This window comes from Cryptomeria japonica, chromosome 7 (genome assembly GCF_030272615.1).
Source record: "Cryptomeria japonica chromosome 7, Sugi_1.0, whole genome shotgun sequence".
NCBI lineage: Eukaryota > Viridiplantae > Streptophyta > Pinopsida > Cupressales > Cupressaceae > Cryptomeria > Cryptomeria japonica.
The window spans coordinates 831,714,171-831,786,259 of record NC_081411.1 but is presented as its reverse complement, the minus strand read 5'-3'; the positions used below and the strand labels follow the sequence as shown (position 1 = coordinate 831,786,259).

Below are 72,089 nucleotides of genomic sequence, written 5' to 3'. Positions count from 1 at the left end.
CTGTTCAATATTTTAGTAGACATTCATGCAAATATCCACCAAATTCTTAATTGTGACCTAATCTAGAACTTGCCTTTTCTGAATTTGAACGATCCGTAAAGATTAAATCCTGCAATGCAATATTTGTCCCAGTTTAGATCTCATATGCTTACGAAAGAATATAACAAATCAGGAAACATGATAGATATGAAAAGGGAAATGCAAGATTGTGAGAATGTAACCTACAGCTGCTCCAGAAACAACTATATATAGCTCAGATGGAATATCATTTTGAAGAATTACATCTTCTCTAGGAGGAATATACTCTGCCACCATCTCTGTCACCTGTAATGAGGATTGCACATAGAGATAAATCTTTAGAACATTTTATAGCTTCAATGTGGCTGGTACGCAAATACCCACAAATATAAAGATACAAGAAATTGAGAATAGTAAGGACATGATAATATCCTTTCAAATCCCACAAACAATATATAGGCAACAGGTCAAATGGAATTGGTATAAGGGAAATCAAAGGTAATCATTAATCCATTCATGAGGCTGTAGGCACAACCAAGTGATTGTTATTTGTAAACCTGTGAAAGTAAAGTTTTTGCAAAATAGGCGATTCAGTTACCATCTGCATAATGAAATCATCTGAAACTCCATGAAAGAGATAGACTTTTTGCGTTATTGAGTAAAACAAATGTTGTGCTATGGTAGACTGAATTGCCCTGGGAAGGCCTGCTACAGTTTGCTGCTGCAAAGCTTCGGTCTTGAACTTGAGCCTCATGTGTCCAAGAATCTGTTCTTTTAGTGTCTGTGGCAGCCTGTTTCTGTCGCAGAAATCTGAGGTAGCATTCAATGCATCTCTCTATACCCCATCTTACATAGGACTCCATCAGCAAATACGCAAAACACCCATAAACTAGGTTGTAAATATGCACCCTAATTGATGTTGTACAGACTAAATACAAAATGTCTATACTATTGCTGCATATACTTACAAAGTTAAATGTCCTATTAGTGCCATGGACAACAAGATTGGTCATATTGCCAATCAAATACGCTTGTAACCCAAGATTGAAGAGCATGTACGCTATAGTGAAAACCATTTCTCCAGTGTTTTTAGCATGGAGGTCTCCATATCCCACAGTACTTAAGGTTGTTATAGACCAGTACATGGAGGAGACATATAGAGTCCAGAGGCTTTCCTGCTTGAAGTTTGGATATGCATTACCAATCCAGGTGCTTTTGGGGTCAGAATTCCGCCTTGCCAGTAGGTAGTAGAAACACCCACCACAATGGACAGCAAAAAGGGTCACCTGGGCCATCACAATCGCTAATCATCCTTGTTTATGAATCGGAATCAAGAAAATAAATATCAATCATAGAGAAGATTTATCAAGTCCTTACACAAATAAGCTTTATGCATCTTGTCCAGAAGTAATTCAAGCGCACGTCCTTCTCTAACCTACATTGCAGCAAAGAATATTCCTAAGCTTTTTGCAGTGATCTTCAGATAAACTTTTAGTTATTCAAAACTTTTCAACATGTATTAGATCAATGGTATTACGTATTGTCTATAGGACCTACATTTAACTGTATTCAGAAATTAAATATAACATGATTTGGATTATAGGGAAAAGCAAAGAATGGGAAGAACGTCTGGGGATGGCTAGAAGTTGAATGGTCTCTCCCTGCGCATTTTCAGTGATCATTTGGTTAGATCATGCTCCTTTACCCACCAGTCCTTTCAAGAAGTTTAACTCAGGGATGCCTAGCTAGTAGCCATGAACATCATAGGCAAAATAGAAAGTTCTATCCCAGACAAGCCTTAACGTTATCTATTATTTCTAATAGAAAGTCAATAAATAGCTAATGTTTTAACGTACTTGATTTCTGTTTCTGATTTGGGTAAATACAACAGCAACTTCTGGATCTAAACAAGTGAAAGCAGTATTCATCTGGGAACAATTGGATAGTTCGATTGGGTTTGGACGTGTAGGGGTTTGAGTATCAAACCCCATAGTTAATGAAAGAAATGTTTGACACCTCTTTTTTCTGATGATAGATTCGGTGGAGAGATCTAAAATGTAGTAATTTATAATCATTAGTATTGTTTCTGTTTTAGATCACACTCAATGTATTTTTACAATCAAATTTAAAAGTTATCTCACAAGAACATTACCATTATGTATATTAAATGAAATATAACATGAATCTCAAATAAGTGTTGCCAAGACGTCCAGTGAAGTGTTGCTCAAAGAAAGTTTTGTTTAAGAGACAGAGTGTACTACAAAACCAAAGGATTTGTAATTCTATATTCTAAATCTAAATATGGGTACGAAGATAATGAACTACCTGGCAAATAGTGCACTAACCCTCCTCAAACGCCATAAACGGGTCATTTCTAAAAGACCATAGGAGATCCCCCACTTGTGCTTTCCACTGAATATATAGGAAGTGGCCTCGTGAAATGGAACTGTAGAAATCACATCGAATAGAAACCAAGTCTTAAGATACCTGCAATGCAGAATACACAAGGTTTATTTCGGTGGCTGTCAGTGTGAATCATATCTCTTCATTCCACTGAGCCTAAGTTCTAAGTTATCCATTCAAACTCATGAGAGAGGCATGCAAGTGAATTCAGATTGACAATTAAATGATTTACTCATTAGAGATAGACAAGTGAAGGGATGATCGATCTGAAAAGAATCTGTTGAAATTCCATTTACACAAAACATATACAGATTTATCATCAAGAAACCCATATAAACTTTGATTTATACGAGTGTACACCTATTATAACCATTTGTAGTTCTAAGCAGTATAATGGTACCTGATGGCAATGTTCTTGGGTTTATCTTCCCATAGATAAGTAGTTCTATCCAAGTACGCAACGAAGAATGTCATGATAATATCAATGAAGAAGAAGCCATTGACCACATTGTCCATCACAATCAATGCCTTCCCAGGCTTTGGAACAAAGGCTAGCTCGAATGGTGAAATCCATGCAGAGTAAATGACCAGTACAATCAGAAATAAACACCACCACCTGGAAATAAGTAATGGTATCACATCAGATATCATTGTTTCACTTTTGTTCAGTAGCAGCAGCAAATTAATCCATGTTAGAGCGCTATTATGATTATAAACAACTACATAAAAAGAAAGTACTGTATTGCATGGACCTAATAACTATTTGTACCTGTACCAAGGTTCAAAGGGAGAAATAATGTTCTTCCTAAGCTGGAGTCTCCAATTACTTGTAGCGACCCCCAAGGGAGGTAGGAAGCTGCTACTGAAACTATAAGATCTTCCACTGTTACTCTCTTCTCCCTCATTGCATAAATTGTAACAACTAATTCCAAAATGTCTTCTTTTTTCTCCCATCTGTTAACAGGCTGTTTTTCCACAATAAAAATGACAATAATCAATCTGGGTCTTGAGGTTATGATCATATAAGGGGGACATTGTTGTGTGCAGGAGGGTTCCAGATGCTTTCTGTGATGATGCAGCATCCAGCCATTCTGATAGTGATTTCACAATCGAATTGATTGAATGATTCTTTTCCCCACTTGAGATATGACCAAAGCAATTATGATGTTGGGTATGGAATCAATGTTACAGTACCCCACGTAAATTCAATAAGATACGATCTTGTGTTCATTATTGAACGAGGAAGCTGCACTCTTCAATATATCGAATCAGTATTAGCAAATGTCAGCTCTTAGTATTAGTTTATGATACTGTATGTACAATAGGCTGGCTTTGTAGGCCTCAAATGAACGGAGAGAAATCGTTTGAAGGGCCATCTCTTTTTGTGTAAGCATGTTACATCAACGCCACATTCTTGTGTTTAGATTCTAATACATTTGTACTTAAAAGTTAGTTTGACAACTGCTTTTAAAGTATAGTTAGACTAATTGTTGCTTTCTATGGATTCTTAGGATATTTTTATCAATATAGTTCTTTCAAATTTTCTTATTAAAGTCATATATATAATTTAAAAAATAATGTTCTCTTGTGATTTAGATAAAATATATTTGGTTAAATTATATTTTAGTTCTTTCATTTATCTACCATTTTTGTGTTTAGATTTTCATAAAATTTTATGAGTGCTTTTTCTAAAGTATAATTAGGCTAATTGTTGGTTTCTATCAATTCTTAACTTGTTTCTATCAATATAGTTCTTTCACTTTTTTTCATTAGATATAAAGTCGTATATATGATTTAAACTATGCTCTTATGTCATGTAGATAAACTATATTCTTTTTTGATGTAGATAAAATAGATTTGATATTTAAGTTTTGAACTATACTTTAGTTCTTTCACTTATTACTTGTATTTGTTTAGAGTAAGTTAATTTAATTTTTCAATAAACAATGATAATAGTAATTTTATATTTTAAGTTTAGAAAAATATTAAAATTGAATTATTAAATGCTAATAGAGTTAATAAAGAGATGGTTAAGAAATATGTTTAATTTTAAGGTTGATATAGTTTGGTGGTTGTAAAAGGTAGAAGAAGGGTTAGAATATACTTTTTTGAAGTCTGCAAAAGATCAAAGAATGTATTAGGAGCTCATGTCAAACATAACACACTTATGTTTGGTAGTGTGCACTCTTGACCTATCAAATGCAAATGTCCTAGTGTTGATATGCTCTACAAGATTAAAAAGTTGCTCACCTTAATTTATTCTTTAGTATATATTTTATCAAATGTAAATATGTTTTCCTATGGTGTGATATTTGTCTAAATCTAAAGGAAGGAAATGGCAAGCTAGATATGAGAGATGACCTTAGTCAATCTCTTCAATGACATGTCTTAGCAAATATTGGGAGTGTGTGATCACCAAGTATGGAGTTGTTGTGGTGTGTGCAAGAGTTGTAGAAATGGAGGCCTAAGGCATGCTAGTAGAATGTAGTGTATGTAATGAATGAGGAATAATAAGGAGATGGTGATTAAGGGTGTTCCAAGGGATAGATTTAGAGATACTATGGAGAAGCCTTGATATAAGTATTATATACAATGGAGAATAAGATGAGCCCAAATTGGAGTTAAAAAAGGTGAGAGAAATGAACCATTAATAGAATCTAGAACCAAGGAGAACTAAGAGAGAGCTAAGAAAATTGTCAAAAGAGATCTTTATAGGATGATTTGTACAAAGTAACTCTTGGAGAACATAATAAGGTTGAGAAAAAGGGTTTAGAGGCACCTAAATTTAATTTTTGCGCTAGAAACAAAACATGGGCACATTAGTGTCTAAGGATACTAGTCTAGATGCACTTTTGTTTGAGTGGAGAAAGCATTGTAAAGAAAGCTTGGGCATAGGAAAATGTTAGGAAATGGTGTGTTGTTCAATTTGCACCATGCTTATAATATAAATTAATATTTATTTGTGACCTACAATAGCAAATATAAGGATGTGTACATCACATAGGCTAGACATTCTTGAGGCAACTTGTATGTTGTATGTAACATTGGGATAAATATTTAATTCACATCGCACATTGGGAAAAAAATTCATATTAGAAAAAATTAGTTCCAAAAAGGGAAAAATTAATACCAGAAAGTTAATGAGGTGGGCATGGTTTTGTAAGCTTGTGAATTAGAGGCACGTGGTTTATGTAATATCTCTTGGTCAATTTGTATAGGATTGTTTCTATAAAATCAAACAAATGAGTAGTTGTTGAGGGTGGTTGCATAACCTTTGACTTCTTGGCTAAGACTAATTGAACATCTCTTGTAAGTTGCATATATGTGAGAAGATGATGCATGGATTGGTATGTGTGGCTATATGATTGTCATTTTCTTGTTTACATGGAGTGTAATTAAGAATGTTGATGTTTTATAACCCTTGCATGAAGACTTTGTAAGTATACTATAATCTTCATTCATGTGATAATACATTGAGTATGATTAATTTTGAAAGATGCCCATTTTTCTCTTTGAGGGTTTTACAAGGGTAAATCTTGTGTCATCTTGATGGTATTTTTGTCAATTCTTTATTGTGGATTCTGAATACTTATTTGCATATTTTGCTCTCTTATGATTTTGTGAAAATGATTATTATTGTAAACAAATCTCTTATATAAATTCAATAGTTGTAGGGTTTGATCATTAAAGGTTGGCATGTCAATGAGGAGGTTTAAACTGAAGAAATTAGTAAAATGAAACCTAATCATAACTATGAGTGAAATTCACCAAAATAATTGAAAAACCATAAAATAAAGAGTGTGAGACATGTAAATTTTGACTCTACATTTTGGGTCAGTGCAAGAAGCTGAGTCCACTTTTTGGCCAAAAAGTGGAAGTGTTTTCCTTGATTTTCAGGTTTTGTCTCATTTAAGCTTAAATTTTGAAACACTTGGAGATTAAAAAGTCAGTAATATAAAAGATATCCCTCTGAGTCTACTTTCCAAATATGTAATTTATTTTAATACCCACATAATAAAAAATAACTTTTTGAATGGAGTTCTAAAAACTATGTTTTAAAAATGTTTGTTTCAGGACCATACCATGCACGTGTACCACCCACACTTTTTGACACAATTAAAATTATTTTCTCAAACCATTTTGGGAAATGGTTTGTAACACACTGAAGATTAATGAGCATATTTTTCTGTATTTTTTTAAAATTATTTTTTAATAACCTTAATTATCTTTTTAAAAATTTGACGTCTACGACCCACATAATTTGACATAAACTTCACATTTTTATTTTATTTTTTTAAATAAAAAAGAATTTTGTGTAGATTGATGACATATATTTTTTTTTCAAAATTCATTAAAATAAAAAAGTTATTAAATTAACAAAATTAGTTAATATTTCAAGTTTATGGACCCGATTTAGTATAAATTAATGAAAAATAGTTAAAATAATCAATTTTTTAAAAAAAATACATATTTAGAATCTAGACAGTATAATCTGAAATGGGTTTTAACTTTGTATAAAAATTATCTAATTAGAGGCACGTAAACTATTTTAGAAGTTCATATTTGTGCTCTCATTCATGGAGATTTGAATTTGAAGGTCCATGTCTCAGGTGTGGTCATCCTAGGCCTATCCTGGACCTAATCCCAAGGCAAGTGGAGGGTTGTGGAATCAACTTCCATAGAACGGGCCTATTTACAAAACGAGGGCCCATTCCATTTTTAACCGTTGGTTTTTGAAAAAAATGGGTAAAATCGGATTTAAAAACGGGACCTCGTTCCATTTTCAAGCGGGGCCCCATTTGAGAACAAAATGGGGGCCTGTTTAATTTTGACTCGGGCCCCCATTACTTTTTGCCTCAGGGGCTCGAAGCAAAAACGGGCCCCCGTTTCTAAGAGCATGTTTTCTAACACGCAGACTTCCGCCAATTTGTGACCCATTACCTTGAACTTACCCTTTTGCCTCCACTTTAAACTAGGCTTGCAGACCAGAATAAAACAAGCATCTATTAGAAACCAAGTCTTAAGATACTAGTTTATTTCATTGGCTATCAAGTGTAAATAATATCTCTTCATTCCATTGGGAGTAAGTTCCAAGTTATCCATTCAAAATCATGAGAGAGGGATGCTAGAGAATTTATATTGAACTATTCAAAGATTTACTCATGAGAGATAGACAAGTGAAGGAATGATCAAATTAAAAGGAAGCTATTGAAATTCTATTCACACAAAACATATACATATTTATCATCAAGAAACCCATATAAACTCTGATTTATACAAGTGTACACCCATTATAACCATTACAACATAATCATTTGTAGTTCTCGATATTATAATAGTACCTAATAACAATTTTATTAGGTTTATCTTCTCATATCTATAGGTAGTACTATCCAAGTATGCAACGAAGAGTGTCATGGTAATATCAATTAAAAAGAAGTCATTGACCACACTATCCATCACAATCAAAGCCTTCCCAAGCTTTGGAACAAAGGTTAGCATTATGAATACAAATAACTACATAGAAAGAAAATACTTTTATTGCATGGATCTAATAATTAGTTGTACTTGTACAAGGGTTCAAAGGAATCAACGTGCTTCCTAAGTTGGAGTACCCAATTACTTCTTGCCCTCAAGGGATAGGTAGGGATCTTCTATTAAAATAATAAGATCTTCCATTGTTACACTCTTCTCCCTCATATATATATATATATATATATATATATATATATATATATATATATATATATATATATATATATATATATATATATATATATATATATATATATATATATATATATTGTAACGTAACTAGATTTGTCTTTTTTTTTCTCTAGTGTTTTCACTTGCAAATGTATTTTTCCACAATAAAAACAATAACATGGGTCTTGAGGCTATGTTCTATTGGAAGTATGAGCTGATGTATTGTTGCAATTGTCATTGATGTCGACCTTGTTGTTATTGATTGGTCCAAAATGTCTATGGTGCAGAGGTATCTTGATGTGTTGATGATGTTGCAATTGTTCTATTGGTTGTTCTAAAAGTGTTTGGGTTCAGAATATATTGTTGATGTTGAGTGTTGTTGTTATCCTCATTGGATATAGTTTTGATATTATGGATATGATGGTTCTATGGTCCAAAAACATCTTTCTATTCTTCGGGTGTTGTGGTATTAATCGTCACTACTTGTGAGATTCTATGTGAAACCTTTCCTTTGGTGTGGATATGATTTGTGGAAGCATTTTTATATGTTATGGGTCTCACTATAGCGTGTGGAGATCTAGATTTGAGATATGTGCATAGGAGAGTATGTTGTTGATCGTTAATTGATCATATGGATGTGTAGTGTATGGATATGTTGTTGGTTATGTTCTAATGATTGCAGATCGGTGAATTGATCTTTAAAAGATGTGTTTTGGTCCCCTCTTTCTCTTAGAATGGATCAGTGTGTGTATTTTTGGTTCCGAAAGTGTATTTTGATTTAGGCTGACTTGGTTTAAGCTTTGATGATATATCTTGTATATATGGATGTGTATGATTGAGTTGTGTAGAGAGACAAGGAAGCAAAGTGTGATGAATATAGATGCGCTCGGATAATTAGTGAGGTTTAGTAAAGAGAAGAAGAATATTTGTGTTCGAATGATATGCAAGATGTGTTGTGACTGTGATAGAGATTTGAGACAGAGTATTAGTAGTTGAGGTCAGAGTTGTCTGTGTTGATGTTGGTCACTTGATGCAGAGTTCAAGGACAACTTCATGATCAAGAGATCCTTCTTTTCATATCATTTTTGTATCTTGCCCTAAGAGTAGTTAGTTTTGGGTTTTGCAAGTCCTCTTTGTATCTTGTCCCATGAGCAGTTAACCTTGGTGTGCAAGTCTAGAGCAGTTAGCTCTTTTATTTATAATCTTATATACATAGTGGATATGTTTTGTGGGTAGGTGCTCACCGTGGTTTTGCCATGTTTGGGTTTTCCACGTATAAATATTGTTGTTCATGTGTTGGATGAGTGTTGTTGATTAATTATTTATGTGTTGTATTTAATTTTTGTTTTGGACTGTTTCACCCTCCCCCTTCTCAGTCTTGCCTTGGGTTCAACATGTTCATTCAATGGAAACAAAGTTGTGTGCAGGAGGCTTCTAGATTATTTTGATGATGGTATTTGATTTCATAATAAAATTGTTTGAATGATTATTTTCCCCCACTTCAGCTATCACCAAGGCAATTATGATGTTGGGTATGGAATTGTAGTGTTATAAATTGTTGACCTTAAAAATACACTACGTTAAGTTTAGAACCCATTTTAGAATATGTGTCTTTCATATATGTTCTTGATTTAAGGACCACTTTAGAAAATGGGTTATTTTCCCTATTTTTGAGCCTTTTGTTAGCATATTTTGTTAGAACTAGGGCGCTTAGTACCCCTACCTTAGAAAAAAGGTCTCATTTTTTAGAGATGAAAGTCAACCCTGCAATTTGTGTGATTCAACCTTGGCTTGTCTAGTCATCCTGAAAGTTTTTTTTTTTAATATGTAAGTTGCATATTTATACAACTACCTTTCTCATTTCAAATTATAGCAAGCACTCTACTCTATCTAGCAAATTTAAAGAGTGGACAAACGTATACACATTCAAGGAGAAAATAAATAAAATAATTCCACGTTGATGATTCAAGCATTCAAATTTGAATAACAATATGATCAAGTATGTTACATTATTTCATGTTTGAGTGTGAAATAACATATTGTGGGACTTCATAAGCATCACTAAAATGCATGAAAATAGGAGCCTTAGCCTAGGGGTGTAAACTAAGATCTAATTCATTCACTATTCCAATATTCATTAATTCTTCATTGGGAAATGACCAACAAGGCTCAAATTTGATCCAAAAAGAGAGCTAAACACTTTGATTAATTGTTCCCATTTTGAAGGTGTGTTTGATATCATATGAATATGCAAGCTCTAGGAAAAATGATAGGAAATTGATAACATTCAACATAAATAGAAATATACAAAACTAGAAACCAATGCGGAAGTATAAATATGGAATTAGGAGATAGAAAATAATCTATGACAACAATATAGACCTTAAAGTGCTAGACCAGTGTATTAGGTGCCTTAGTCTGAAGGTGTCTTCATCAATAGAAAGCTTCAAATTCTGGATCAAGAGGCTCTACAAATTTGTCCTTCTAAAAAATAGCCTAAAAGTGTTAGATAGGTGTGCAAATCGATATAGTCTAGGATTGTTTGCTTGTTCAAAGTCTAGAACTATTTGTCTTAGTTTTCTTTGTGCAATTCTGCAATTCTTATTTGTTAGATAACACATGAAAAGAGGAAACGATGTTGTGTTGTATACAATCTTTCTGAAGTCAAACCTCATGTTGGTGTTTCCACCTCCATAATAACAATGATGATGTAAAAGAGAGCTTACCCATGGTAGGGAAGAGGCTAAATCATAATTGAAATGTTGAAATGAAATGATATTACCTTAGATTGATAATGGTGGTGATACAATGTTCAAGATTTAGACAAGTCCTCCAAATGTTGATATAATAACATGACAAGACATAACAAAGTTAATCATGAAATCATATTGGAATGTAGGTTGTTTCAACTTTATGCTCCATATTGTTGAAGATTTAGATCCACAACTGCTTGCTTGATAATAAGGGCTCTCAAAAAAATTTGACTTGTTATTTATGAATGATAAATGGTTTATTTACATATTGTTTACAAGATATTTACAAATTTAGGCTAACTTCTAATGGTCAAATAAAAATATCAAGATTAGATCACAAATGGTAGGAGTCAACACGTACATTGAATTCAGACCCCTTTTGGAAGGACTAGGGCATTGAGCACCCTACTCCACTAAAAAGGGGACTAGAGAAAGTTTGTTGTGGAGTATCAGGAGCTAGATTGGACATGGGATCTTGTTAAAATATTAGCTATGATGAAAAATAGTAAAGATGGAGCCAAAGTGAGCTATGAGAGAGCACACTAAAGAAAGGGTCCAAAATAGACTGTAAAATTGTAAGGGGATACAATTTACAACACTACATCTAGCCCCCACTTTAGCAAGAGTATGAACTTATGCTCATACTCATGGTAAAATAGAAGGAGCACATAGGAAAAAGACTTACAAAATAAAATATAAGATGTCACTAATTCAAGAGAAGCAAGCCCCCAAGATTAGGATCTTAACTCACACAACATCCAAACTAGGATACACAAAACAAAAGGTAAGACAAAATAAAAAAGGAAAAACAAAAGGAAAACAAAAGGATACAAAAAGGGTTTAGCACCAAAAAGAATGCTCCAAGTAAACTAGTTAAAGAGACCTTGATATCAAAATATCTCAAGGTCACTAAGTATCATTCTCGGAATAGTATTGCAAGAGGACAAAAGGAATTTTGAAAAAGGAAAGAGCATACACTAATTTATGATGAGACAAGGGATCCATGACCCAACAACTAGCAAGTTGTGTTATATTAGAGATCCATAGGAAAGCCATGAATTCAACAGGCCAACAAGTTACATTATGTTTGGTGATTCATGTTTGTGGTATTGATTCATGTTTGTAGCATGGATTCTACTAGCTAGCAAGTTGCATTATTCTAGGTGATCCGTATAAAAAGGAATGGATTCCATTGGACAACATTATTCCATTAAGTTTTGTGATCTATGTAGTGCAACAAATGATTACACTAGAAATTATTACAACAATGATCATGCTAACAAGATACATTATGTTCGATGAACAATGTTTGGGGAGAGAAAAAGTGTTAACAATGATCAAACTAGAAAGCCTTTCTATACTAGTTGACCAACACCAAGCGACCCACAATAGTGGGTTACACTTTTTTGGACAAAAAAATTCTACTCATTTGTCGAAAACCAAAATGTTACAGCCTTCGATCGAAGAATATGTTTGATCGAACAAAAAAACACGTTCAATCAAACATTATTTTTTCAATACCTTTGATTGAACATAATGTTTGATTGAAGGTCTTATCGGCTAATTTTTTTTAATATTTTAATGGGTTTGATCAAACATTACCTTCGATCAAACCCATTTATTTAGAGTTTTTTTTTAAAAGGTATAACTTTAGAAAATGATAGTTATATTGTCATTTTCGATGGCATTTGGCTCCAGTGAACCCGCAAACCTACAAACCACTCACCCACATAACCAAAAAAATCATCCAGGTTGGTGCATTTTTTATTGTTTCGGTTATTGAATTTACCAGTTTTCATTTAAATAGTATTGTTTACAATGGTATATACATATATATACATGTATACATGTGTATGCATGTATGTATATATACATACATATGTATGTATATATGCATGTGTATATGTTTCTTAGGGGTAAATTAGTCATAAATAACATAATCGGATATCAAAGAGTGAATCACAACTCTAATCTAATTAAGATTACTCCTAAATGACAATAGAATAATGCAAAATCAATTGAACTGAATAAATAATATAATTAAGACTCCCTCAATCGATTTGACAAGGCTTCCATTTCTCTTCTCCGAATTGTGTATGAAGGTGGCTCTCAGGTATTGCATTGGGATTCCTACATAAAGTATGACAGTTGTTTTGAAGACTGTGATTCTAGCTTGATTTGAGAAATTGATATTGTTTATATAGATTTTCAAGAGAGATGGGGAGGGATTTTGAACTCAAGTCCTAATTGGGAGTGAATTGATTTAGATTGATCAGTTTACAGAGTTGATTGATTTGTTAACTCATTTGATTGAGTAGTCAACTAAATAGATCAGATAGTGAACTGAATAGATTAGCTAGTTGACTAGATAGATTGAGGAGATGACTGATTTGATTGATTAGTCAGAAAAGGTGATTTGGAGTGAAAAGGGGGGATTGGAGAGTTAACTGATTAGTTAACTAATTTGATCAATCAGTTCTGATTTTAAACATGTGATTGAATTGAAATTCAATTTCATTCATATTTGGATTTGAATTTGGGTTTTCAAATGCTGAAATGCACATGAGATTAATTGAAATGTGATGAAATGCAGATTTGGTGAAATGTTAATTTGATGATTTGGAATTAGATGAAATTAATTGAAATCCACATTTGGGGAATTATGAATTTGAGATAAATGAAATTAGATGCAAGTATTTGAATTTTGAATATGGGGAATTGGAGGAATAAGTTAATTAATTAAATAATTCAAATAAAATTATTTAATCATTATAAATAGAATTAATTAAATAATAAAAGATTATTTAATTAAGGAAATAATCATAATTAATTAAATAAATAATATTTAATTAATATTTGAGATAGGGTTAATTGATTAATTAATAAAAGAATAGAAATTCGATAATTAGAAATGTTGAATGTGATGATTGAGTCAATTTAGAAGAATAATTAACTTAATTAAATAATTAGATGAATAATTAGTACATGATTGATGAGACATTTTTAGGTGTCTACAGTACATATATATGTATGGTTAGAAATTGTACATGTATACATGTACACACACACACACACACACACACATATTTATTTGTGTGTGTGTGTACATGTGTATATGTATATATGCATACATATACATTACACACACACACACACACACACACACACACACACACACACACACACATAAGAGATTTAATCTCTTTAAACTAACTAAAATCCTCAATTTTTTTCTAATGAAACATAAAATATAGAGTTTGCCAATGAAAGAAATACTATAATACCAAACACATCCTTGTTTATGTAGCCATTATTTCTATATTCCCAACATATTAGCTTGAATTTACCAGGAGACTTACATCTCCTCAAAAACTTAAGTTTTGTTAATATTGGTCTAGGTTCAATCCCAATGGGGAAAGGTCTGATATTATGATTGGATTAAATTGGTTATCCTCTTTCTTAGTTGAATTTGGAATGTAAATATGAAAGGCAAAAAAGAGGGATAATTGAGGTAAATTGACAGAAACAATAAGCTACAAATGTCCCATGGAGCCATCAACTGAGACCTGGGAAAAATGAGATGTTTAGAACCTGTTCCTAAAAGTTTGGCATGATTTTTCAGGACCAGGTAGCATAGATCCGCCCTAGTCCTCTGAATTTTCCATCATCAAAATCTAAACCTATTTGTCATTGTTTACACTGCCAAAATTCTCAAGTACATCTCCTGCACCTATATCCTACATAGAGAAAGAAAGGGAGAGATGTTGGGGATAGGTTTTTCTTAAGTCAAACCCTAGTTTAGGAATTAACCTTGAATGAAATAATGCAAATACTGAAAAAGCTATTAAGGAGATTTACCTCAGATGCAATTGTTGATGATGATGCAATGCTCTTTGAATGTAATCATAAATGTTGAATATAATGGCATGACAAGCACATGGACATGAAAAAAAAAATCACGCACACATGATTGCATGAAGATTGATGTAAATTTTCTCCATAATGCTTTAATGAAGAATATGCAGCCTTGAATCTCTTAAGATACTTAATGATGAATGCTTCACGAATGCATGAATACTTTAGGTAGCTCATGGATTGATTCTAGATCTCAAATGAATTGATAAGATGTCTCTATATAGGGTTCCTTGGGTAAATTACCAATTAGGGCAACCTCCAATGGTCATGTGTAGCCTCAATGATCAAATGTCATCGGGGAGATATAATACTTACCCCATTTCAAATTGGGGCCCGTTTGAGAGGGACCAGGGCAGGGTATCCCACGCCCTAGTCCTTCTACAAATAGGACCAAAACAAAGAAAAAGGGGGCAGGGGATTCCATGATGGGACGCACCAAAGGGTGTTCATGACATCAAAGTTGAAGAATCTTAGGGTCGAATCAGACCTACACAGGGGATGGAGATGTGACACGCTAAAGTAGGAGCACAAACATGAGGTGTAAATTGGACTGGTTACAATTTATGATGCTATAAGATATAATTTAACTAACAATGAAACTTAAACTAAACATATGTCTACATAATTCTATCTAAACATATTGAGAATAGAAAAATAATTACATACCTCTTGTGTTGTGAAGTCAATTGTGTTTGAGCATTCAATATTGATGTAAAGTCAATTTGTTGTTATATAAAAATGACAAGAATGTGAGACAATCAATCTATGCACATGTATAACAATTTAATACAATTGAAAAGTTAACAATTAAATTGAATTCTACAATAAGTTATGTAAATTACATGTAAGCTCTTGAAACTAATAATTCAATAAAATTTGTGTTCAATTACCTTACCTCGGTCAGTATTTGTGGTGTTGTGGGCTAGGAAACATAGCAAATCACCCACACTAGGGGTTTACTACAAGAGTAAAATGAGATCAACATATATAAATTAATATATAGTTTATTTAATGACAATTTAAATGAAATATGCATATACAATATTAAATTTGTAAACATGTATATGCAAAAAACTATACCATGTAACTCTCTAGGCCAAATGAAATGACTAATATGGTGCCTTGATGGACCTATCCCAAAACAACCTCAGACATCAATAGTTAAATCCCACATAAATGTACATGTTAGTACCAATATCTCTTGTAAATATTAATATTTAATATAATTTGGTGTACTATGAGATTACAAGTTAAGTCTTACCACTATTTCATTTGTAGCACCCCGTGTCTCTACAACATATGATCCTACCCTTGTCATCTCATCTCCTACATGTGATATGTGATGAACCTCATACTTGGTTGTGTTGATGGGAGGCTCAGTATGATTTCCAAGTGGGCCTAAACATGCGTTCTTACACATAGTGCAAGTATGTGGCACACAAATATGTGGAGATGATGAAGGTACACCACCATCAACTGATCCATCTGGTATATCAAGGTCAACTGGCTTAGCAAACTAATATCTCTAGGTGATCAAATGGTCAAATGGCTTAGAGAGTATATGGTCATGATGCTCCATGAAGTTGCAACAATGTCTAGATTTTGTATAGGATGTGGGAGAGGAAAAGAAGGAGGTGGAACATATGGACCTTCTACCACTCAAATTTCTCTAGGTCTATCCTAAGGCATTCATCCACCCAAACCTTGGAAACTTCTCATGTCATAACAGTTGAATTTCATACCCAAGATAAACTCAACATATAGTTTCCTAAGGAAGTATAAGTGGACATCAATATTGTTGTTGGGTTGTTTATCAAAAACCATCCACCACTTCTCCCAAAAATTATCTTTTTGTAGCGTCCTAAAATTGCACCCCTTGGCAATTTTGACCACATTTGGGTCCTCGCCTTAGCGTTTGTGCTCCTATGCCTGACTGGGACCTAATTCTGCTCACACCATGCAAAGAAGGCCCCATTATTATTATTTATATCAACTTTGTTGGAATCAAGCGAACACTGAGAGGGGGGGTGAATCAATGTTTATCAAAATTGACTTTAATAACCTAATCATGCAACCACATTATACAAATGAAGTAAAGTAAATGCAAAAACTCAAAGCCAAGATCATCAACACCACAACACCAATATTTTTACATGGAAATGAGGTTAAGGGAAAAACCAAAGTGGGATTGAGACCCACAATATTATAATGTTGTGATCAGGAGTATAATAATATTACAAAGGGGAATGCACATGCATTTAGGCACACTGCCTAGAGCTCACTGCTCAATTACAAAGAAAGGAATACAGCCCAAAGGAAGGCTTGTTGCCTTACAAGTGATTACAAATAAGAAAAAGAATGTGTGAACTAAATAGTAGCATCTACATATGCCAAAAAGAGTTCTGGTTAAGTGCAAATAGTCTTTTGCCACTGCTTTTTCTCTCTGCTCTATCGCATACCGGACCACACCTCTCAACTGTGCAAGTGAAACTGCGTCGAATCACTCATACATGCTTCCTCTAACATGAAAAACATCCCAAATGATCATATCAATTAGATGAATATATCTGCATCATCAAATTAGATCAATTCTATGTCAGCTTCCAAAAATCGTATAACATGCAAAATGAAATGTGTAATCCAAGTTGGCTCAATCTGATAAAAAAACAACAAACCAAACCAAAACAAGATGTCTACATGCTTCCCATAATTCATCTCATCAACCTTGAACACATAAACAACCATCAAAATTACTATGCAGGATCTGCACAACAAATCTTTATATGCTACTATATACCAGATCTTTTGTCCAACACCGAACTTAACATTGAAGGTCACAAACATGAAATAAGGTGAATTTCATATCCACCACACATTTCCCAGATCCTCAAAGAAAAATACTTAACCAAAATAATCTGCTAACCACCAAACTGCACACTCCGTCGGTTACACTATTCTTCTTACCAGACCTCACTAAACCTTAAACAATCTTCTAGAATGAAGGAATCACAAACTGCGGATTGGATGATTGACTTAGAAGATGACAGTTGCCATCAATGACAATAATTGATTATCAATGCAGCACCTCATGCCAACAATCTCCCTCTTTGTCATTGATGGCAACACAGTGAAAAATGACTAAGTGTCAGTATCAAAACCAAAATCAAACTTCCAGACTCAAAAGAATCAAAGAATCAAGAATCTCCCCCTAAGATCAACATTTTTCACTCATCTATTGTCCCCCTTTGACATCAATGACAAAGGTAGAGTTCCGAAAAATAAAAATGCTATTTACACATGTGCACACACAATCCATATATATTCACAATATTTTGAAGATATCAGCATAAGAATTCCTCAACGAGTCCTAAGTGGTTGTCCCAACCTTTTTGCAGATTCTCCAATATATTTATGAGCCCACTAAACTAGTAAGCTTGTGCCTATGTTGTCTTCACATCATTCAGATCACCACTAGCCAGAGCATCTTGGGCATCTTTCAAAGCACTCTGCATAATCTCCAACTTAGGAGTAATGAGACTCCTAACTTCACTAACTCTCCCAATTATTTTTTCCTGGTCATGGTTCAGGCTCTTGATTTTCTCAAGTATAGATGCTACCTGATTCTCATGACTACTCAATGATGTTGTCAGGGAGTCAAGATATTCATTCAAGCTCATTTTCATACACCTTAGACTTCTACTCAATATCTGCACTAAACTTGTTCAAAGATAGACATGACTTGTACACATTCTCACCTACAGATAATGCATCTTGCATTCTCTTTACACATTCTCCTAAAGTGGTTTTATCTTTGGCAATCATTCTTTTCAGATTCAGAAGCCTTTTTGCATTAAATTCATTTAGGACTTTTTATGCAGCTAACCTTTCAAAAGACTCAAAATGTTTGTCAACATAATTAATCAACCTCTTTAATCGCTTGGATGGAGTATCTGAAGTATTATTTTGAAATGAGGGCATCAACTTCTCAAGAACACTGCTTGCCAAGTTTAGCAACATATTATCCTCAACATGGAATTTCAAAAGATCTTCGCTGACTTTGGCTTTTGCAAATGATGCAAGTTGTAGCTTTTGAATTGGGGACAATGAATCCAAGTTGATAGGACCTTGAATGAATTTTGGATCATCAATGACCGTCTTTCCCTTTACTTCCTCTACGATATCTTTTACTTCAGTCTTGATTTCAACCCTGAATTCTACTTTTTCTTCTTCTGCATTCTTCTTAGTGACCGAAGGGTCAATTGCAACAACTGGAGGATTCTCAACCTTGTCCTCACCTTCCTCTGCTTTCCCTATGTCTTCTACTCCAAATTATTCTTACACACTAACTTTTGCATGCTCAGAAGTATCATTTGTTGACTGCTCAACTTCCAAATTAACTCGAGATGTCATGTTCTTTTCTTCTGGATGATGTTCGTCCTGCCCTTTTGCCTTATTTACCTCATATTGATTGTCTAACAAAACTTTTGTCAAAATCTATTTAGTCTCCTTTGCAACTTCATCAATCTTCCCTAACATGATTTTGTTTACCCTATGTTTGCTTCTGAATTCAACTATCTTTGTTAGTTTTAGCAATCTATCTATCTCCTCGGTAGTAATGACCAAACATAAGTTAACCAACACATATTCCTTCAGTCTCTCATCTTCCTTACTAGTTGTTTGTCTCTTAGCATCCAGAATGTCATACAATATTTTGGGTATGAAAAACATTAGTTCAATTAATTCTTTACTATACATATTAAGATATTCTACAGTTGCCTCTACTAGAGTTCTCTTATCGGAGTCATCAAAATTGCCATACCACTCAAATAATGGTTTCAAATTGTCATTCTTAATAACTTCATTTACAATCTACTCTAATGTCATAGTAAATTTTTCTTGCTCAGATGCTTTAGGTTTCTTACCAGATCTTGTTTTACCGGAAGGCTTTTCGTTTGAGATCTTGGTAACTCTAGGAGTTTGAGCCTTCACTTCCTTCAGGGTTTCATTAGATTCAGTTTCTTCTTCATCCACAGTCACAAATTTGACTGTCTTCTTCTTCTTCTCACCACCAGATGGCTTGATTGAAGATTTTGGTTGGCTTGCTGACTTTGTAGGACTAGAGGAGGGAGTTGTTCTTCTGACTTGTCTTGTCTTAGGCTTAGATACTTCCGGTTTTACTTCCTTCTTCACAAACTACTCCACATCCGTAGAGAATATTTTCTTCTCTAGCTTTCCAGACAGCTTCCTTAGATATTCCCATACTCTCTACAAAATCCTCTACTTCCTTCTAAACCTTCTTCTAAATTACTGTTTTTTTAAATCTGCTAATGAATTTTTAAACTTTTCTCCTTGTATGTTCTGAATCTTTCCTCATTAGGATCCATTGGTTTGCTCAACATATGTTGTGCATATAGTTCCAGAATCTATTCTTCAACCTCATAGCCCATAGGCATGATCCATACGGTTCAGAGCTCTATAGCTTCCATCAAACACTGATTAGTATCTACCATGAAGTAGATAGTATCTTGATATTTTTATAAAACAAACTTAGGTATCCTTTCCTTATCATGCATTTCCTTTTGAAAGTTCTTGAATTAACCCCATAAATTCTTGCCTTGGACCTTAGAATCATTGGAATTGTACAAATGTTCTTAGATTTGAACTTCTACGGGTCTGTCAAATGCCCATTCTACCGGACCAATACCCAGAACCTCCTTCACAAAGTAGAAAAATAGATATAGAAGCAGTGTTCCAAATTTGAAAGGATTTTTCTTATTTTCTTTGATCTTCTTAATATTCTTGATAATATCACTTTGGAGAAATTCACAGAGATCATATTTATTGTTCTCTCTCATTATCTCATATCCAGTATAAATAGTAGTACCGGAAACAAAATTTTCTCTACTAGAAAAATAGATTTTGTACCCAATGACCATTGATGCAAACCTGATATCTGTGTAGGGGAAAAAGTGAGACTAAGTATGGAAACCCTAATCCCACTCTCATACACACTCATGGAATATGAAAGAGCCTGGGGAGGTAACACACGTCGGCTACTTCTTATAAAGAGAGAGAGTCATGGATTACCTCTTAGGTTTTCTATTCCTTTGCTATAAATGAGAGAGAGGAATGATGCAAGATGCAATCTAACCTAGAATGCAAGTAAACAAGCAAACCCTAATCTAAGAATGCGGATCAAAGAACAACTGATATATTGTTGAAAAGTATAGATCAGAAGGCCAAATCATAGGTGTACCTGTATCTAAAATCTAAGCAAAAATGTCCAGGACCAGGGTGCCATGCCACTTTCCTGATTCTGCACTTATGGAGCTGCAACTAACAGGATGGATTTTGAGGCTTGCAAAGTACTATTTTGATAGAGGGCAGGACCATGGTGCGACGCCACTATTTTGGGAAGGACCATGGTGCAACACCATTTTTCTAGGTAGGACCAAGGCACCACGCCCCTAACCTTGGGTTTTTTGCTGAGATCTGCAACCCAAAATTGTCCCCATGTGCTCTTCCAATCCCGAAACTTCTAGTGATGCTCGGATCTGAACCTGTACCTGAAGCTGTAAAAGAGGGTTTGGGATGGCTATATAGGTTTTTGCCTTAGTCAAAACCCCATGTTGGAAATTTCCACCTCCACGAATAGTCGATAATGTACTAAAAATATGTGTGCAAAAACCTTGTGTATGTGCAAGATCCTAAGAATGAAAGTAAACAACCTAGAGAAACCCTAAAGAGTAAACCCTAATTGCTTATAATTGACAAAGTAAATTCTCTAGATCCACAATGAAAAGTGATCTAAAGAATGAATATGAATCAAAATGAAGCTTATGCAAAGACATGAAAACAACATGAAACCATACCCAACCCCAAGGGAGAGGTACACGCCAATCATTAGTCGGTGATCTCCTATTGTTCTTCTACATCTTCAAAAGCCCCCAATTGATACAATGATGTTTGATGAATGTTTGATGGATGAATGTTTAATGTTGTTGAAGACTTCAAAGATCTACTCTTTCGCTGCAAAAAAGGCTCTAATTCTCCAAAAATTTGTTCTTAGATTCTTAGAAGAAGACCCCTTCAAATGAAGAAAGAGAGCTCTTAAGTATGAAACCCTAGATCTTAATTTCATGATTAGGCCAAACTAGGATTTGAATTTCCCGCTGATATTTTGAGGTTAAGCATTATTATATCATAGGATTGTGCTCCTGAAATTTTGGGTAAAAAGTCGTGGACCATGTGCATTCCTACCACGGTCCGACCAACTTTTCACCAAATTTTCAAGGTCATTAGATATGATGATATGAGAGCGCATCCCAAAGTTACAACTGATTTCAAGATGTTTTGATATGCGAAATTGGGCCTAAATGGTCAAAATAAGACATAATTAGCATTTATGATTAAATGATTCATTGGAGAAATAAGATGAAAAGGGGCACGCTTAGGATAAAGGGCCCAACTTTATAGTATGTAAAGTGATGATAATGACCTTAGATTTAATTAAATTAATTAAATGCTTAAAGGGGAATTAGAAAGGCAAGATGCAAGACACACTAAGGCGGGTGCTAACCTAAGTATGAAATTATACCACCCTAGCAAGGGCGTACAATTTACGACACTACAATATCATGTTCCAGAATGTTGTTGATTGTCATCGCTCACTTGTCAAATTTAGATCCGATTGCATTGATCACAATTTCATTCTTCATAGATTTAAAGGATGGTAGTTCTTCAGTTGCACATAATCCAGTTACGGCCCGAATGACTGACTTGGTGATTTTGTAGGGTTTATCCAACCAGATAAATTCATCATGAACTCGACTCGAGATATACCGGATCCATTCAAGTTCATAGAACATCAAAAATCTGACAAATTGCACAAAACCCTTGCTCTCCAAATCTTGAAATTCAGGTTTCAATACTGAGCTCTTGTCTGCTAGCTGATTGTTGTACAGATTCAACATTTATGTGCTACCCAATTCCTCAATGGGGAAGTGTGTATATACCCTAATATCCTCAATATGCAACACTTCATAGCAAATAGATGAAAATGCGCTCTCGGGATCATATTCCATTGAAATGAATGGATGATTCTTGAAATTCAAATGTGCACTCTCAGTGATTTTGACAAGCAAGGGAGTTGCAGTGCTAGACGCAACCATCTTATCAAATTCACACTTCAAACTTCAACTAGAAAAGGGGGTTTCATTGTTAAATAGCTTTGAACCAGACTCAAATCTAGATATTGCTTCGGAATCTCTACAAGTTCTCCTTTACTACGCTCTTCTGCTCTTCTTCTTCGAATGCAAGGTGATAAATGAGTGATTAAATCACCTTTTATCTTTAGCAAACCTAAATTTTTACTATAATAAATTCTCTTAACCCTAATACTTCTGGGTACCCTTCATTTCATAAGGATCTTCTACGGACCTATAGATTCTTCCAAAAATCTATCATAGACACCTGCAATCATCATATATACCTTTGTAACCTACCAAAATCAGGCATAGATCTCAAACAGGGGATTTAAAATATTTTCATGAAAGATTCCCCCAATGCCGGATGCCTTAGCTTAGTTACCGGATGAGGTTCCAGCACCGGAATCAGGCGTGGGCCCATCTCCTACCTCAGAAGTCACTCTTCTTGACCCATTTCTTCTTGTACAACTCTCTGATTTCTTCAACTTTCATCTTCCCCTTATCATCAGATTTGTTTTGGTCTACCAGAGAATTCTTCACATTCTTCCTTCTACAATATTTTGCAATGTGATCAGTTTTGTTGCAAGAATAACAAGTAATGTTGTTTCTCTGATAAAGCCTAAAATTACTTTTATTTCCCTTTGATCTGCATTGGTTAGCTAGAAATATGTCCAAATCTTCCACAAGCATAGCATCTTACATTTCTCACATTTACCATACTTCTGCATTCAACTAACTTATGACCATATTTATTGCAATTGAAGCATTGATCAGTGAATGATGAATTATTCGGATTTGTTCTATTTCTGCATTGACTTGACATATGACCAAATTTATTGCAAACAAAGAATTTACCATTGAATTTATAAGCATCAGGTTGTCTTACTAGAGACCTCTTGTTCTTTTGTCGATTGCTTTGACTAGATCCAGATTTTTCTCCCTTCTCAAATCCAAGTCCTCCCATATCACATTTACTTTTATGAATTTCTAGCAATCCATCCATCTTGGCCGAGCATGCATTGATTTTTTATTTGTACTCATTAATAGTGGTAAGTTCATCTCTCAGAATTATGATTTGTCTTTCAATCTCTTGCTCATTATTTTTGGATTGCATCAATTCAAGCTTTAGTAGGTCATTTTTATGATTTAGTCTGCAACACTCATCAAATCTATCATTTAGTGACTGAGTCAATAATTCCTAAATATTCTTTTGGTTTTCAATCTCCTTTGTAAATTTTATCACAATGGCTTCCATCTCATTATTTAGGACTACATTATCTCTAGCAAGTTTTTCACATTCATCTGTCTTGTTTTTCAGAACTTGATCATCAATTCTTTGCTCCTCTTTCTCCTTGAGTTTGTCCATTAGCTTTAGACTGATCAAGATCATCAAGTGCAACAAGAAACTATTGTCTTAGACCACTTGAATCCAATAAGATACCTTCCCGGATTTCACTCAAGTTGTTAGGTTCCTTTCGAGGAACTTGGCTCAGATACTAATTGTTGGAATCAAGGGAACACTGAGAGGGGGGAGTGAATCAATGTTCAACAAAATTGACTTCAATAACCTGATCATGCAACCATATTATACAAATGAAGTAGAGTAAATGCAGAAACTCAAAGCCAATATTTTTACTTGGAAACCCGGTTAAGGGAAAAACCACGATGGGATTGAGACTCGCAATATTATAATATTGTGATCAGGAGTATAGTAATATTACAAAGGGGAATGCACATGCATTCATGCACACTGCCTAGAGCTCACTGATCAATTACAAAGAAAGGGCTACAACCCGAAGGTAGGCTCACTACCTTACAAGTGATTAAAAATAAGAACAAGAATATATGATCTTAATAGTAGCATCTACATATGCCAAAAAGCAGTTTCGGTTAAGTGCAAATAGTCTTCTGCCACTGTTCTGTCTCTCGGCTCTATTATATTCTTCTCTGTCACATACCGGACCATAGATCTCTCAACTACGCAAGTGAAATTGCGTCAAATCACTCATACATGCTTCCTCTAACACAAACAACATCCCAAATGATCATATCAATCAAACTAATATATCTACATCATCAAATTAGATCAATTCCACATTGGCTTCCAAAAACCACATAACACGCAACATGAAATGTGTAATCCAAGTCGGTTCAATCCGATCAAATAACAACTAACTAGACCAAAACAAGATGTCCACGCGCTTCCCATAAGTCAGATCATCAACCTTGAACACATAAACAACCATCAAAATTACTCTGCATGATCCGCACAATATATCTTTACACGCTACTATACCAAAACACTGTTATACCAGAAAAAACGGTCTGCCGGATTTTTTTTTTAATAGCAAACTTAACACCGAAGGTCACAAACATGGAATAAGGTGAATTGAATATCCACAACACATTTCCAAGATTCGCAAAGAAAAATAGTTAACCAAAATAATCCATTGACTACCAAACTGCACACTCTGTTGGTTACACTATTCTTCTTATCGGACCTCACTAAACCTCAAACAATCTTCTAAAATGAAGGAATCACAAATTGTGGATTGGATGAATAACTCACCAAATGCCAGTTACCATCAATGACAATAACTGGTCATCAATGAAGCACCTCATGCCAACAAACTTAGCCCCTTATCCTAGCCCTAAAATGGGGTAGGACCAAGGCGCCACACCCTAGTCCTCAATAGGACCAGGGCACCACGCCTTGATCCTCCCCATTTAGGCCCCCCTTTAAACCCTTTTTGCTATTTCAAATATGAGAGAGAAACCTAGCCCTGTGTTGGCTCATGTCAGAAAATTAATGTATTTTCGATGGACAAGTATAAAAGGAGGCTTTCTCCTCTCATTTTGATATACAAACATAAGATACACACATACATTCAAACACACAAGCAACTACAATCAATCATTCAAGCAATTGAGCAAGTAATCAGTCTTCATTCAAGCCATGGATCAACAACAAAGTCAAGATTCAAGCATTGAAGTGGACATTCACATCCTATTTTGTCAAAGACTTCATGAAACCCTAATATCGTGTGGAGAAAAATAAAACTTCACAAGGAGGTATATCATTTTGGTTTTCAGTCATTATTTAGCATCTCTCTCAAAAGGATAATCTTCCATTACATCAATTCAATTATCTTTAATCTCTATTTCATGGTTAATTCCAAAACCAGGGTTTGACTTAGGCAAACCCCTATTCCAACCTATTTCCCTTTCTTTCTATGTGCAGGAAACAGGTACGAAGTTGTGATCTTCGGGATAGGCATTATTTACAGCGCTGAATCATTCCCCCTTTGGTGTGTGAAAATTTTGGAGGACCAGGGCGATGGGCACCACGATCTCGACATTTCAAGATCCCCTTCAAGGATCAAATCAGGATCTTCTTATATTTCTTAGTTCTAGGTGTGTGGCTCAATCCGATGACTATAGCTCATCGTATCCTCAACACTTTTCCCTAATTTCAGCAATTTAACTCACAAAAGAGGGTAAAACAACTCACACTTTGAATCCAATCAGTATTATTTAGTCCTTATCTTTGTTGATTTGTGACTAAATCTATTGGATTCAACCCCTCTTTTGAATGTAATTGGTCCCAAAGGAAAAATTACTGATTTTCATCCTTCTTGTGGTGGAAACCCTAATTTTTCACCACTTTAGATTTTTATGAACCCAACTCCTTAACCTTTAATTCTAATTTATGTTCTCGGATTTGAGTATTTGTGCAATTTAAGATTCAAATTTTCATTTACAAGTTTGATTTCCAAGTGAATTATAAAAATTTAGTGGTTAATTTCAAAACCCTTATTCTTAAATTTAAAATTGAACTTGTGGGTTGTTTAAATTTTGGATTAATTGTTTCAAATTTGATTGTTAATGTTAGTCAAATTGAAAATTGCAATCTTAGATCCAATTTCAAATTAATTTTTTTTAAAGTAAGAGGTTATTTTCACAAAACCTTAATTTTTAAAATTTAAATTCATTACTAGTGGAATGCATTCTCTCTCCAATTTATGAATCAACTTTCTTAAGTAATTGCACAATCATTTTTACAAAATTTTGCATTGTTTAATTATTTTAAAATTCAATCTCCAATTTTAAAGTTCAATTTCAAATTTCAAATTTCCCTTCTTTTTGCATGAGTTTTACTACTATTAGTCCAACCTATAATTTATCCCCGTGAGAAGAAGTTGTAGAATAAGGCTTCCCAAGGTTTAATTACCAAGGACATGGAACCTAACTTAGATAACTTGTTCCATGAGGATGTTGGTGGTTCTTCCAATCCTATAAATGATCCCATTTATCCTTGTGCTTTCCCTAATACTCATGATTTAGATGAATCACTAACTATGGTTTTTGTTGACCAATTGACGAAGATTGACAATCAATTTAAAAATATTCAACATGTAGAATAAAAAATGTCACCCTCATAACCTTTAGTGAAAATTGCGATATGTGGAGCCTCCCCCACACTGCTTGCAGGACAGGTCCGCCAACTTGTCCTTTTGTCCACTGAAGAAGTCCATGTCAGCTTCCCTAGAGATGTTACCAATTCTGCCAGCCTGACAGATTAGCAGGTGCAAAAGTAGCGCAAAGACATTCGTGTGGCGCGCTACCGTCCTGCCAACCTGCCAACCAACAAGTGGACGTTGAGATGATACGACCTGCGCCAAGAAGAAATCATAATGCCTCCCTATGCGGCCATTGATATCCAGGCTTGTCCCTTAGCCTATATATTTGGTTTTGAGACATTTCCAAAGGATCTTTTGGCACATTGAAGACTTGCTCTTGGAGATTGAAGCTCTTAGAGACACCACCACCATTGTTGCAACATCATCAAGCTACCAAGTTTACCAAGCATGCCAACATTTTCCAAGTACTAGGGGAGTAATCTAACTCTATCTTGCATTTCCAATATCTTGTTTATTTCCAATTACCAAATAGCATAGCATTGTCTTTGTATTTGCCTTTATACTCTTCTTTATCATCTTCCTTACCCGTGGATTTTTGGGTTGTTCGTGGAGGTGGAAACACCAAAATGGGGGTCTGACTTAGGCAAACTCCAAAACACAACCCCCAATATTTTCTCTCTTGTATGTGTGTAGGTGCAGCTTTGTGAAGAGAAGATTATCTTGCAGGAGGATTCACAACGTGGATCGGTTGTGAGATTTATTTATTCTCTTCTACTTCCCTTATTTTGTGTTGTAATTCGTACTTTTCATAGTTTTCAATATCGTTTAGTTGTTTCATAAGTTTAGTCACCGCGTCCAATAATTTGTGTTCAAGCTCTATACTCCATTCATATAGGACGACAACACGACGTGCTAGAGTCCCAGCTTCCTGCACTCATCCTATGGGCAAAGACTTTGTAGGGCCGTCTAGAGGCGTCTTTCAAACATCTAACGCTCCTCGCATGATTTTGTTATCCCCTGGCTCAACGTTGTGCCTGTTTGAAGAGGTAATTGAAAGGATAATTTGTTCTTAAGGATTCATCATCCTTGAGGTGACAAATTCCCTCCATTACACAACAGTGAATGAGTCAACAATACCCAAAAAGTGAGGCTTTACCATTGATTTAAGGATTGAAAAGAATGGTTCAAAGTGATAAAATTGGTGTTGATGTGTTGTGTGGTATTGCTCATATTGTTGATACTAATATTATGCCTCTGAAGATTTGTGTTGAGATCCTTGGTTATACACAACCTCCTAGTCAAGTTAATCATTCCATTCCCATGACTACTCCTAGGGCTAGTGTTCCCACTTTTACATCTAACATCATGGTTACCTTTACACAAAATGTCATACCTAGACATGTTAATCAAAGGGGTATCATAATTCCTTCATACCTTCTCATGTGAGTCTTTCATTTGTTGCACAACCATCTCCCATACCTACCTACCATAGCATCCCACCTCCTTATTCTCAAGCTCCTCCATCATACAATAATTTTACTCCTCCTTATCAATCCAACATGTCCAATTTCAATCCATCCACCAAAGCTACCATCAATAATCTATCCCAAACACTATTTTCCTTACAACAACAAATAGCTTCCATGAACCAATCTAAGTATAATGTGCCCATATTTGATGTAGCGAGCCCATTATCCAATGACATTGTTTGTGTTTCCCCTCCTAAACATGTGGAAGTCCCTCAATTGGAGCTTTATAATGGAAAAGGTGATCATTTAACTCATGTGAAAACATTTCAAACTTTGTCTAGTGACTTTGCTCATGACCAAAGACTTTTGGCTAAATTGTTTACTAGAACGCTTAGGGATAAAGATTTGGAATGGTATTGTTCTTTTCCTCCTTATTCTATTACTTCCTTTCAAAAATTTCCTAATGGTTTCATTCAATAATTTCACAATAATATTGGTCCTAAGATTACTTTGACTGATTTGATGCATTGTATGCAAGGTGTTAAAGAAAAAGTGATTGATTTTATTGATAGATATAAAAAAATTATAATTCAAGATATTAGAGATATTCAAAGAATTTTTCTTGATCAAGATATTCAAAGAATTTTAATTTCTAATTTGCAAAAATAAATTAGAGATAAACTTCTCTTTTCTGAGTTTACTTCCTATACCCAGTTGTGTGCAGTGCTTCACAATTATCACCTTACTATGAGTCAATCCTAATAATCTCCTTCAATGGCTCTGACTGATAAAACTAAAAGTGCTCAAAAACCTTTTGTGAAGTTCAAACCAAATAAGGGATTCATCAATTTCAATGACAACAACAACACTCAAGTAGTAGCCACAACAACAAGTGTGCCTCCTTTGTCCAAATATTTCAGAAAAGAATTCACTCCTCTTAGTGATTCTTTGCATAGTATTATGATGCAATTGTTACAAAGGAATGTGTTGAAACTTCCTCCTATTAAACCATTTGATACATCAAATAATTTTTCACCTTACTTTGATTCGAAAGCTTTTTGCCAACATCATCGTCAACCCAGTCATGGCACTGAATAGTGTTATTCCTTAAAGAGTAAGATTCAAGACTTGATTGATAACAATACCATATATGTGGCTGGTGTGAATGATAAAGGAAACAAATATATAGCTCCTCCTAATCAAAATCTTGAAATTTTTACTAATCCTTTACCTTCCCATTCCACTAATGTGGTTGACACTAATCATCTTGCCTTCTCTCCTACCGATCTTGGCCTTCAGTCTAATAATGTAGTGAACCTTATTGATAAAACTGAACCTCCTAAGGACTTTTGCATTACATTTGATCCTAGTGAGACTATCAAAGCACCCAATGGCCCATTATATATCACTGCGAGAATCAAAGACATACCCTCACGAGGGGTGCTCATTGATCCAACTTGTATGGTTAATGTGATAACTGAAGAATTTATTTAACCTTACAATTGCATCAAGTGACATATGATAAATTTGATGTGGTGACTAAAATATTTGATGGTTTCTCTTGTCCCGCTATTGGTTCTATTACTCTTCCCATTGAGATTGGTACTAAAGCTTTAGATGTTAATTTTGAAATTATTCCTACATCAGAACAATTTCGTGTGAAGTTGGGACATCCTTAGCTCTCTTTCATGAAAGAAATCCCTTCTACTATTCATAAGTTATTGAAATTCCCTCTTGATGAAAATATCATATCTGTTAATCATAGCATGTACCAACCCATGATTAGGAAAAGAGATGTTAATCTTGATTATTTTTTGTCTGAACAATTCCAACCTCTTAAGCCTCGAAGTGATGCTTTATTTCAATCTTATCAAAGATGGAAGAATGAGATGATTTTATCCTTGAGCAAACCTAGAAATCCAACATTTAGTCTTCCTCGTAGTGATGACTATATTCCTTCTCCTAAAAATAATCTCCCTCTTCCTCCTAAGGATAAACCTATTCTTCCTCCTAAGGATAAGCATATTGTTCCTCCTAAGGATAGACCTATTCCTCCTCCTCATGATGGACCTGGACTCCTTCCTACACCTTATATTCCTCCTTTATATGGTGTGGTTCCACCTCCTACATCTTACAAAGGAAAGAGACCAGCATCTCCTATTGTCCAACCTAAAAGACCTTCTCCTGTGCATCCTTCCTTAAAAGAAGAAACTAAATCTATGCCTGCTAATACTAAACCTTCACAACCTTCAACTAAAACTAAATAAAATCATTGTGCAAGATAACATTGACAAAGATGTCATGCTAGAGCTCATGAACTTGCTTCCCAAACCATTTCTTCTTTGAAGACACCTACTATTGACATAATAAAATTTGCTCAATATTCTCCTAACCAAGAGATTCAACCTAATCTTCCAAGATGTAAAATGATTAAGACAAATGATGGTTCAAGTTCTATTCCTATTAGAGCTCCTATTTTTGTTAATCTTTATGAAGAAATATATGAGAATGTTGTTCATGATGAAAATGTTGATGCTAATAATTCAGATGATGAATATGAATATGTTGATGTTGACAATGATTTATCTAAATAATTTTTAAAATCATTAATCCTAGGTGACTCATCATTAGAGCATGGTCCTTTTTTGGAACTTGTGATACCTCCATCTATTGTGCTCAAAGTGGCTCCTCTTGCGTCTTGTCCACCTTCCTAAAATAATGTTAAACAAGATGGGGAGGTGGATGACTTGCTTTATTAGCTTAATTCATGGCGTAGATCCCCTCTCTCTCTCTCTCTCAATTGTTCGTATCCTTCTTCTATTTGTTGTCCCTAGTGTTGTCTACTTGAGGATGATGCAAAGCGTTGAGATCTCTTTTGGTCTCTCTCATGTTGACTCAAAAGACACATGTTCCCTTCTTCCATGGTGGCTTTGATTTCTTTGGGGGATGAGGAAAATTCTATACAAATATATGTACATGATATACAATATTTATCATAAAAACCATACTGACCCCAGAGTTAAGCAAAACCACCCCGTGTTTTTTGTCTTCATTATCATTTGATTTACCCTTCCTTGGGGGCATATTATTGTGATATTGTGCTTTTCTTTTTGGTTGTATCCTACCTTAAAGTAATTTATCCTGATGAGGTGTATGCAATCAATTTAATGTTGGGGCATACACTCTGCTCATTGATCTCTCTTTTGCATATATTGGTACTTAAGTTACTTAGCGAACTCGGTCTTTTTCTTTGTAATTTTTGTATTTTTCTTTTCATGACTTATAGTAAGAGAACCTTACTATTTTGTGTAGTCATGGTTCTTTCTTCTCTTTCCTTCATGATGTCCCTTTTATCTTGTCATCAAAGTTGTAATATCCTAAATTTCATTGGGGGCTTGGTGTATCTTGCCTCCTTGGTCACTTGGTGAAATTTTTTCAATATGAACCCTTGTACTTTACCGAGACTATGATTTACTTCATACTCTCGCTAAAGTGGGAGCTAAATGTAGCATCCTAAAATTGCACCCCTTGGCAATTTTGACCACATTTGGGTCCTTGCCTTAGCGTGTGTGGTCCTAGGCCTGACTGGGACCTAATTCTACTCGCACCATGCATTAAAGATGACCCCATTATTGTTATTTATATCAACTTGGCCCCTTATCCCATACCTAACATGGGGTAGGACCAGGGTGCCATGCCTTGGTCCTCCCCATTTAGCAATGAGTGCTCCATCATAATACTTTTATTATAGTTTATGCTTTAAAACCTGTAATAGTTTGTGAACTAATATGTCTGGCGGCATCCTTATTTCACTCATATTTACTCATTTTTGCTATTATATTCTACTAATTAGAAGTAATATTAGAAATGACGTCTTGTGATATAATGTTTCAATTTTTGCTTGTTTACACATATAAATTGCATGATAATCAGAATTATGTCACCATGTTTTGTTTTATCTCCATAAATGTGTTTTTGAATATGTTTTGAGTAAACAAGCAAACTCAATGGATAGATCTAAGTTGGTTTCCACAAGGAGGATGTTAACTCCCGATTGCTCGAGTTGGGAAGATATTCTTCAATCTTCTTTACACCTACTCCATTGGCAGCCTGTTAGAACTTAAATTCCTTCTGAAGTTAATTTATTTCTTGTTAAGTTCTCTCCAGATTGGTTTTGTATTCGTTACTTTGCTTTAGGCGGGTAACCATAGTTTGAATTTGAATAAAGGATATATAAATATCCTAATGTTCTTTGTAGTATGTAATAGGAAAAATAGACAGTAAGATAGTTGACAGTAGAGCCTTAAATTCAGTAATCAACAAGTTTTGTTTTACTTCCTCTTGGAAGTTTACTTCAATGAAAATTGAAAGTTGATCTGAAATCTTGTGTTTGGGATCTCACCAAAGGAAGAGAAAGGCCTACTCAACCAAAGGGAGGTGATCCTTGAGTTATTTTTCTTTCACTTCCAATTTGGGGCATTGGTATTGATTTATTTTTGTTCAGTTGATGTCACAATGAGTTTTGAGTAATTAAGAAGTTAATTTCAGTAGTTAAGTATGCATTTCATGCATCGTTTGGTAGATGAATGTTAAGTTAGTTTCGATTTACAACTCTATTAGAATACATTTCCATAAGATGCATTATGTTGTTAAAGTAGTTAATGAAATGATGAGTTTGAAGATTAAGATGATAACAAAATTGTTGTTAGATGAGTCCATGGATTTAGTTGTTTTCATGCTTTAATAGACTAAATTTCATTTCCTGCAAACGTAATTTAGGTTTCATTTTTAGTAAGCATAAAATAGGTTTATTTTCCAAGAACTTAGCTTTAGGTTTGAATTTTTTAGGATTTAAAAGTTATTCCAGACTTCTAGATAATTCCATGGTTGTCTTGACTCAATCCTATTTGAATTCTTTTCAACAAATCCAAATCTTCTTAGGAATAGTTTGGTTCCTTTAGTTTAGATTGTAAGGATATTTTTAGCTTTAAAATTCAGTCATAGTAGAGAGATCCTGATAGCTCCTGACGGAGTATGATCACACCCCAGTCGTTGTTTGCCAGTGCAAAACCCCCCAAAATTTGTACCAAATTATTCCTTATCACAGACAACTTTAGACACATCCCGTTTCAATATTTGAAGAGAATTTAAATGGTGCAAGTTGACACATCAACGACCTTGTCCCCCATTTAGGCCCCCCTTTAAACCCTCTTTTCAATTTCAAATATGAGTGGAAAACCTAGCCCCATGTTGATTCATGTCATAAAATTAATGTGTTTTGATGGGAAAGTATAAAAGGAGGCTTTCCCCTCTCATTTTGATATACGGACATAAGATACACACATACATTCAAGCACACAAGAAAATGCATTCAAGCATTCAAGCAATTGAGCAAGTAATCAGTCTTCCTTCAAGCCTTGGAGCAACAACAAAGTCAAGATTCAAGCAGTGAAGTGGACATTCACATCCTATTTTGTCAAAGACTTCATGAAATCCTAATCTCGTGTGGAGACAAACAAAACTTCACAAGGAATTATATCATTTTGGTTTTCAGTCATTATTTAGCATCTTTCTCAAAAGGAGAATCTTCAATTACAAAAATTCAATTATATTTAATCTCGATTTCATGGTTAATTCCAAAACCAGGGTTTGACTTAGGTAAACCCCTATTCCCAACATATTTCCCTTTCTTTCTATGTGCAAGAAATAGGTACCGAGTTGTGATCTTCAGGATAGGTATTATTTACAGTGATGGATCATTCCCCCTTTGGTGTTCAATTTTTTTGGAGGAACAGGGTGATGGGCACCACGGTCCCGACATTTCGAGAGCTCCTTCAGGGATCAAATTAGGATATACTTGTAATGTTTCTTAGTTCCAGGTGTGTGGCTCAATCCGACAACTGTAGCTCACTATTTCTATGTTTTTATCCTCATTTCTAGCACTTTTCCCTAATTTCAGTAATTCAACTCACAAAAGAGGGCAAACCAATTCACACTTTGAATCCAATCAGCATTTTCAATCCTTATCTTTGTTGGTTTGTGACTAAATCTATTGGATTCAACCCCTCTTTTGAATGTAATTGATCCCAAAGAAAAAATTAGTGGTTTTCATCCTTCTTGTGGTGGAAACCCTATTTTTTAACCACTTTGCATTTTTATACCCTTATGTTGACACCATTTAATTTAATATATGGGCTTCTACAAATCAACATGTTGTTCTATTATGGGATTCTTAAAAAGTGTGGCTAATTCTGTTGGCAACAATGCAACAAACTAAGAGGAGGGGTGAATCAGTTTGCTCTCAACCTTTACACAACTCAAACACAAATTCAGATATGATAATAAACAGTGAAAGCATTAGACAACACAACATCAATAACACACATAACACCAATATTTTTGACATGGAAAACATGGTTAAGGGAAAAACAATAGTGGGAACCTATCCACAATGAGATAATACCATGTTAGGAGTAAGTGAAAATATTACAATGGTGAATGCACATGCATTCAGGCACACTACCTAGAGCTCACTGCTCAAATCACAAAACAAGAAGGGCTACAACCCCAGGGAAGGCTCACTGCCTTACTAAAACATTTGGATTACATCCAGAGGATTGTGAACTAATAAAATAAAATCTTCTCATGTCTGGTTACAGTTCCGGATAATCACATAGCACAAACTCTTCTCTTTCACACTTCTACACTCTTCTTCACACTTCTCCTCTGCTACTGAAATATCAAATCAATGTTCGCACACATAGATACAACTCTCTCATAAATATTACATTTATTTATACAAATCATCAACCTATATTTCAAGGTCAGCTAAACCCCCAACACAATTTACAAAACAATAACCTCACACACTACAACAATACATGCAAACCAAAACAATGTTGGTTAAGACATGGTCTGGACCTAAACCAACATTGCACACAAGAAAAACCTCCAATAATCATGCCTCGAACATCCGCAACACGCTACAATCATCATGAATGTCACATAACAAAGAGAACACCATTGAATCAATAAAATGGTCCATAATGTGCACAATGATCAATGCGAACCATCAACACAGATAGAACACGATCTATAAATATACACAAGGAACATGAATCACCATAGAAACAACCGTAACATCACCACTTACTATAATTTCCATCATCATTATACCAAACCTCAAGAACATACACTGAACTGACTGTCAAACTGAAAGATTCACTTGCGGACCTCCAAATCACAAACCATTTGAATTGAGGAGACATATGAATGTCCCAGACACTACCAAATATGTAAACCAAGATATTTCAATTCTAGAGCAATGTGGAGCACAATCCAGAATATCAAATAACACGAACAAATAAAAACCAACCTCAATACTAGATCTCACAACTAGATCAAAACATCATGCGAACCTCTGAAACTTTTGTTGAATCAACTAGAGATACTTATATCAAAACCCATTAAACCACAATAGCTCAACCATAACACACTAACCAAACCAACTCATCCAAACAGACTCCAACACTAGAATACACAGAAGAATATGTTAGCATCAATGACAACACATCATTCCAACAAACTTATTAGCAATATCCAACAATATCCCCCTTTGGCATTGATGGAAACATGTGGATGTGAAAAATAATCAATGCAAAGAAAGAAATCAACAACCAATAATCTCACATAACTCTCAGCAATCTCCTCCTGAGATCAGTACATGATATAGAAGTTTTTCACATTCTTCTCTCCCCTTTGACATCAATGAAAAAGGCACACACAAATCATTATTCTCTCACCCTTAGAAGATAATCTCTCCCCCTTAGGAAAAACTCACAAATCTGAACATCTGAACCGCACACTGACTATTCCCCCTAAGTAGAAACCTCACTCATCAATTTGGATCACAAAATATCTCTGTGAAGTCCATCGGACTGATGCAAGTCCATGCATCTTAGTTCTCATCAGGAGGGGAAAACACCCCTAGCTTCTTTCTAAGATACTCAAATGTATCTTTAGGCAAAGGCTTCATGAAGATATTTGCAATTTGTTCCTTTGTAGATACATATTCCAATTTGACTTCCTTCCCATTCACCTTCTCCCTCAAGAAATAGAACTTGATTGATATATGCTTAGTCTTTTGATTGCAATACTAGATTCTTAAAAATGTTAATAGCACTTGAATTGTCATAGTATATAGCAGTAGGCTCATAAAAAATAACTCTAATATCCTTCAACATCTACTTCATCCAAATCACCTGAGTACAATTGCTAGCAACAACAATGTATTCAACTTCTGAAGTAGACAAAGATATAGCATTCTTCTTCTTACTCATCCATGAAACCAATCTCTTACCAAAGAAAAATGCACCACCACTAGTACTCTTCATGTCGTCCACGCCGCCTGCCCAATCAGCATCAGTAAAAGCACTCAAAGTGAAATCACCATCTCTAGGATATCACAAACCAAAATAAATTGTCCCTTTTAAATATATGAAAATTATTTTCATAGAAACTACATGAGATTCCTTAGGATCAACTTGAAATATAGCAACAAGACAAACAAAATTCATAATGTCAGGTCTAGTCTTAGTCAAATACAACAATCTACCAATCATAGATCTGTATCTAGTCTAATTTGCTTTCAGAGAGTCATCATCCTTTGTCAACTTACATACGGTCACCATAGGTGTACCAACGGGCTTTGCATCATCTAAACCAAACTTCTTCAATAATTCCTTCACATACTTAGACTGAGATATGAAGATACCTTTATCCAACTGAGTAATTTGCAATCCCAAAAAAAAATTCATCTCACCAATCATAGAAATTTCAAACTCATTTTGCATATCATCAACAAACTTCTTGCACAAACTATCATTTCCACCAAAAATAATGTCATCAAAAAAAACTTCAACAATCAAGTTGTTATCATTATCAATCTTGAAGTGCATATTACTATCAGCAGTACCTTTATTAAATTCAAGTTTCATCAAATACTTATCCAATCTGGCATACCACGCTCTTGGAGCTTGCTTCAATCCATACAGTGCTTTCTTCAACCTACAAACCATATCTTTATGATTTGTCAACTGAAATCCATCTGGCTGCTCAATGTAGACTTCTTCCAACTCACCATTAAGAAAGGCTGACTTGACATCCATTTGATAAATGTTTAAATATTTTTATGCAGCATAAGCAAGAAATAATCTAACAGCTTCAATTCTATCTACCAAAGCAAAAGTCTCCTCAAAATCAATACCTTCCATCTGAGAATAACCCTTACAAACAAGTCTTGCTTTATTCCTAACAACTTCACCTTGCTCATTCAATTTATTCTTAAACATCCATTAAGTTCCAATTACATTCTTATCCTGAGGTCTGGGAACAAGAGTCCATATATTATTCTATTCGATCTAATTCAACTCTTCTTCTATTGCTTTAACCCAATTTTCATCTTTACAAGCTTCACTAACATCTTTAGGTTCAATCTTAGAAATCAAGCAATACTCTTCAACAACTCTTCTCCTAGTCATGAAACCTCTATTCTTATCACCTATGATCTAATTCTCTGAATTATTTAACCTTGCATACCTAGGAGTCTTAGGATTTTCATGATTTTCAGACTCTTGACCTCTTTCTTTTGCATTAGCATTTGCACCTTCTTCATTCTTGGGCTTTTTCCAAGCAATCTGCACTGGATTCTGGGTCTGCACTTGCTTTCCTTTATATGCACTGACATCCTGATCATCTAAATCATATCCGCAAGATCCGATTTGTCTCTCATTTTCTTCATCAACCTTCACATTAGTAGTTTCAACTATCTTCCTCAATCTTTTACTATAACACTGGTAGGCCTTACTCTTAGTAGAATAGCCAAGAAAGATTCCTTCATCACTTCTAGCATCAAACTTCTCTAGATCTTCAGCTCTTCTGATATAGCATTTACTACGAAAAATTCTTAAATATCTAACTATAGGAGAATGACCAAAACATAACTCATAAGGAGTCTTACCAGTATCACCTTTGATATGCACCCAGTTAAAAGTTTACACTGCAATAATCACAACTTCTCTCCAATAGATATGCAAAACATTTCCTTCAATCATCATGGTTCTAGCAACTTCCTGAGTTGTCTTATTCTTCCTCTCCACAACACCATTATGTTGAGGGGTCCACCAAGCAGATAATTGTCTCTTCACCCCATGCTCTTCACAAAAAGAATTGAACTCACCAAAAGTAAATTCACAACCTCTGTCAGATCTCAGACACTTCAGCTTTAGGCCAATCTCTATCTCAACCATAGATTTTAACTTCTCCAATGCTTCAGACTCCTCCCTTAAGAAAGAAACCCACATCATCCTTGAATAGACATCAATCAACAACATGAAATATATGTCATCCTGAAATATTCTCACTCTAGAAGGACCACACAAATTAGTATGAACAAGATCCAACAATCCATTAGAAGTATACTATTTTCTTTTGAAAGAAACTATTGTCTGCTTCCCTAACTGACATTCCTTACATACCGAATTAGAAGGCTTTACAATCTTCGACAGATCTCTCACTGCTTGAGTAGAACTTATCTTAACCATGCAATAAAAATTCACATGACACATCCGTCTATTCCATAACCAACTTTCATCAATCTGGGCAATCAAGTAACTTTTACCACCAGCATTCAAGTGAAAGATATTACCTTTAGTCTTTGTACTTGATGCAATCTCTATTCTGGAGCTGCTCAAGATCTTACATTTTCCATTTTTGAATTGTAAATCATATCCCTTATCAACCATCTGTCCAACACTGAAAATATTATGCTTTAGACCTTCAACATATAAAACATCATCAATGTTATGCTTACCATCAAGAGAAATAGAACCTCTACCACAGATTGTACCGGCTTTGTCATCACCAAATCTTACTACACCACCATCATACTTTTTCATACTCACAAACTTACTCTTATCACTTGTCATATGAAGAGAGCAACCACTGTCTAACCCATTCATCTTTCTCTTCAACCTTAGCAGATAAAGCTTTCTCCTCAATAATGGATCTAGTAGAATCAACAGACACTAGATCATCTTGATAGCAATGAACACCCACTCATCTCCTAAATTTCCTTTCTCAGACTCATCATCTGTCACACCTTCATCAAAAACAAAATAACACTTCTTCTAATAATTAGACTTATATGGCTTTAATGGCTTCTTAGAACCTCTTTCCAGACACCTTGAGGCAAAATGTCCTATCCTATTGCATGAAAAACATTTAAGAGGTAGATTTCATTCATACTTACCGGCACCTTTAGGCAATCTTCTAGCAATCGGAGCTCCAAACTCTTCAAGCTCTCTTTCTTCTTCTTCAAGCTATCTCATCTCCTTCTCATATCTAGATACCCTTGTAGATGTCGGATCATATTTTTGCTTCTTGGATACAGTAGCTTTGAATGTAGATTCAGATTTAGGAGGGCCTTCACCAAATTCGCTCAACTCAAAAGCAGTAAGCTTTCTAATCAACATGTCTCTAGTTACATTTGTCACAGTCTGGATCTCCTCAATAGTAGCAACCTTATGCTTGTAAGAAGGAGGCAAGGATCTTGACACCTTAGCAACAATCTAAGATTCTTCCAACACTCCACTGACATATCTAATGTTCAACACAAGCTCATTCACTTTCTACATAAAGGAGGTAATGTTCTCATCTTCACCCATCTTTAGCATCTCATATTTTCCCTTCAAGCTCTACAACTTAGCAACTTTCACATGGTTGTCACCTTTTTACAAAGTCTCTAGCTTCTTCTAGATCTCATGAGAAATCTACAAATCCATTACAATAGTCATCTCAGAATCAAACAAGGCACTCAACAATGCTTCCTTAACTCTAATATTGAATTTAGCTTCCTTTATCTCATCTGGATTGGTAGGACCATTCTGAGGAGCATTATACACATTCTTAGTAATCTTCCAATAGTCTTCACCGATGCATCTCAAATGACATTCCATTCGGTTCTTCCAGAGATTGTAATTTGTTCCATCAAATCTCAGACTATCCTTCTTAAAATCAAAGGTTGTCATCCCGTATCACCTCAAGCGGTCAAGCTTCTTCCAGAGGATCTAGCTCTGATACCAAATATTGGCAACAGTGCAAAAAACTAAGAGGGTGGGGGGTGAATCAATTTTCTCTCAAACTCTACACAACTCAAACACAATTTCAAATTTGATAATAAACAATGAAAGCATAAGACAATACTGCATCAATAACACACATAACACCAAGATTTTTTATGTGGAAAACCCAGTTAAGGGAAAAACCATGGTGGGAACCTACCCATAATGAGATAATACCATGTTAGGAGTAAGTGAAAATATTACAATGGAGAATGCACATGCATTTAGGCACACTACCTAGATCTCATTGCTCAAATCACAAAACAAGAAGGGTTACAACCCTAGGGAAGTCTTACTTCCTTACAAAAATATTTGGATTACATCCAAAGGATCATAAACTGATAAAATAGCATCTCCTCATGTCTGGTTACAGTTCCGGTTAATCACATAACACAAACTCCGCTCTTTCACACTTCTACACTCTTCTTCTCACTTCTCCTCTGCTATTGAAAGATCAAATCAGTGTTCGCACACACAAATACATCTCTCTCATGATTATTACATTTATTATACAAATCATCAACCTATATTTCAAGTTCGACTAAACCCTCAACACAAATTATAAAATAATAACCTCACATGCTACAACAATACATGCAGACCAAAATAATATCGACTAAGACATAGTCTGGACCTAAACCAACACCACATGCAATAAACACCTCCAAGAATCACGCCTCGAACATCCACAACACGCTACAATCACCATGAATGTCGCATAACACGAAGAACACCACCAAATCAAGAAAATGATCAATAACGTGCACAATGATTAATGTAGACCATCAAAATGGATAGAACATGATCTATAAATATCCACAAGCAACATGAATCACCATAGAAACAACTACAACATCACCACTTACTAGAATTTCCATCATCATTATACCGAACCACAAGAACGTACACTGAACTGACTGCCAAACTAAAAAATTCACTTGCGGGCCTCCAAATCATGAACCATCTGAATTGAGGACACATATGAATGTCCCAAACACTCTGCCAAATCTGTAAACCAAGATATTGCAATTTCGGAGCAATGCAGAGCACAATATAGAATACCGAATAACAGGAACAACTGAAAAGCAACCTCAATATCGGATCTCACAACTCGATCAAATAATCATGTAAACCTTTGAAACTTTTGTTGAATCAACTAGAGATACTTATCTCAAAACCCATTAAACTGCAACACACTGACCAAACCAACTCATCCAAACTGACTGCAACACTGGAATACATACAAGAATATGTTGACATCAATGATAACACATCTTTCCAGCAAACTTCTCAGAAATATCCAACAAATTCAGCTTTAGAAATTTCCAAATCTTTAACTTGGTCATATGATAAGTCATCAACATATTATTGTCTCATGGAATCTTGCCGCTATATAAAAGCACCATGTTGGGATGTGAGGGTTTCCACATTCAAAATGATGGCATCTAAGGAGTTTATCAAAGGAGACAAATGAGGGTGCCTACAGTAGATTTAGGAAATGTCCTTCAATTCATTTTAATTTTGCATTTATTAGGTCTTGAATTTAAGGAGGATTTTGTTCGGGAGGGTTTGGTAGTGCGGGTGGATTTGGTGGGATGTGGTTTCGATCATCATCAATGGCTATACCTAATTAAAGTAAAAAATTGAAATAATTAATAAAATTTGAAATAAAAAACATAATTTACATTAAAAAACCTTATTTCTCATTCCACACCAAAAAACGAATGCAAAAACAAAAAAATGATAGAAAAGGTATTATTTGAGCATACATTGTTGAAATTACAAAGAAAATTGTTTCTCCAAAATTGATATTAGATAATTTATGATATTTGATACCTAGGGTCACGTTCTCCACCCAAAATGTTGCGCTAACTGGTAAAAATGACCTTCATGGGACTGTATTTTGTTTTTTATTGTGCCATAGGTAACAAATATCTGTTCTAAATGAATATATGTTCCAAATGGATATCTATTTCGTGGCAGTCAAAAAAAATTTCTCACAACCCAATTAAAAATTCAAAGCAGATTTTTGTGTTTTTCAACAAAGGAAAAACACATTTTTTTCACATCACCACTTTTTGGCCTACCATGACCCTACACATACTCAAGCCATGTCAACACCCTTTCAAACTTGAAGACTTACATTTATTAACCTAATGCATGTATTAGAACTTAAATGTTTATTAGAGTCAATCATATGACAGTAGCAGTGAAGAGGACAAAGAGGCTGAGGGCCAACCAAAATACAACTGTCTTAGTCTTGTACGCAAATTCTATCTCCAATTATTGTTGTGATGTGTCGACGATGGGATAGGGAATATGAACATATATACCCAATACTACCTTGTGAATTGTAAGTCACATCCTCAAACCGTGGAAGCACCTAACATTTGTAAGATCCTCTTATTCTACTATTTTTCCAAATGTTCCTTTGTCAACCCTTAAGCATTTAACGTGTATTTCCTCTTGAATATGCTTAGGAAACCTGTAAGACTATTTATCAATTGTTTTACATCTTGGCAATGGAGTGAATGGAATTACCCAAACGACACGACAATCAAGTTACTTGTTTATCTCATGATAATCGTTGTTGCTCCATCTTTCTATTAATTTATAAATGTACTCCATGGCTTGCATAAAAGTGTAAAGAAATCAAATGCATTACAAGAACAAAAATAATCAAGGCTAATTAGATAAATGCAGTCAAATAGCAAAAATTTAGATTAAATATATTTGAATAATTAAAATAAGTATTTGAAAATTAAGTGTGATAGATAGGTGAATTTAAATTATAAAAGTGATGATAACATTGTTGACGTCATGTTGAATATATTGGTTATTATTTAGAAATCAATTAAGTAGAAAAATTTATGCTCATTATAAGTTGAACGTGTTAAGAGTTTATGCATGCTAAAAAAATCATGTGGCTCAATCCTAGGTGCCACAACATAGATTGTAAACTGCACCTAAATATATCAAATCATTTGTTAATCCCTCTCACAAATCTTCATTGGTCATTCCACTCTACCATTTTTCTTGGTCTCCATTATTTTTATTTCTATTTTTTATTTATATTTTCATAAGAGTCCAAAACAATGGAATAAAAAATCTTACATCCATCATACAAATAAAACCAAGTAAGAAACACCCTTAAATACAACCACATAACCAATGTCTTGATTTAACATATAACGACATAATAGTTTTTTAATGAAATAAAACAAAATAGAAATTGATTTGATTGTGTACATAAAAATCTCGTTGAAACCATGGCAAGTGACTTACCTCAAGATTCTGCACAAATTGTATTCTCTATCAACAATGCTAAGGTTTGATTGTCTGCCTCCTATGTTTCAACGCTAACATATAAGAATATAGCCATAAGTGTACATGATTTTGAAGGTATTAATTTTTTATAATTATTTCAAAATAAATTTACATTTGTCTTTTAAATGTATTTTTTTCTAAATGTTGGTGCATGGACTATCCTACAATGATACCATATTCTAAGATTAATTTAGTCTATATATTTATTACAATTTTGTTAAAGAGTTTTGACCTATCTTTTAAATAAATAAGATTGATTCATATTCACTATAAGTATGATTGAGACATCAATTTCAAAAGCAAAGTATAGTGGTATGTTATGCATGCATACGAAGAAATATATATTTGAAAACAAATTTAAAACGATATTTCACAAATATTAAATCATTAATGAAATTGTTTATTTGTCATATGTAGTGTGATAGTTTGTCCACTAAATTGATTATTTGTCATATCTTTTACATGTAGATTGTCAAGTTGTTAATCAAAACAAACAAATCACTAAAAGCACAGAGTAAAATTCATAGAAAAAATAATAGTTTGAAGACAAATCATCGACTTAAGGTCAAAGATTGTGTTTCAAAGTATTATTAAAAAAAAAATTCTATACATTAGATACTGCAAATTAAATTAATGTATCATATATACACATCAAATTGTAATTTCTAACATATTAATTTATATAGAATTTTCTATCGACTCAACCCCTTACACCTCTTTTTGATACAAATACTAACTAGCATACCTATATTTTAAAAAGCTTATGTAAAATACACCGAGAGATATCAAATTTGAAAGTATATAATATTCATAAATAATAATAAAGATTTTTATTGTAATGAATTTGAAGCAAAATTTTAAACAACCAAATGAGATAATATCTTAATCTAAGAATATAGACATTTCGCTTGTCAAACAATATACACATAATAATCAAAATTGAAAACCATTCTTCTCGTCTCTTGCAGGCATAGCGTAGCATTAAAGGCGTCATCTTATAATTGTGCCATTTAAATTTTCTACAGCCCCAAAATTTGATGAAGAATTTTGTCATTAGAGTCTTATTTTGGGGAAAGAAAAGCTAGTAATGGGCTTTTGAATTGTTCACTAAACAAAATCCTAGAAGGCTCTTTTACCTCTGTCTGAGTTTTACTATTGATATTTTTAACCATCCCATTAATTTATTTATGTGGTCTTATAGCATGTACTGAATTTTAACTTAGGGATAAGCAGACACAAACTTAAGAAAATTGTGCCTTGAAAGAAAATCAAAATCACTTTGATCAAATAAAATGTTCCATCAAGCTCGTCTACCAATTCACAATCACCCAAATGAATATCACAATAATAGAACTTTCTTAAACCACCTAAATTACATATTGAACCCATATCAAACTTAGATTAGACAATCATTGCAGCTGCATTATCATTGAGGAAATAGAACTATAATATTAGGGGGAAAACACAACTTTCCAACCACCATAAGTGCATAGATGACAACCCATTGGGAGTAGAAGAAGATGAATAACAAAAAAAACTCATTATATTCAATTTTATAAGATTCTATTCATAACACACCTGATGAATTTCTTCAAATTGATGATGCCTCCTTCTTCCATTGGTCAAACTCTTCTAGATTGAGAATAAATAATATTGTCATGGTTTCTTTCCTTGCTCAGTTTTTAAAAAAAAATTACCTATTGCATCTTTGATAGTATTTCTATTTATTTTTTAAAAACATAGTGTTTGTAGAAATATTTGTTTTTAAAACAAAAAATAACAGTAAGTTTACAATGAGTTTTTGTTGCACAATTAATAGAACTATAATATTAGGGGGGAAACACAACTTTCCAACCACCATAAGTGCATGGATGACAACCCATTGGGAGTAGAAGAAGATGAATAACAAAAAAACCTCATAGTATTCAATTTTATAAGATTATATTCATAACACGTCTGATGAATTTCTTCAGATTGATAACGCCTCCTTCCACTGGTCGAACTCTTCCAGATTGAGAATAAATAATATTGTCATGGTTTCTTTCCTTTCTCAATTTAAATAAAATTTTACCCATTGCATCTTTGATAGTATTTCTATTTATTTTTTAAAAACATAGTGTTTGTAGAAATATTTGTTTTTAAAACAAAAAATAACAATAAGTTTACAATGAGTTTTTGTTGCACAATTAATAGATTTTCTATTTTATTTTTAAAACAAAAATATATTGTCTTGATAAATTTATTTTTTTTAAACATTATTTTTATCAAATTAATAAAAAAGTAACATCTATTTTATTTCATTTTTACTTTTTGTTATTTAAAAATAGTCTTCAAAATGTAATAATTTTTTTGTTTTTCTATTATTTTATAAAATTAATAAAAAATAGAAACTATTTTATTTTAATTTTATTTTTTGTTTTTTAATTGACACAAGTTTTTTCATCTTCATACAAAACACATTAATTCTCCATCTACACTATCATAGAACAACTTCAACACCAAGAAAAGTAGCATATATTCTTTGGCTTCAACACCAAGAAAAGTATCATATATTCTATAACTTTAGCCGCCCTTATATGTGACTGAACATACCAACAAAGTGACCGACTTAACCGACTTGGAAATCCTCTTCATCTTTTCCCTCAAATTCCGGTCGGTACTCCCTCTTTTCCTTATTCCCCAAAACCCAACCTGCAATTTCTGACAAATTAGGTATCTTCTGGTTCAAAGAAGAGAAAAAAAACATGCAGTACCAGTTACAGCAACCCCAAAGCCTCTGTGTAGTACACCAGCGCTTCTGCGCTCCTTACCCCATTGAATTGACAGTGCAGAAGAAACTCCTCACTCTCAGCGGAGGAGATTTCGCCATCACCGACTCCAACGGCAATGTCGTCTTCAGAGTCGCTGGAAAGGTCATGAGCCTCCATGATCGCCGCCTCCTGCAAGACGCCGCTGGAAATCCCCTGCTAACCCTAAAACAAAAGGTATAAATAATCAATCTTTACTGCTCGCCATTAATTATTTAATTCAAAAGCCGCTTTAATTAGAGTCTTTTTTACATTGCAGATGCTTTCGATGCACAGGCGATGGGAAGCATTTAGAGGTGACAACTCTGACGACAAAAATTTTGCCTTCAGTGCAAGGAAATCGTCGATTTTTCAGCTCAAGACTGCGCTTGATGTGTTCATGGCCGGTAATAGGGACGAAAAATACTCTGATTTCCGTATCAAGGGCAGCTATTTTGACCGATCCTGTACAATTTATCAGGGCGACCGCATCCTTGCTCAGGTAAAAACTCTCTCACTTGTGCAGTTAAAGTGTGTTGATTGTAACATTTTTAAACATTGTCTTTGCACACACTGAATAGTGTATTCTTCTGCACTTAGTCTAGGTCTGGTAGTGGCCAACCGGTACCGGTTCTGTCTTCTAGCATTTGGTGACAGATAGAAAGCAGTCAAGCGGGAATAGCTGCAGTCCTATAGAGTTGGGCTTTCTAAGATATTTCAGCAGGTACTGCTGAGAATTTTTAGGAGCTTTCATAAGCAGGTGGTCCTATGGAATTTGTAATAATAGGCAAGCTTAAAACTTTAAGCACCAAAATTTCAGGCATCTGGTGGTTTCATGATTAATTTTTAGACAAGGAATGGTAAATCTATAGTTAAATCAAAACCGTATAGTTAAAGGATAGGGGATTGTCATGGGCGACGCTGGACCTCTGAGAAACCAAGGCTGGACCCCCCACGGGCTTCGACCTCTGAGAAACCAGGGTACTTCTCGCGGAATAGGACCTCTGAGAAATCAGGGTTGGTCCACTCGTGGACTCATTCCCCTCCAGCAGCACCAAAGATCGGGGTATCGAAATCAATCGCAGTCTCAGAGCCCGGTCAACCACTGCCACTGGTTTTCTCGGCAAAATGCCATTGAGGAGTACCAGAACCTAGACACTTGGGCAAAAAAGGTTGCGACAGGATTAAACTGTATTCCTATCGCAACCCATCAGAAGAGATTTATTTCTTCTAATCAATCTATGTATTCCAAGAAGCAGTCTAGGCGACAAAGACAACAAAACTACCCCCCTTCAACAACAAGATGGCTTTTCAAGGTTTGGAGCACATTAGGTCCGCCTAACAGAGGTTTGCGAGTCAAGGACAACAGAAAGGCCTTCCCCTCAGGGCCCGACCAACTGGGATCTGTAAGCAAGGAACATAAATGGCTTAGGAAATCAATGGGAAGCAAACTTTTTGTGCTCCCTTCGAAATCTCTAAACCCTTCACTTGTCCGCTTCAAGGAGAATGTTTTCTTTGCGAAATGGTGTGGCACTGGTGGGACAAGCAAAGATATCGTGGATTGGTGGAAATCATCCTTTCCAGACTTTATAGCAGTGAGACAAATGCAGAACAATTTCTTGTTCATAGAATATGTGGATGCGACACTAAAGAAAACAATCACAAAGGGTAGTCCCTTGTTTTGTCAAGGCTCCACATTCCATTTCCTGGATTGGAAACCAGGGTTTGATCCAGCACAACACAGATTCCAGAAAACTCTTATCTGGTTATCCCTAGTAGGCCTTCCTTCTGAATTCTAGTGCCTGGAATCACTCCTGAAGATAGGGGATACTCTTGGTTCTCTGGTAGGAATTGAAGCAGACTTTTTTGAAGGTCAAAAAGGGGATACAGCAAACATTTATGTTGAGATTGACCTGTCCAAAGGCATCTACAGTGAGCTTGAGATCATCTCGAAGATGGGCAGATGGAAGCAAAAAGTGATTAGATTGGGTAAAGTAGTTCCTGGCAAATGCTTATTGAGAAACCAAATAGTCAATAATAGCTCTTTGGCAGCATCTTTTGGAGTCATCAATATCCCTCTTCAACACTCAAAACAATTTGCGAGCTCAACTCCTCAAAAGAGAACCTTGGAGCGGGATGCTGCCCTAGAATTAGATGTCGTGATACCGGCTCAAGCCCTTTCAAAGCCATTGTGCCAGTCTTTCGGTAATGTCTCTTCTTCTCCTCGGGTTTTATTTGTGGCTCCAGATCCCCTTGTCCTTCTTTCCCCCTCCTCTTGCCCGAGTTTGAGTAACAAATTTGCAGGCCTGGCTTCCCCGCCCCCTAGCCATGATCCTCTGGCCACCTTTCCCTCCCCGGGTCCTTGCCTTCATCTCATTTTATCCCCGATTGCCAAACCTCATTCTCAAAAGGTAGTTAGGAGTTTGTTTGGGCAAAAAAAAACTTCAGCTTTGAGCAGAGGAGCTTTTAACATCTTTTCCCAACCTCCATCCAAAGCCTCTAGGAAGAAAAGCAGCTTCAAGCCTAAGAAGTTAAGGGGAAATTTTCGCACGGCCATATTCACAAAATCCAATAATAGTCACCTTGCGAAAATATTGCAAGAGGAGGAGGTTATTGAAGAGGACCTTAAAGCAGGCTTCATGGACAAAGAGAATACCTCCCTTCCAGAGGGAGAAACTTCCCCCTTCTCGAACTGCCTTCTCCATAAGCCCCTTCTCAACCTATCTTCGAAATTATCCTTCCCTTCCCTGATATCCCCGTTGTTTGAATCTAACGACCTGGATTTGCCTTTGGATCAGGATGCTCATAATCTTCTGCAAAATGTCATGATAGGAGAGGAGGATCAGGATGCAATATTGGATACCCCCTTGGCAATGCTTTACTCACAGATCAAGGAGAAAAAAAAGCTAGGGATTCACCAGAACTTGGAGGGCTTGGAGAAGCCGGATTTTGGCTCATCCCCACCCAAGAAGGGTCGAAAGTCTTTCATAGAGGTTAGAACCTAGGATGGAAAGGCGGAAAATCAATCCAAACTATTAGATCTTTGGAAAGTAGGGAAGGGAAACCCCCTTCCTGAACAACAATGAAAATCTTATCTTGGAATGTTAGGAGACTCAACGCCCCTAACAAACAGAGGGTGATCAAAAGACAGATTCTTTTGGTCAGTGCAGATATAATCCTCCTACAAGAAACTAAACTGGAAGAGAAGTTAGCAGTGGCCTTTGGGAATGGGATAAGCTCCTCGTTTCAAGCTTCTTTGGATACTACAGTAGCATCAGAAGGTTCCTCGGGAGGACTAATAATAATTTGGAAGCCTTCTCATATTAAAGCTGAAGGTATCGCATCTAATAAGGACTGGATGCTTGTTAAAATCACTCTCCTGTAGTTGAACATTTCTTTCTTCATAATCAATGTATATGGTCCAGTAGCCCCTTCCAAAAAGAGACAGACATGGTCTTCTCTAGATGGAATTTTAACCACCTTATTTGAAGAACAAGTCTTCATTGGGGGCGATTTTAATGCTATCAAGAGCGCATCAGATAAGAGGGGGGGTATCACTCGCTTAGGGAGTGCTTAACATGATTTTAACAGTTGAATTGATAGGAATGGCCTTTTTGAAATAGACTCATGAGACACCTTTACATGGACCAACAAGAGAAAAGGCTTTAGCAATATTGCAGAAAAAATAGACAGATTCTTCTGGCAAGGGGATCTTACTCTTTTCCCATTCACTCCTCTCTGCAATGTTCTCTCTTGCTCAGGCTCGTACCACTATCCCATTTTGCTCTCTTTACAAGGCACTCAGGGATCAACCAGGACCCCTTTCAAATTTGAAAATATGTGGATGAAAGAGCCAAATTTTCTTATAATGATAGAGAAATGGTGGAAGGAAGAATCATTTGAGGGTTCAAAACTCTTCTGTTTCATTGCAAAGCTAAAATTAGTCAAACAAAAACTGCTTGAATGGAACTCCCAACACTTCAAAAACATCTTCTCATCAAAAAGACTTATAGAAGAACAATTAGCAGCCCTAAATGACAGGATCATCAAGGTGGGCATGGATCAAGAATCTTTTCAGCAGGAAAGATCCCTCCCACTCGAGTACGAGGATATCCTCTCCAAAGAAGAAATCTTTTGGAAGCAAAAATCAAGAGAGAATTGACTAAGAATGGGGGACAAAAACACTAAGTTTTTTCACAATGTAACAAAAGTCAGAAGAAAAAATTCGATATCTAAACTACAAGTCAGAAACAACCAAACTTCAGAGGACCCAGAGGTTATAAAAGAAGAGATTATCTCCTACTACTCCAATCTCCTGAATAACACTGAAGGATCCCATCTTCAGGATCAAAATAAGTTGTTGTCTGGGATCCCCAGGATTATAACAGTAGAACAGAACCAGATCCTAAATGGGAAAATAAAAATGGAAGAAGTTCTCCAAGCTCTAAACCAGCTTCCCTCTGGTAAGGCACCAGGGCCGGATGGCCTCCCTACAGATTTCTATAAGAAATGCTAGTATATCTTAGGACATGAACTCTCAGAAGCCTTAGAGTGCTCAAGAAGAGCAGGGAAAATTCTTAAGGAGGTAAACAATACTTTTATAGCACTCATTCCAAAGAAGGAGAAAGCAAAAAACCTTGGAGATTACAAGCCTATTTCTCTATGCAACACAGTTTATAAAATTCTCTCAAAAATCATGACTAACAGAATGAAGCCTCTCATGAATAGCATCATCTCAGAAGAATAGACAGGGTTTGTACCAGGCCGATCAATTCTCGATAGAGTGATAGTAGCACAAGAAGCAATACATACCCTCCAAAGCACAAATAGGCCAGGTATGATAATAAAGCTAGATATTACAAAAGCATATGATAGTGTAGATTGGTGTTTCCTTTGTAAAATCATGCAAGCCTTTGGATTTGATAAGCAATGGATAAATTGGATATTTGAGTGCATCTCAACACCCAAATTTTCAATATTGATTAATGGGAAGCCATCAAGTTTCTTCTCTTCCTCAAGGGGTATTAGGCAAGGGGACCCCCTTTCTCCCTTTTTATACATAATAATGGGGGAGGCTCTAGGAAGAGCCATCAAAGCTAGTCATGTCAATCAAAAGATAGAGGGAATCAAAATAACCACAGACTTCGTAGCCACCCACCAGTAGTTTGCAGATGATAATCTCTTAATGGGGTCAGCAAATCTTAAGGAAGCCAATCACCTAAATCAGATTCTAGATCTGTATGGTAGGGCTTTAGGCCAGCTAAGAAACAAGGACAAAACTAAAGTCTTCTTCTTCACAACATCAATCTCACTTCAGACCAGAATTCTTAGAATTTTAAACTACAAAGAAGGAAGCCTTCCATGCACCTATTTGGGCATCCCAATAGATAGAGGTGTAAGGAACACCAAACTCTGGGATCCACTAAAAATCAAAGTTGAAAGAAGTGCAAATGCCTGGAAGGGCAAATGGTTGTTTTGGGCGAGAAGATTAGTCATGATTCAAGCAGTGATCTCGGCCTTACCAACTTATCTTTTATCTATTTTATTCTTAACATCTAGTGTCAATGCCTACATCATAAAAAAGATGAGATTTTTTTTTGGCAAAACACTGAAGAGAAGCAGAAAATCGCGCTAATTGCCTGGGACAAAATTATTAAGCCCAAACCAATGGGTGGCTTAGGCATTAAGGATTTTAAATTACAAAATATAGCCTTGGGGGCGAAACTAGTATGGAAATTCATCAAAAACCCAAATGCCTCCTGGGTCAGAATGCTAGCAACAAAGTATCTCCCAGACCAGAACCATCTTAACATCCTCAAAACAGGGACATTTCCTAAAGGATCAAGGATATGGAACTTCATCACCTCTTGTAGAAATTTGATCTCAAACTCGGTCTCTTGGGATATTCATGATGGATCAACAAGTCTATTCTGGGAAGACTCTTGGGGTGGTTACCCACCATTGGCAAACATCATTCATATCTCTGCCACAGAAAATTGGTTCAAACAGAATTGGGGAGTCAGAGTTAGAGACTATCTGGAAATGGTAGATGCACCAAACTCACATAGTTGGAAGTGGAAATCAATGGAGGGCCTGCCGATTCCAAGGAAGGACCTTGAAGAACTTTTAGGACACTTACAGGCGAGAAATATCAGCCCAAGAAGAGGGGACGATTCTCTCATTTGGGAGCCTTCTAAAACAGGGCAATATAACTCAAAGGATGGATATAGAATTCTGGTCAGCCCTACAGAGCACAACAACCTCAATATCCCTCTAAAGATGTTTTGGAGCTCCAAAATCATACCGAAAGCGGGCATCTTTGCATGCTTGGCAATTCAAAAAAAAATTCTAACAGCAAACAAGTTCACAAGAATGGGTTATGAAGGACCTTCTAGATGCATATTTTGCAAAGCCCAATCAGAGACAGTGGATCATCTCCTCCTGAATTGCCCCTTTGCCTCCAAATGTTGGAGATGGCTCTGTGCAAAATTGGAACTAATCTTAGCCTTGTCGAATGAAATTAAGTCTTTATTTCAGAGCTGGCCCTTGCATATAAAGGAGAGCTCGTTGCCAAATTATGGAAATTGCTCCATCATGCTTAATCTGGGAAATATGGAAAGAAAAGAATCGCAGGCTATTTGAAGGCAAAGCTAGAAATCAAGTATCAATCCTAAACTCAATAGAATCGACAATAGTGGATTCAATCAATAGCAAAATAGCCTTCGTACTGAACCAGTCTAAAGTTTTCTCTTCATGGGATAAGAAAACTAGTCAAAACTGGCAAGGAATCATTATCCCCTCACTTTCCTGCCATAAAACCAATAAAAGGAAAGATGCAATCTGGTCTCCCCCGAAGCCAGATTGGGTGAAACTGAATTTTGATGGGGCTTCCAAAGGCAACCCTGGCCCCTTCGGAATAAACTATGTTATCAGAGATCAAACAAGAGCAATCATTGGGAAAATGGCAAAACCAATCCCTCCAGACACCAATAACATAGCAGAGTTTACCGCTCTACTATTAGGCTTGCAAGACTGCATCAACCATGGCATCAAAAATGTCTCAGTGGAAGGAGATTCAGAGATAGCAATTAATGCTATAAGGAAGAAGATAACCCCCAATTGGAGGCTCCAATCACTATTGGAAAGAATACTAGAAAACCTGGACATGCTTGAACACTTCGAGGCAAAACATATTTACAGAGAAGCAAATGTAAAGGCGGATGCCTTATCAAAAATTGCAGCTCAAGGCACCTTTGTTCACTGGTGGTCTCAGGGCTGTTAGCCAGCAGATAATTTAGATAGAGCAAGGCATTAAGACTTGATCAGAAAATGTTTGAGACACTGCTTGCCAGCAGACTGGCGGACTACAAAAAGAAAATCTAAATATTCTTTACCCACCCTCCTTTTGGCGGTTAATCCCAACAGTCACTTTCTTTTTCAAATAAACCATTCAGCCAACATTGCGTCGCAAGGTGGGTCCGGCTTAGCTTAGGACAAATCGGGAACATAAAACCGGGACACACTCAGCTCCAGCTGGAGAACGTCGCCGTCTAGTCCTTTCCATGAGTTGTCTGCAAGATAATCTTTCCCTTCGCACTTGAGTAGATTTGGTCTGACTTGGCATTTAATTTCTGCCACCTTCGAGCAATCTTTTATTGCTCTCTAATTCCCATTATTGCTTGTCAAATTGTGTGCTCGTCTTCCTGTAGAAGCGTCCCTTTCTCGCTACATTTTCTCTCTCGACATTCTCTGGTTCTTCCCTGGTTTTTCTTCTGGCATGTCCTTGGTCTTGGATACCATGTCTTCCGAACCCCCGTTCGGCTTCATTATGAGTGTTTATCCCAGGCCTGAATCGTGTTTCGGTGCAGACACCCCCATTTCCCTTAGGGCTTCTACTCGTTAGGTTTCTTTCAGGAAAATTACAGATTTGAGACTCAAACGTCTCCTTACCAATTCAGATCCTCTAATTCTTCTAGCTGTCAAATTGATTCTGGGTAGTGCTCATTTGAGCAGAGACAAATACCCAAGAGATAACACCAGCATCTCTTCCAGATTCGTGGCGTCTTTGCTGGACCAGAAGCTATCCAAGCAAATGGTCTAGAATCTTACCAGGGAACTCTTCCCAGTGGAAATTCTTCAAGAACTTCAAGAAGTTTTGAACAAGGCCCTTCATGACTCTGGTGCGCCCAGACCAAGTGACCGAATCCTCTTTAATGCCCACGGAGCACTTATCAACTATTACCCTTTCTTGTTGGACCTGAAGGGTAAAGAATTGAATAGGCACAGAGCTTTCGCTAGTGCAGGGCTGAGCTTTCTCAAATGGTGTTTCTTAGGAAAAGACCCAGGGGCTCAAGGGAAAGAGGAGATTATGTTCCAATTTGCAAGGTTGAATGGATTCCTGCCTTCGATTGCTGTAGAAGCTGAGCCAAAACCTAATCAGAGTTGCAAAGGCAGCCCGAGCAGTAGTCGTGGGAGTAAGGGTAGTAGCCGGGGCTCTTCAGCAAGCAGAGGTCGAGGCCATCCAAGGAAGCAACTTCAACAACCTGGCATTCCCTCCCCAAGCTAGGCTTTATGTGGATATCTCATTTTGATTACTGGTTATGCAATTATATATGTATATTTTTATTAGATATCAATTTTGCATTCAAAAACTTTGTTCCTAGGTTGTTGAAAATCGGGCATACATGTTTATAGTGTGTTTGCTTTCTCTAGACTTTTAAACCTTCTATGGTTTAGAAAAATGGCTAAATCATAAGATTAAAGGTTTTCAGATTTTGGAGGGACCTCTGTGCTCTCTAAGTGCAGGGGCTTTCTTTTTTGATTGTCTTGGAATTCAGTGACAAACCTATGTATTTAAAACTAATTAATACAAATCTGGCTCTGCCTTTACCGATCAAAAAAACAAAGTGTGTTGATTGCATGCCAGTCCAGAAATATTGAATTGTTTTAAGCAGTTAATGATCACTTTTTATTTATTTATTTTTTAAATTATATATAGAAAGCTAGATGTAATTGTCTCATTTTATTTTTTATTTTTTATTTTTATCGGTGAAAGGTCGGAGCTAGAATATTTTATTAGATTATAAACAAAATTACATTCTCCACTTAGTGCGGGTGTCGGTAATGTAATTGCCTCATTTTTATTGCCTTGAATTGTAAGAATTTTACTTATTTTTATTAATTAAAAAAAAATAGCTTTCACTATTAAATTATTTAATTTTAAAAAATTGTTTATAAAAAATAAAAAATTGTCTATAAAGATTACTATTAGTTTTTCATACATTTTCTTGCCAAAAACATCTATGAAGTTCATTACAAATTCTTTAAAGATCGCATTGTCATTCATCCATGTGCTTGCCTTCAAACAGTTTCCTACTAATCATTGAGATTATTGCTCCTTCCAATGGGGGTTTATAATATTGAATAATCTCTAGACTTGCTTTGATATCTCCTCACCTCAACATCCACAAATTCTCCCATTGATCATAACCCTTCACTCCATTTCCCTTGCCCAAAAATTTCATATCTCTCTCCTTAGCATTTTCACTGTGTAAAAATAATGTCATAGGAATATGCAGATTGATCCTACAACAACCAATAATGAACTCTCCTAGGTAAATCCATCTTCACGAGATCCCCTTCAATTAGTTCTCTAAATGTGTACAACAATCTTATCCACCTCTAGAATCTTGTAAAAATCTCTAGAGGATACTATGATCTCTTTGGCTTACTCAATTTTGTAATTTGCAAGATAATTGATTTTCATATTGGACTCACAAAAAACATGCGAGGTTGAATTTGTCTATTAAAATTGTAAATTAGTTTGATTATTTTCTCTAACTTCCATTTAATCACACTCCTTGACTTTATCATGTTTATATAGATCATAGAGTCACCTTCGATATCAATGATTCAAATATCATATTAATTACATAGTTTCAACCCTCCATATAAGGCTTCAAACTCAACTTCATTATTGATGCCTTGCATTAGCTTTTTTAAAACTACTCATATGATGGATCCCATCTCATCCTGAATGATGCAACCTTCACTTGAGGCCCTAGAATTATCTTGAACACCCTCAAAATTCATTTTCAATCTTCCACTCAAAGAAGCCATCCATTTTACCATTCTTCTACTTACCATAGAACATTCTTTAAAGAAGCTCAAGAAGAGATTATTGGGAATCTTTAACAAAGTCCAAGACTTTATCACATGACTGTCCCAACTAGCAAAATGTTTGTGATTAGAATTTCTTACTTTGACATTCAAAAAATCACAAATGCCAATTTTGATCATTTTCCCATGCATACATTGCACTTGAAGGCATGAACATATTAAAAAAATCTTGTTTCATTCCTTCCATAACTGTAAAAACATCATAGAAGGCCCTATCAAGCATAATCTCACACAAATTGCTTTGTTCTCAAGATGTGGCTAATTTTTAAAAAGTGTAAAATATCTCATTGAGTTCCTACCCATCCTAACCTCTACATTAACCAATTTGAGCAAACACAAGCATATGGACAAGCGGCAAGTGGTAACTTGACTCTTCATCATTTAGACACAATGGACACCTTGAAGGACCCATAATACTAATGGCACATGGCCTACCACCAATAAAGATATGCTTGTACAATGTAAACCACACAAAAGTCCCCACCTTAGGAGGCAACACATTGATCAATGCCCCAAGAAAGATCTAAAGGTCAATAAACATTAGTGGTGGGTAGGTTCTAGATTTGATACCCTAGTTTGACTTTGTAGCAACCACACATAGGTCCATGTCAAATGAGTTTATCAAGTTTGGAGATTAAAAAAAGCTTTAGAAATGAAAAACTTTTTCACTATTTTGATTTTGGCTCAAGTATAGATGGAAGCACTACTAAAGTCCTTGCACACCTACTCTAAACCATTATCCATGAAATTTTGAATAACATAATATACAACCTTCTCACCTCAAATATCCACCATAATATTCGTGCACTCATTTAATTTCATGATCTCTGAGAAGGGCTCAAAACTACTCCAAGAATCAATTTATAAATTAGCATAATTACCATCATTAATGACCCAAGATAGATTATCTATAATCACATGTCTATATGGCATCATAAAATCCTAAATATGAGATCTATTTGGAGGACTAGCAGCAATAAGGATTCTTCTCAAGTCCCTTTTATCTATATATTTCTCTTGTAGAACTTTGCACCATTTAGAATTTGGATTGTTGAACATATGACATACTAGCTTTGTGCTTAGCACAATGTTGCGTTTAGAGTGCAAATGCTTGTGGCTCATTCCAACTTACTTATTCTTACCAAGTCCTAGTTAACTAATGACACCCTCTTGATCTTATTGGAACCTTCACATAAAGCATTTCCATGATCCATCTAAGTCACCTGCATCATTCTTTGTAAGTTGGAGGCAAGACATTAAGTAAATAGGAATCACTAATAATAATAAAATTTTATCACTATAATCCTAGTAGCCAATGATAGCCATTGGCCTTTACATGCCTCTTATTTTGTGATACATATTCCAATAGTATAATTCCATAGCCCAATACTAAAAAAATCTTTGGAAAAAAGAACACCAAAGTAATTACTCAAAATAGAGTCAATATTAAACCCCAAACAATGAGCAAACCTCCTTTAGGCCACTTGCCTTGTGTGAAAAAAGAAAATTTATGAATTCTCACTATTAATGGTCTGACCTAAGGAGGAAATATAACTACCTAAGGTGGCTTTGGTCTTGATAATCTCATCCATTTACACCTTTTTCATAAAGAATAGTGTCATTTACAAACTATTGGTGGGTTATGGGGTCCAAACTCCTTGTTATCTAGATGCCTAACCATTTGCCCAAGGAAGCCTTCATTTTGACAGCACTCCATAGAGATTATACCATAATCACAAAGAGAAAAAGGGAGAGTGGGTACTCTTTCCATAAACCTCTAGTTTCTTTGAAGAAACCACAAGGGTTCCCATTGAGTAAAATTGAGAAGCTAGAAGAAGAAATAAAATTATAAATCCACTCAAGTCATCCTAGCTCAAATCCAAATTTCTTCATAATTCTCATCAAGAATAGCCAATTTACCTAATCATAAGCATTGTGTATGTCCAATCTTATCAACACGCTCTTTTGGTTCTAGTATTGACAATTGAATGGATGGCTTCATTGATTGTGTTGATTCCATCTAAAATGTTCCTACTAGCAATGAAGTTGCTTCGCTCAATGGAAATGATATAGATGAGAACTAACAGTTGATTCACCATTACCTTAGAGACAAATTTGTAATAGTGTTGCATAGGGAGATAGATTGAAGTATATAAAGGAATCACATTTCATAGTCTTCAAGATAATAACTATGTTTGTATTATTTAGATCCTTTAGAATCTCCTTTTACTTCCTCAAATCCTAGTCCAACACTTTTAACAAAAATTACGAGAATAGCTTGTTATTTTTTGTTTATATGCCAACTTTTTAAAACTTATATAAAATTTATATTTAATTCCAACAAAAAAAGCTAATTGATTTAGTAATTTTGCTTGTGTTTTAATAATTAATGATTTTTTTATTATTGTGTGTTGGATGCATCAGATGAAGAGGAGATATACGATAACAAATGTGTTGTTAGGAAAGGATACATTTGCAGTGTTGGTGCAACCTGGAGTAGATTATGCTTTCATAATTGCTCTTATAATAATTCTTGATGAGATCAATAAAGACCGCCATGATGAAGAATAGATAATCTCTCATCTATTATTGTAAGGTTTATGGATGCAAAAGAGTCTTCCTAATATGACCACTTAACTAGCTAATGTTGGAAGAATTTTCTTTTTTCTTATTAATTAGTCTATTAATTTTTCAAAATGTATCATTCCTGATGCCACCTTGGACTCTATTGATGTATGGGGTAAACCAAATGATCAAGATGATCTACCTCCTTCGATTGGAGTTGCTCTCGCCACTTAAGTGGCCTTTCTTTGATATGTTGTTATAAGATTTTTGGGCACTACCCATCTAACTATGGGGCATGATCTTGTATCTACCCAACCTATTTTATTGTGAATGTGTACTTTTATTACTATTTAATAGAATCTAACGCACCTATTCATCAAAAAAATGTATCCTTCAATTTTATAATTGTAATAAAAATGACATGTTTTTACTACAATTTATTTACAGAAACATTAAATAATAATAAAACTTTAAGATTTATAGTTTGGTTTTATGGTTATAATAATGTACAAAACTTAAAATGTGGGGATTAGGGCACTAGGCTCTATAACCCATCATGAAGACGTCATTTTGATGTCATGTTAAATTTATTTGTCGCATATCTAGTAATTAATACTCCCAATCTATTGAATGTGTTATAATCCATATAGTCATAGAATCATTTATAATTTGATGTTAATTTTTGTAGGGTCTATTCCAAGTGGTGTGGACTTGATCTAATGTATAATACTATGATGCATCAAATTGATTTATCAAATTGTATGTTTGAAACCTTATGCATATTCATCTTCCTAGTGGTTAAATTTTCAACGTAGTTCCTAAGAATATCTTTCAAGAGTTGTCAGCTTGATGAGTGAATGATTTCTCCAATGCTAAACCCCTTTTACAGGTTGGAAACAACAACCCTAAAAAAATATCAAAGGAAACATACACATACATGTGGATGACCTATATGATAATGTAATTAATTGAATTATTTATTTCCATTTAGAAATCAAAATTGATTCTAATTTATTTTTTTGCATTTAGTTACATATGAATTAATTGTACATTGAATTATCTTTGAAACCATGAATGACATAGAAACATATCACACACATGTATTAAGTTAAGTGGGGAGAAAACTTGGGGTTTAAATTTTAAATTTTTACTCCATTTTTGCACACTAGGAAATTGAATTCAGTCAATATTGAGCTAATTAAAAATGAATATTAGGCTTAAATGACAATTTTGAGGTAGAATGAATACAAGTGCACAAAACTAAATGAGAAATAGCATGGGTATACAAAGTGCATCATAACATTTTTCTCTCACTTTGATGTGCATGTGAGTCTATCATTAGCATTTATTTTAAAGTATATGGACGTTCTTAGTTGACACAAAAGGTATCCCTTTGAGCACTCATAAAAACCTATAAAACAATGAATATATGCAACGAGTAGCCCTTTCCTCGTAATCAAAATAAGCACAAACTATAAGTTGCTTAGAAATTGTAAGGCCCAACCATTCTATGACTTGTCATACCATGATTTATTATGATGCTTGAGCATTATTATATTTTTGGGACCTATTTAATATATAGTTTATCTATGTGTATCTATGCAATGGATTGGTGATGGAACGGTTGTAATCATGTACACGATGCTAACCCAACATTTGTATTGGTCATATGTTTGTAAAGTATACTTGTTGGCACCATCAAATTTGAGAGAAATTTAAAGTGTCTATGAATGAAAATTAGTTGTAGCACTCAAAGGTACCCCTTAAAAAAAACAAAAAACTTTCCTAAGTAGCTCACTTTGGAGAGCTACAAGTTGGAGCTAGATGAATTTTATACAAAATGCCTTTGGGATTATGTTCTTCAATTATCAGTAAGCATATTGATCAAGTGAAAGCTTCTCGTGATCAATTTGGACACATTTTTCAAGCACTTGATTTGAGAGGTCAACAAGGTTTCACTGTGTGCACATTATCAGAAAAGTCTTGAGTAGCCTACTTTAGAGACTTGCATCTTGCACCCAGTTTATTTTCATGATGAACCTCTTGTCGTGATATTCCCTGCATATGTGTGTACCCTTGAGTCTGATTGCATATTCCTAGGACCTCGTTTGACATATCTGCCAAGCCCAAACCATTTGCAATTTGTCATGTTTTGTAGATTGCACTGTAAAAAATTTTCAAGAGAGCTCACTTTGAGCATTCATAACTTGCATCTAGATTATTATTTCACCAAGCTCATATTTTTTTGTGACTCCATGTATCTAAAAGAGCCTATGTGTCAGTTGGTAAGACCCCGGAACTTCGTTTGATGTCTTTTCTAGGTCAAGATGGAATGCAAATTATTCAGTTTTATTGGCAAAATCAATGTTAAAATTGAATAAAGTTGCCCTGGATTTTAATTTTTATTTCTCAGCTCAGCGACCTGCACATCAAACCAACTAGTTCATTGAACTCTTTGTAGTTCAATGGTCCATTGTGCAAGGTTCCATACCCTCATGATGTCATTTGCTATTTTTTCAAAGTGGATTTGAAACAGGGTTTGAAGAGGATTTTGACAGGCTCCAGTGCAATAACAAATGAGTAGTCAACTTTGAGGTTTAATAGCTTGCACCTCAAGAAGTGTTATGCAAATCCACTTTGCAGTATGGTTCACAGTTTATCTAGCAGTCCATGAGCTCGCCAATTGCTCGCCAATTGCCATGGTCTCATTTGATCATTTGGTTAGTTTTTTTAAGATGGTTTTCAGAGGCTCCAAGCTTGTTTTGATCATTTTGCAAAGTGGTTAAAAAATCAAGTTTCACTGATTTAATTCTGCACATTTTTGCTCCAAATGAATGTTCAGGTGGTTTCATGCTAGTTTAAGGGCTAAGAATGAAAAATTTTAAGTCGGGCCCACAAGGGACCCAACTTGCCTCATTAAGCTTTGGTTATACTTGTAGAATTGATGATGCAAAATTAACACCTCAAGAGATTGACAAAGCGAAAAATATACCTCAGCAAGGCCCAAGTAAATGATAAGTTTGCCCTTAAGTATTGAGAGAGGCTAGGGTTCTGAATTTGTTCCAAATAAAATGTGTGGTCTCATGGCAGTGTTTGCATCTGATAAAGTTTTAGAAACCCCAAGCAAATGCAATGGCGGGTTTATCACCAAGCTCCACAACATTCCCAGCATCTTTTGCAGGATGTACACAAAATGTATTTGTTGATAAAGCTTTAGAAGCTTTAAAATAAATGCATTTGGCAGGCGAAAGATTGACATGGCATCTAAGTGTTTTGAAAAATGCCTCAAATGGAGGTCGTCTCATGAAGGCGATGATTGCATAATATGCACGATATGGATCTGTTGGTTAGATTTTTGAAAACTTTCAAACAAATGCAAATGGTGATGTAAAGCCTATCTTCCACGACTTGCCTAGCATTTCTCATTGCTTGCGCTAATATGGGGAACTTTCAATAGTATAAATGTGTATATCTCAAAGCATGGGATAGAAGAATTTTGTCAAATGTTAAAGTTGTAATTACCAGAGATGAGTGGAGAATGTGAAATAAAGCATAGGGCGATGTATTTATCAGCACGCATCAAAGAAGTGTTGTCTCAAGAATGCGATGAGCACATGAGTCGCACATAATAGAAAATGTGTGCAGAATATAAAATCAATGCGAAGTGTGTGTACTAATAAAATGCCTCAAAGAGATGTGAAGTTAAGATTACATTGATTGAAGGGTATGCAAAATGGATTCACATAAAATAGATTTGGTAAAAAGGGCATTCAAAGCTTTCAAAGAAATCTTACATGCAGGGTGAGGAGAATTGATGTTGTAGAAGCAAGTTTTTAATAAATGAAAACAAAGAATTGCAATACAGAGAGGTAAGATGTATGAGAGGTTGGTTTGAGTAAAAACATAGTTAAATGGGGAAGACTTGAGAGTGTTATTGAAAAATATTTCACTTAAAAAATGCCAGGCAAGCAAAAGGAAGATAAATCAAGCCAAATGAGTAACAGTAAATGTATTTTCATCTTACGAGGAAAGTAAAAGCATGCAGCTAATATTTCACAGAAGGATGCCAAGTTGTTTTTACCCAAGCGAAATGCAACCATATGTATTTTTTGGTAAAACATTGTAAGTTGTGACAAGTCAGAGCATACAATTTTTTTATTGAAGTCAAGGTGTTCACAAGAGGACTTGTTTTCACTCCCAAAAATAAAAGTGTGATAATAGGGTTGGTCTTTGAATGCAGCACCGCATTCTTAGAAATGTTGATAGCACTTGAATTGTCACAGTATATAGCAATAGGCTCATCAAAAACAACTCTGATATCCTTCAATGTCTGCTTCATCCACATCACCTGAGTACAATTGCTAGCAGCAGCAATGTATTCAGCTTTTGCAGTAGATAAAGAGATAGCATTCTGCTTCTTACCCATCCATGAAACTAACTTCTTACCCAAAAAAAATGCACCACCACTAGTACTCTTTATGTCATCAACATCACTTGCCCAACCAGCACCAAGAAAAACACTCAAAGTAAAGTCATCATCTCTAGGATACCACAAACCAAAATCAATTGTCCCTTTCAAATATCTAAAAATTCTTTTAACAGCAACAACATGAGATTCCTTAGGATGAGCTTGAAATCTAGCAACAAGACACACAACATTCATAATATCTGATCTATTATGAGTCAAATACAACAATCCACTAATCATAGATCTGCATCTAGTCTGATTTGCTTTCGGAGAGTCATCATCCTTTGTCAACTTACATCCGATCACCATAGGTGTACCAACTGGCTTTGAATAATCTAAACCAAATTTCTTCAACAATTCCTTCACATACTTAGATTGAGATATAAAAGTACCTTTATCCAACTAAGTTATTTGCAATCCCAAAAATAATTTCATTTCACCAATCATAGACATCTCAAACTCATTTTGCATATCATCGGCAAACTTCTTGGACAAACCATCATTTCCACCAAAAATAATATCATCAACAAATACTTCAACAATTAAGATGATATCATTATGAATCTTGAAGTACAAATTATTGTTATCAATACCTTTATTGAATTCAAGCTTCATCAAATACTTATCCAATCTGGCATACCAAGCTCTTGGGGCTTGCTTTAGTCCATACAATGCTTTCCTTAACCTGCAAACCATATATTTTTGATTTGTCAATTGAAAACCATCTGGTTGCTCAATATAAACTTCTTCTTCCAGCTCACCATTAAGAAAGGTTGACTTGACATCCATCTGATACACTTTGAAATCTTTGTAAACAACATTAGCAATAAATAACCTAACAGCTTCAATTCTAGCTACCAGAACAAAAGTCTCCTCAAAATCAATACCTTCCATCTAAGAATAACCCTTACACACAAGTCTTGCTTTATTTCTAACAACTTCGTCTTTTTCATCCAATTTATTCTGAAACACCCCTTTAGTTCCAATTACATTTTTATCCTTAGATTTGGGAACAAGAATCTATGTATTTTTCTTTTCAATCTAGTTCAATTATTTTCCATTGCTTTAACCCAATTTTCATCTTTGCAAGCTTTGTCAACATGCTTAGGTTCAATCTTAGAAATCAAGCAATACTCTTCAGCAATCCTTCTCCTAGTCATCACACCTATATTCTTATCTCCTATGATCTGATTCTCTAAATGATTCAACCTTACATACCTGGGAGTCTTAGGATTTTCCTGATTTTCAGACTCTTGAGCTCTTTCTTTTACATTAGCACTTGTACCTTCTTCATTCTTAGGCTTTTCTGGAGCAATCTGAATTTGATTATGGATCTGCACTTTCTTTCCTTTATCTGAACTAACATCCTAATCATATGAATCATATATGGAGCATTTGGTCTAATACTTATTTCCTTTATCAACTTTCACATTAGCACTCTCAACTATATCTCTCAATCTCTTATTATAACACTGGTAGGCCTTTCTCTTTGTAGAATAACCAAGAAAAATTTCTTCATCACATCTAGCATCAAAATTCCCTAGATCTTCATCTCTTCTCATATAACATTTACTCCCAAAAATTCTGAAATATCTAACTGTAGGAACATGACCAAACCATAACTCATAAGGAGTCTTATCAGTATCACCTTTGATATGGACCCGCTTGAAAGTGTGCACAACAGTACTCAAAGATTCTCTCCAATAGATATGTGGAACATTTCCTTCAGTCATAATCGTTCTAGTAGCTTCTTGAATTGTTTTGTTCTTCCTCTCCACAACACCATTATGCTGAGCGATCTGTGCATCAGATAATTGTCTCTTCACCCCATGTTCTTCACAAAAAGAATTGAACTCACCGGAAGTGAATTCACCACCTCTGTCAGATCTCAAACACTTCAACTTCAATCCAATCTTAGTTTCAACCATAGATTTGAAAAATTTGAACTTCTCCAAGGCTTCAAACTTCTCCCTTAATAAAGTAACCCACATCATCCTTGAATAGTCATCAATCAGCAACATGAAATACCTGCCAACCTGCAAGCTTCTCACTCTAGAAGGACCACACAAATCAGTATGTACAAGATCCAATATTCCATTAGAAGTATACTATTTTCTTTTGAAAGGAACTCTTGCCTGCTTCCCTAATTGACATTCCTTACATACTGAGCTAGAAGGCTTAACAATCTTAGGCGGATCTCTTACATCTTGAGTGGAACTTATCTTAACCATGTGGTCAAAATTTACATGACACATCCTTCTATTCCATAACCAACTTTCATCAATTTGAGCAATCAAACAACTTTTACCACCAATATTCAATTGAAAGATATTACCTTTAATCTTTGTACCTGATGCAATCTCAATTTCAGAGCTACTCAACATCTTACATTTTCCATTCTTGACTTACAAATCATAACCCATGTCAACCATTTGTCCAACACTCAAAATATTATGCTTTAGACCTTCAACATATAAGACATCATCAGTGTTATGATTAACATCAAGAGAAATGGAACCTCTACCATGGATTATACTAGCTTTGTCATCTCCAAATCTTACTACACCACCATCATACTTTTCCATATTCACAAACTTACTCTTATCACCTATCATGTCATGAGAGCAACCACTGTCAATAACCCATTCATCTTTTTCTTTAACTTTAACAGCCAAATCTTTCTCTTCAATAATGCAACTAGTAGAATCAACAGTCACCGGATCATCTTCCTTGATAGCAATGAACACCCACTCGTCTCTTGAATTTCCCTTATCAGATTCATCATTTGTCACACCTTCATCAGTATCAAAATAACACTTCTTCTGATATTTAGGCTTGTATGGCTTTAATGGCTTCTTAGAAACTCTTTCTGGGCACCTTGAGGCAAAATGTCCTATCCTATTGCATGAAAAACATTTAAGAGGCAACTTCCCTTCATAATTACCAACACCTTTAGGCAATCTCCTGGCAATCAGGGCTTCAAGCTTTTCAAGCTCTCTTTCTTCTTCTTCAAGTTCTCCCATCTCCTTCTCATATCTAGACACCCTTGTAGAGCTTTCACCTGGATCATATTTCTACTTCCCGAAAAACAGTAGCTTTGAATGCAAATTTTGAATAAGCAAGAGATTCACCAAATTTGTTCAACTCAAAAGCAGCAAGCTTCCCAATCAACATGTCTCTAGTCACATTTGTCATCGTCCGGATCTCCTCAATAGCAACAACCTTGTGCTTGTAATCAAGAGGCAAGGATCTCAACACTTTTGCTACAATTTCAAATTCTTCCAGCACTCCACTAGCACATCTAATATTCACACAAGCTCATTCACTTTCTGCATAAAGGAGGTAATGTTTTCATCTTCGTCCATCTTTAGCATCTCATGCTTTCCCTTCAAGCTCTACAACTTAGCAACTTTCACATGGTTGTCACCTTCATACAAAGTCTCTAGCTTCTTTCAGATTTCATGAGCAGTCTGCAAATCCATTACATTAGTCATCTCAGAATCAGACAAGACACTTAACAATTCTTCCTTAGCTCTAATATTGAATTCAGCTTGCTTTATCGCATCCGGAGTTGTAGGACCATTCAGAGGAACATTAAACACATTCCTAGTAATCTTCCAATTATAGTCTTCATCGAAGCATCTCAAGTGACATTCCATCCGGTTCTTCCAAAGAGTGTAATTTGTTCCATCAAATCTCAGACTATCCTTCTTAAGATCAAAGGTTTCCATTTCAGATCTCCTCAAGCGGTCAAGCATCTTCGGGAGGATCTTGCTCTAATGCCAATTGTTGGCAACAAGGCACAAAACTGAGAAGGGGGGCGGGAGGGTGAATCTATTTGCTCACAAACTTAACACAACTCAACCATGTGACTTTTTTATCACCGTGTTGCCACACGGGGCAAAGCATGTAATGCAAGACAAGTTGAGCACACATTGTGTGTAGAAATCACCTATGAGCAAGCAGTGCATGATTTTTTTAGGGTGTGCGAATGTGCGTTGAGAGTGATGATGTTACAAGGCAATGCAAAGAGGTCTGCATGAAGAGTGCCAAGAGAACTAGGAAGAGCGTGTAGTGAACAAATAAGACAGACATCCAAGAAAAGAGGTTAGACAGTACAATTAGGTCAAGTTCTTTAATGGAGATATGATTGTTGATGCGATCGACGATACGATGCGCTGACATGTTTGATGTACCATAGTGTTGTGTAGAGTACGACCTCTCTGCAAGTTTAAAACACTTTTTTGATTTGTTTTTTTGAATAATTTTACAAAGCCCCTTAAAATAAACCTTGAAATTTACAATAAAATTATTAGAATATTTTTTTTGGCAAAATATTAAAAATTGTTTCCTTTGAATAATTGTACCCGATTGTGCAGGTAGGTCATACGACCTACTTGTTAAAAAAATTACCCTAAAAAAATGTTCACAAAATAGACAAATTAATGGGTGATTTTGAGGTTCTTGAACCTTCTAAGTGTGATGGTGAGGTCAGATTTGGCTCAAAGTGCTATGAAATTGTAGGTACTTCCCAGATCTTGCAACGAACTCCAAAACTTCAAAAGGTTATAACTTGGGCCTCCAGAGTTCAATTTTAGTGAAACGAAAGGAAATTTTGATTGAAAAATGACCTTTTGGATCCAATGGTGGCCTCAGATTTAGCCTAGAAAGCTCCAATTCAGCCCTACAATAGAAAGTCATGAAATACAAGACCCCAATTTGCACCAAGATCTCTCCAAAATGACAATCCAAAGGCACTCTAATGGCTCTGATACCATGTAAGAATTATCTAAGAATGTAACCACCCAAGATATAGAGGCCTAATGAATAGCACAACAAAATGAGAGAGCAAATGTGACAATAACAAATTATTTTCTCATCAATGATGCAAAGAACTGGACTAATGTACATAGGAGACCCCTTGGTTATATAGCCAAGCTGAGTACAAAAGAGTGAATGAAATAATGACAAGTGTCTCAGTTATCTCATGACATGATAACCTAAATGAAAGTTATCATCCGACCTGTTGCTTCCTAAATCAACAAATTCTAAGTCCTAAAGGAATAGCCACTAACTTACCAACAGACTTAGAAAAGGATTTGGCCAATGAACGAGATTCAATCACAAGACTAAGATCTCCTACACTTTAAGCTCTGCAAAACCAAGGTGGGTCTCCCTTACAATGTCTTAATGACCTACAACATCTTTATGTTCAAACATTGCATGCTACGACAGATTATCCCAATGAAAATATACCAAGGAAAGATAAATAAACTCCTAGTTTTGGCTACAACCTCAGTTTATGAGCATCTTTGCAACCATTGGGACTAGTTTTTCTACACTACTCCTACTTCTAAAATAGAAATGAAAAACAGAAATAAAAGGTTTTGAGAAGGTTTGGGACCAACTGAACCAAAACTTGTGAAATATTAACCAATGCTAAAAAAAGGGCAACAGGGTTATATGAAAGAGCCACCTATGTTGTTATATTTAAACATTCTTTGAAGATCACACAAGTTATCACCTAGTAATAACGAGGTTACCAAAAGTTTATCATTTAACCATTCTTAGAAATCCATCTGAGAACATAAAGGTCTCATTACATCCACAAAAGCATTTTACTCTAATCCTTGAAAAGAAAGCAATCATGACATGCAACTCACAACATCAAATGTGTTGGAAAAATGTAGATAATACTTGAAACCTAATTGAAACTCTAGAATGCATCATAGAATGACACATGTCTTCATCCCTATTGTCCTCATATTCCCTCCAAAATAATCTTCAATCTGCACTTTGAATTCGAATGTGACACTTGAAAAATCTGAAAAACTCCAACAATTACTTGTCACATTCACCCTGCTTAGTGACCAAAAATGGCCATTTATGTATCTCTGTCAATCTGCAAACAACCCACTTTTCTATTTAATCAGAAAATAAAAATTTCCTTGTTTGAATGCCTTGACTTGCACAAATTCTTTCTCTTTTCTGAAAGTGTCTTTGTCATTTTCCTCTTGCTGGAGATGTGTCACTTCTTGCATGTGACCCCTTTTGTAAATAAGAATTCACAGATTTAATAAAAATACCCCCTTTGCATCTCCCTTTGTCAGATTTAACAAATCACCATGTTACTTCTTACTTTCAGATAAAGGAACATTTTCTCTCCATTGACAGGTAATTTCACTATTTCACTTTACTTAGCGGTCAAGCTGAAATAAAATTCCCCTGTTAGAAGAGATTTCCACCATGAATAAAAATAAAACAATCTCCCTTTCCAAAGATTCTCATTCTCAATAAAATACCCCTTGGATAAAAATAAAACTTTTTATTTTCAATTTTCACATTTCTGACTGAAAATGCCCACCACAGGTAATTACTCACTTACTTTCTAGATGAATAATTTTGCCCTCCTGGGTGAAAAATAAAACTCCCCTTTGACATACTTCATTAGTGAAAATAATTTTCCATATATTTGCACCTTGTCTCATTGCCCCTCTGGTCAAATCTAAGCAAATATATTCCATTTAGATGACCCTCCCTTTGAAAACATTTCAACAGTTCTGAAAATCACCCTAGTGACACAGTGAATGCCACATTCTGGATTTTACCCTTTGTTTTCTATATCTTCTGTAGTTGCTTAGACCATTGTACTCTCATGATATAATCATAGCAAAACGTGCCCTCTTTTATCTCTGTTATACTACACTCCTTCAGATATGTGCACCATGTCCTCCATTTGGTGTTGTTTTACAGCCACTGAACTGACCACTAAAACTCTGTGAGGTCATCCTCAAAGTTCAGCTTACCAAGGTATTAGTTTGCAGGCACCCTAATGGTTATAATTGTAGTCCTAGCCACCCTTTGATCCTCCCGATACCCATATCAGGGTCTCATTCACAGCCGATGCTTCTTATTCTACATATATGCTTGCAGGCAAAAGCAGCAAGTAAATCTGCATTGCATTCATTATCATACTCATAGTACTGCTCCAATCTCACCATCGCCATTGCCCACATCCTATTGATTTTGATCTCAGGTGAGTACTTAACTACCAGCACCTAGGGATTGTTGTGAGAAAACCTTTGCATGCTCTCGAGAAAGGTGGATTTGGAAGTAAGAGGGAGAAGCAGCAAACCTTTCACTCATCACACTGTATAACGCACAAATCTTTTCACATATTTACATCAAAATCGTGAGGGCTCATCCTCATATCTGCTTAAAACAAATGTCTAATAGGTATGTGCTCTAATAGGTATGCGCAAATCTGCAGTAGGGGAAGAGCACCAGTAGTCATCATAGCTAATTTTGCACATCCACAGATCTTAAATGGATTCATCCGATTTCAATTTATTTTATAATTGTCTTTGTATGCGACTTAACTGCTTATAGCTAATAGCTATTGATCTAGCTTCTAGATAGTAACGATGCACACTGTGGAATCAGTTATGCGCACAAAGGTCAAAAAGTACACCTGATACCTAACTAAAGATGTCTAGTAACCGTCAACTCAAAATCACTAGTACTTGTTGTCAAATGTCCCAATAGTGGTGCACAAATGGGCCAATTATAAACAAAAAATTACAAAAAATGATCTGCTATTGGTACAAAAAAAATTATTAATGGCGTTTTCACTATGACGGCTATTGGGAGGTCAACATGACAATAAGGTGACAGTTATTGGAACTATGTTATC

At 35.2% G+C, this 72,089-nt stretch overlaps 2 protein-coding genes across 4 annotated transcripts in view; one reads left to right on the top strand and one right to left on the bottom strand.

Moving 5' to 3' along the window:
* LOC131074295 (potassium channel KAT3) overlaps window positions 1-3,659 on the bottom strand; it is a 6,228-nt gene extending 2,569 nt beyond the window's left edge. Inside the window, exons 1-8 of one of the 3 annotated variants that reach the window (XM_058010883.2) lie at window positions 3,191-3,657; window positions 2,822-3,037; window positions 2,344-2,505; window positions 1,396-1,453; window positions 987-1,304; window positions 617-853; window positions 226-324; window positions 74-109 (exon numbers count right to left, since the gene is read on the bottom strand). In XM_058010883.2, coding sequence (XP_057866866.1) covers window positions 74-109; window positions 226-324; window positions 617-853; window positions 987-1,304; window positions 1,396-1,453; window positions 2,344-2,505; window positions 2,822-3,037; window positions 3,191-3,375 — 1,311 coding nt within the window. In that variant the 5' untranslated portion in view covers window positions 3,376-3,657. Of the gene's footprint in view, window positions 1-73; window positions 110-225; window positions 325-616; window positions 854-986; window positions 1,305-1,395; window positions 1,454-2,343; window positions 2,506-2,821; window positions 3,038-3,190 lie in introns of all 3 variants that reach the window. The other 2 variants (XM_058010884.2, XM_058010885.2) reach the window with 2 other exon arrangements.
* Window positions 3,660-46,969: 43,310 nt separating this feature from the next.
* LOC131074296 (protein LURP-one-related 15) lies at window positions 46,970-60,259 on the top strand. The gene is made up of 3 exons (XM_058010886.2): window positions 46,970-47,382; window positions 47,465-47,686; window positions 59,788-60,259. The coding sequence occupies exons 1-3, from the start codon at window positions 47,143-47,145 to the stop codon at window positions 59,932-59,934; spliced, it is 609 nt and encodes a 202-aa protein (XP_057866869.1). The 5' UTR covers window positions 46,970-47,142; the 3' UTR covers window positions 59,935-60,259.
* The last annotated feature ends 11,830 nt before the right edge of the window (window positions 60,260-72,089 follow it).

What these genes read in the sequence shown, in the direction of transcription:
- LOC131074296 (XM_058010886.2), top strand. Translation starts at nt 47,143, where the DNA reads ATGCAGTACCAGTTACAGCAACCCCAAAGCCTCTGTGTAGTACACCAG. An exon ending in TGCTAACCCTAAAACAAAAG is followed by an intron (nt 47,383 to 47,464) that starts GTATAAATAATC and finishes TTTACATTGCAG; the next exon opens with ATGCTTTCGATGCACAGGCG. An exon ending in GCGACCGCATCCTTGCTCAG is followed by an intron (nt 47,687 to 59,787) that starts GTAAAAACTCTC and finishes TGGATGCATCAG; the next exon opens with ATGAAGAGGAGATATACGAT.